This window comes from Gastrolobium bilobum, unplaced genomic scaffold (assembly GCF_033153095.1).
Source record: "Gastrolobium bilobum isolate Gb01-03AN ecotype WA unplaced genomic scaffold, APGP_CSIRO_Gbil_v1 utg2637, whole genome shotgun sequence".
NCBI lineage: Eukaryota > Viridiplantae > Streptophyta > Magnoliopsida > Fabales > Fabaceae > Gastrolobium > Gastrolobium bilobum.
The window spans coordinates 1-69,939 of NW_026895153.1; the positions used below are offsets into that span (position 1 = coordinate 1).

Below are 69,939 nucleotides of genomic sequence, written 5' to 3' on the forward strand. Positions count from 1 at the left end.
CATTGACATATATTACCACAGTTCATTGTACTCATTTCATGCTTAACACTATCCATGGTGTTAACATGCCAACTACTCATGACGCATATCAATGATCAACATAAAAACCTAGAGTCATGGAGACCACTCAACTCACAAACTACTTGTACATGCACTGCCTCGCATATACAAGACACACGTGGCCCTTGCTACCAATTCCAAGTGTTACACACTCAGTTTCCCTGAAGAGAAGTTCACACTCTCAAACAGAGCACCATCATGCTTAAGTAATGGCGTAAGGCCTCTTGCCTCAATAACAACATGACCGGTGTTTCCCATGGAGACATGCTCGGTCGGAAGAAATCTTTCGCCGAAAGACCCTCAGAACACTGCTTCAACTCAGCCAACTCTGGTGGCGACATCCGGTAGAGAGCTAATAATAAGCCCCACACCAGGCAACAAATCTATGGAGAACTCTATCTCCCTCTGTGGCAGAAACTCAAGAAACACCTCGAGGAATTCCCTCACCACAGGAATGCCAGTGATATCCTCTTGTGTCCTACTCACCAAACCTCCCGATCAAGACATAACCAATGTCCCTGCTCACAAGGTTCTCCTAGCCCGCAGCAATAAAGGCGAGGAACTAGTTGTGGAAACACAAGGAGACATCACCACACACTGGGCACAAAATCAATCAAACAATCATTACACAACTATTGGACAATCCATCCACGCCAAGAATGATTTCCAAATTAGCCATCGGCAATCCAATCAGATTTACCGAGTAATCACGGCCATCCCACTGAAACACGACATCTCGATGTACAGTGGAGGTATCACACTTTTCTCCGGTGGCGGTAGTCAACCGCGACGGTGGAGAAAGCACAAACATGGGCAATTCAAGCCCCAAAGCAATCGGGGTTGCAACAAAAGAATGCGTAGCCCCGGAATCAAACAATACATCAACAGATGATGCACCAAAAACAGTACCTCAGACAAGGTTCGGAGCTTGATCCGACTACTGACGATCCAGGGTATAAACTCGCCCAGTGGCAGGTGGCACATCTGATGCCGCTGTAGGTGGAAGGGGAACTATCTGAAGTGGAACTGCCTGAACTGTTGCAGCTCTCACCGTCGACGACAGACACTCTCTAGCATAGTGGCCCTCCTTGCCACACTGGAAACAAATGGTCTGGCCGGTAGCACACGGCCCCAGATGAACCTCCCACATCCCGTGCATCAGGGAGTAGGAAGTCTCGCTGCACTCCCATGTGTTGATGTCCCCTTGAATTGACTAGGCGCCTGCCTAGCAGCCAACTGCTTCCCTTTTCCTTTTCCAGAAAACTTCCTGTCTTTCCAGGAAGTGGAACTATCAGTTCCTTTCGTCTCAGCAATCTTGGCCCTCTTGGCCTTACTCGAGTTGCAGAAGTCCTCGATGTCCCAACACTGCTGCACCAGTGTCCCAAAGTCTCTCGAAGCAGAACCAGCAAGGTAACCAGCAATATCCTCACTAAATCCCCTGCGGAACTTAGCAGCCCAGAAAGTCAGAGTAGGCCTCGCCATCTTGAAGTGTGCAAACTTCACCAACTGGTTGAACTTGGCCAGGTACTCGTCAACCGACAACGAGCCCTGAACCAACCTATCAAACTCTCCATGCTTCCTCTCCTTGCATCATACGGGAAGTACTTACCCAGAAAGCAATCCTCGAAGAATGGACACGTCATCACATGACCCTGCATCTCGTAGACATGAGAAATGTTTGTCCACCACTCATGGGCATCGCCCTCCAGCATGTAAGTAGCGAACATCAGCTTCTGCGGATCAGTGCACTACATGACCCGGAAGATCTTGTCTAGCGCCTGAAGCTATCGCGCTGCCGCAATAGGGTCATAGGACCCATCAAAGGAAGGCGGCTTATGCTTTCTGAAAGCGTTCAGCCGTCGGTCAATCACGTCACAGTCCTCAGCAGGCTCCAGATAGGGTTCCATCACCCCAGTGACATGAGTAGCACTACCAATGTGACACAGGGTATCAACCTGAACACTAGGTGGAGGCGGCGGCGGCGGTGGCGGTGGAGGTGGTGGCGGAGGGAACTGCCTAACAGCAGGACCAACCCTCATCTCCTCCAACATAACCCGCATCATGGTCATGTTTGCCATCCGGTTCGCCTCAAGGACATCCTCAGTGGTCCTCCCGTTTGCCCTACGAACATCCTCCGCGGCTTTCCGGTTCGCCTCTCTAACAGCGTCCATCATTGCCACGTTGGCCAATCTAGTGGCCTCCTGCATCTCAGCCAATGCAGTCAGGATTTGGTCGGGTTGACCCTCAACAGTCTCTCGTGTTCTTCTGGATCCTACCATGACTCTGCATAAGTTACAGAAATTATGAGTTGATCAGACCCACGCAATGTGATCACATATACATCATCATAAATAAAACCAACGGAGCAAACACACAAGACAGACACAACCAAACATCTTAATCATTACAATACATACAGGCTTTTCCCTTGAACCGTTGCTCTGATACCATAAAATGTAACACCCCGTATGCATCCAATTTGTTAACATTACATCGTATTAAGCTGCGCTTAATAAAAATTGCGGAATATCTTTTTCTTTTCCAATTATGACGTCATATACTTAGCCAAGTTGATTACTTAATCAATTTCATAAAAACATCGCCTGTATGTAAATTGCAATAAGACATCTACTGATATACCTCAATATATAAATAAAGTATGTATCTAAAATCACGGATCTACAACTCGTAGTTCGGACCATAATCCTGATACATTATTACAACTCCAAATAAAACAAGACATAAACAAGACTATGTGTCATGGACAATCCCCATGCTCACCAAATCAACAGCGTCTCAACAAGATGATATACAATCATAAACTGAAGCTAAATGCATAAAGCAGCATGCATAACCAGCATCCAACAAGTCAGCATAATATAACAGCAATATCTAACTCAGCTCCGGCCTCCTGCCGCCTGAGGTCTCGACCTTACCTGAACCTGAAATAAGCGCCGCAAACGTGGGGTGAGATCTCTAACAGAAATCTCAGTAAGACAAGGGGTCCTCAAGGATCTTTCACCCCAAGCTCACTTACATGTTCAATATAAGTTCAAAAACAATTTAACAATATAATTTCCAAAATAGTGCAATGCAGTAGATAATCATGTCATGTGGGTTATAACTATTCTACTGATCAGAGAAATGCAGGAATACGTCTATTACCCACACAGTACCAGCCCATGCTGTACCCACCACCAAAGGGCCACCCCAAGGTTTCCCTTTAAGGCAAACACCACATAAATATCATACAGCAATTGCACTTAACAACTCCATAGCATTTTAATAAAACAGTCCATGAAGACAACATCATGCATATAACCATACCCCCATGGGACATGGTGGAACCAACAATGGCTAAACCGAGGACACGAAAGCTTACCTCGCAAGCTAAAAACCCAAACCAAGGTCCACACTAGCTCGAGGTCCACAAACAGCACAATCACAATCTATTTTAGACCAACAATTATATCAATATTCATATTCTAATATTTTACCATGATAAACAAGACATCTTGAGGTTTCCAACGATATACTTCATGTCTTAATCGGAGTTGTATAACTCCGGTTATGATTTACGCAAGGTGACTACTGCAAACAGAATTTCCAGCAACCAAAATGCGACTTAGAATAGACACTTCAATCAAACCATTGATCCAATGGCTACTAAAATTTACAGAGTTGTAGCCCTATGTGTTAGCTTCACAAAGGTCCAGACGGAACTCAATTTGGAGCTCAGTAGCCCAAGATATCAAATTTTTACTAAAACAGGTCTGTTGCTGTCCAGACCAAAATATCGGGATATCTCCAACTGAATATCGGGATATCTGATATCCGGATATTTCCAACCAAATATCCGGATATTTCCAACCAAATATCCGGATATTTCGCGTCAGAATGCAGATTTTGCATTTTGCGAGATATCAATCCCAAGGGTCCATTTTTACCGATTACAAACACTTAAACATGCATTTCTAGGTGTGTTTGACATTACCCAACGTTAAGTTATCATCTTTTAGCCTTTAGATGCGTCAAGGTTCCATTTTTAAGCATAACAACTCATGATCATGGGTTCAACCACTTACCCAAGCTTCAAACAGAAAAGAGGGATGCTCTTGGAGATCTCAAAGGCTCCTCACAGTTCTGACCTCCAGGAAAAATGAAAATGGAGCAACAAGTTTGGTTCTTGCACTCAAAGATGGCTCCTTGACACCCAAAAATGCCAAGAAAAGGTGCACACTCTCCCCCAAACCAAAGACAGCAACAACAATCCACCCCACAGCCACTCCAAGCCAAAAAGAAGCACCCTTTACCCTCTCACTCACACCACCAAGTGTTTACTCAAGAGAAGAGGAAGAAAAATCAAAGAGAAAGCTTCAAGGTTCACCACCCAAGGGAAGAGCACAAAGGAACCAAGTTTTTGGTCAGCCACCTCAAGACTTCACGTAGGGTAAGTTTGTTATCTAGGGTTTAGTGCCCAAATGCCATATATATAGTCCACTTAAATGAAATCACACAGTATTAACTTTAATTGCTACACTTAGCATTTTAATCCCAAACTCGGGATTCTTAACCTACTCAATTTTACAAGATTTATCATATTTTTCTTATATTTTTCTGAGCACCTTTTCGGTACGCGCTTTTCATAGCCAGTATCAGATTCTGGCCCCAGTTCTCATTATTTGGACTTGAAACTCGTTTTACAAGTCCTATATATTATTCTAGTAATTATCATGCAATTATTATAATTTTCCGGGATACTTTTTCGGTACGCATTTATACTGACTAGTAGAACCGGTATCTGGACTTTTCTTCCGAAAAGTGACTTTCAGCATTCTTAATCACTTACCATGATTATTAGAGCCTCATAATAATTATTAGGGTCAATTATGGAATCATTTTCTATTTTCTCATAATTAATTAATTAAATTCCTTAACTAACGGTGCGGGTTCTTACAACAATCAAAGTGGCGCCCCAAATTCAGCCTTGGATGTGATCAAAGATCTCCTCTTGATACTAGGGATTTGTTCAAACAAGATCTTATCTTATCCTTTTGTTATGAAACAACTTTTGATAGCCAACTCAAATTCGAATTCAAACATTTAAATTCAAACGTTCAAACATTTAAATTCAAAATTCAAAATTTAAATTTCAAAATTCAAATTTTAAAATTCAAATTTAAAATTCGAATTTCAAAATTCAAATTCAAATTTCAAATTTCAAATTCAAAATTCAAAATTCAAAATTTAAATATTTGATAATTAATTTAACTAATTAAATTAATTAGTAATGTCTTGGACCATCCAAGTCCATTACATGATCCATGCGCCTTTTTCCTTTTTAGGTGGCTTCCAAACTTCTTTTTGGGCTAACAACCATTATTAGGCCCAATACCTTTAATGCTATATCATCATGACAATAAGGTGTTAGTGTGTGACCCATTAGGCCCAACATAGCCACTGACATAAATGGGCTTGGGCCCAACAAGTCCACAACCCATCTAATGACAACACAGAGCACTAGCAATGCTTTTTTGCCACAGAGCTAGTTAGGTTAATGACATAATCATCCTATTATACATATTTGGTTACCGTATGTATTTCCTTTCGTCTCGGTTACCTTCCCATTAAACCTAGGGCAAGGAAACGTATCAACCATTGCGGTTTAGGGTAAGCTTTATTCGAAATAGAGAATCTTCAATTCACTGACTCTAAAGGCAGATCATCTCATGATCTCTTTTACTATGCATAGATTCCCGAGTCCTGTAAATGTCATTCCGATTTCTCCGATTTACAGATAACCTAATCCCTTACAGAGATTTGACGAATTCCTTCAGCTTATCACCCTAGGCATGTGCTCTTTCAGGACATGCTCAAAAGTATACCTACGAGTCTCCATGTTTCAGGAAGACGAGGTATACAATCAAAACATGCATTCTAGAACACAGTCTAGGTGACAACTTATGGTCTAAGGAAAGACATACCCAAATATTAAGAGACTACTCTAATGATACTTTTGTAAGATTTCCTCATAGAGTCTCTTTGTGGGTCTATTCAGTGCGAGCTATACCCTTATAGGTCCACCCACGACTTTAGCTAAGACATCCCCATATCTGTAGCTCATGAGGTCTTTACCTTGCATCCGAATACAAGTAGATAAGTCGTGCTAGTCTTACCCGAGATCACTGATCCCCATTCTCAGTGTCTCTAGACTAGGAACATAAAATTAGAAATAAACATCCAGTATCCTTGAATCCTCATGATCGTGATCTCATCACAGATACTCAAGAGATACCTATGTTATTCCAAGGGGTTCATCCAATTACTCATATAAAATATTAACTATAATATTGAGAAAAAATATGAAACAGGATAAAAAGTGCTTTTTATTTATTTGCGACAATATAAAAGGTCCACATATGTCCTAATCTAATCAAAAGATTGTCTCTAGGACACCCATATACTAACAATAATAATTTTAATTTGTATAATGTATATTTTATTTAATATTTAATAATTTAACAAAAAAATAAAACTAAATTAATAATATCCATTAATTTAACCCAAAAAATAAATCATTTCCATAATACTATTATATTAATATAAAGCAAAAGTAATAGCATATCCATAGAAAAACATAAAATATGGAGATTGCATATTACCTTCATGGAGCATTTTCATCTAGAATAACATTTGACTCCATTTGTGGCTCATCAAGTGAAAGAGTATAAACTTCAAGAATTCCAACATCTTTAAATGTATCTCCAGCAATGTCCCACATTCTATTCTCCCCTTGTGTATATTGTGAAGTCTTTCTTGATATATAAAAGTATTCAGCACATTTAGGAGTCATCTTATTCCTTCTTACAGAATGCACAAAAGAATAAGTACTCTAATTGCGTTCAGCATAGGATGGAAGGTTGTGCAACAAGTCGCTGATAAACCTTTGGTTTACCATGTTTTTAGGCTAAATTATACAAGAATTATGTAGTAGATTACATGGAATTCAATGTTTTATAACATATAAATCATAAGGTAGGAATTTGAGCTAACATCTTGATATTCTTGGCATTTTGAAGGTAAAACGACATTTATTGGTGCTAAGAATTGATGAAGAAATCATGACAAAGAGTTGCAACTTGATATGAACCAAATAAAGCCAAAATACTACAAGACAAGGACCAGAATAGCACGCTCAAGCGCACAGAATGGATGCTCGAGCGCATCTAGACAGGGAAAACAGCTTAATTGAGCAATCCAGGACGCTCAAGCGCCCATTAGCACGCTCAAGCGCCCAAGATTACATGAATTTACTATCGAGGAGCACGCTCGAGCGCACAAGTGAACGCTCGAGCGCGTGTGGGCAGGCAGAATCCCTAAATTGATGCTCAAGAGGACGCTCAAGCGCCCAGTAGCGTGCTTGAGCGCCAAAACACTAACTAATCAGCCCAAGATTTGATTAGATTTGCCAATGGATACAGATTTGTAATATTTTTGATGAAAGTGGAAACAAATCAATCTTGATTTATTAATTGATAGAGATTCATGGGGAGATTGGATGAAGAATTAAAAGATATGGCTTCAATGGTTATAAATATGGAGCTGAGGGTCAGAGAAATTGACCAATTCACCAATCCAGAGAATTACACAGAAACTTGAGGGAGGAATCCTATTGCAGAGCTTGGAGCACTGAGGAACCAAATCAACATCACACCAATGGAGGCTTGAGGTTCTCTTTTCTTTACTATTGTTTTTGAATACAATATGCTAGGCTAAACCTTTTTGTAGTTAGGGGTAGATGGAACCCAGTTGAATCTTTATGTTTATGGATTAAATTGTTCTTGAATTCTTTTCTTTTTATAATTGAATAAATTTATCTGTCTTTAATGCTTTCTATGAGTTTGCTCCTTATAGATTGATTTAGGAGAATTGTATGAAAATAAGGATGTTGGTGCATGAACCCTGACTTGGTAAATTTATCACAATCCTTGTGATCTAGGGATAGATATAGGGTAATTGTGCAATCTTTAAATTCTTGATCTTAATGCATGTTTTCTTGGAAAAGAATCAGGGAACTAGAGTTCTTTCAAGATCACACAGATTTAGGGTAACAAGGAATTGAGTCCTAATTAACTTAGAAAGAATTGATTGGCAATATATTAAGAAAGGATTCTTGACAGTTTAATTCATAGCATATAGAAGAGATTGGGGAAAGCTAGGTGTGATTCTGTTATTTTTTTTTTTTTGGTATCCTGTTATTTTTATTTATATGCAGATTTTCATTTTATTATTTATATTAGGTGTTGAAGTTGATTTTGGTACCTTCGAAGTTGGTTCAAGTGATAAACGAATCTTAAGGAAGGTTCTACCATTAACTCTCTCTTTTTCCACATGTGATATCAATTATTTCTTACGTCACTGTTCACCAGAATCTCATTATCATTCAGATTGTAATTCACTAATATATATAGAACTTGAAAGATTATTTATTTATTTTATTATTATATCCATTTGCCATTATAAAAGTTTATTTATTTATTTTCTTTTTTTCTTAATTATCGTTTATTCTAATATTAAATAATTTATTATTTAAATATTAAATACTACAAAGGTATTTTATTTGTTATTATTATTATTAGTAAAATAAAACAAATAATAGAAAATATTATTCCTATATATATATATAGAGAGAGAAAATGTTTCTCAAATCATTTGAGATATATGTATCTTCGTCCATCCCAAAATTACGTCGTTTTATTTATTTATTTCGTTGTATTAATTGATTCATCTTTGAATGGTTATGATTCCCCTTTTCTCTCTTCCTTTATCACCATTGATTCATCACTTTGTATAGTTATGATTTAATGGCTGGAGATAAAGTTATTTCAAGTGACTTGAAAAATGATAAGCCTATCTCTCAAGTGACTTGAAAAACAATAAGCCTATATATATATATATATATATATAGGTAAAATCATTTCTGCAGCCGCTTTACGTACAACAACGAAAGGTGTATGATTATGACTCCTCACATTTAATGCTTTTATACTTTGTATGGTTATAATTTCTCACATTTAATACTTTCAAGTATATATATAACAAGTATTTGATTGCTGCACGTACAACCGCCGCAGAAATGCAAACCCCATTGATATATATATATATATATATATATATATATATATATATATATATATATATATATATATATATATATATATATATATGGAAAAACATTTCTCAAGCAGCTTGGGATAAATTTATCTTCGGCTACTCTAAATAGGGGTGATAAACGAGGCAGGGGCCTTTGGCTCGGCTCGTGAAGGCCTGAGCTTACATGCCTAATATTGGTTGTTGGAACCATGCTTGAACTTGTATAAAAGCTCGTTTAGTAAAAAGGCCTTATGCTCCAATTCAAAAGCTCGGCCTTGGAGCCTCTCAGGCTCGGCTAGTATATTAATTTTATTTTTATTTATATTTTTTATACTATTTGTAATAGCTCTCTCTCTCTCCTCTCAATCCATTTCACCCCTGTTTTATTAGTTAAACAAACTTTTTGAATGATTTTGTTCTATATTATGTTGTTTGGATATACATTGAATTTATGAATATTTATGGAATTACTAGTATTGTTGATTGTATATTCTGTTTGGATAAATTTTTGTTGTCTTATTTTTTTCTAACAGGCTAAATCAGGCTTTTATTTTTTGTAAATAAGGCAGGCCATAGGCTGATAATTATATCTGTAACAGGTAACAAGCTTGGTAAGGCCGACACATTTAAACACAGGCTTAGCCTTTTAAGACCAAAGCTCGGCTCGGCCCGTTAACACCCCTAACTCCAAAACTATGTCGTTTTATTTATTTATTTCCTTATATTAATTGATTCACCTTTGAATGGTTATGATTTCCTTTTTCTCTCTCTTTCTTTATCATCATTGATCCATATTTGTACGGTTATGATTTAGTAGCCGAAGATAAGATTATCTCAAGCAGCTTGAGAAACGATAAGCCTATATATATATATATATATATATATATATATATATATATATTGCTATTGTTTATTTGGATTGTTGCAACTTGCGTTTCTGCTTTTCCTTCACTTCTTAAAAGAAATACTTTTGGGAGAAAATCCAACCAAAATGAGGTCACTTGAATTTAAAAAAAAAAAAAATTTATTTTTGCAATGTACCTAGTTATGATTATAAAAATTGTGTACCTAATATTATACTAAGATATAAATAAACTTATAATCATCTAATCTGAGACTTATAGATATTTCATACAGAATGGATATTAACGTAATTTAGTCTTTTATTTAACATAGCCTTTACTTTAACCATATACTTGGAATTTTGTGGTTAGGAATTGTATGACATTTCGCATTTCATCACAAGTCACCTAACTTGGAAAAGATCGTAACAAATGCTATGAATGCTTTTGCTCACAAGAAGCCAGCCAATTCATTAGAGGATGCATTAAATTATTAGTATAAAAGAAGAATATACATTTTTTTTAGTACAAAATGAAATACATTTTAGTGCGTTTGGTTTGGTAGAGGAGAAATTTTTTTTTATTCGGGAATCTTAATTTTCAGAAATATGATTTTTACATTCAGTTTACGATAATATCTGAAAATTAAAAATTTAGAAAAACTCAGTTTCCCGAGAATCTCCAAAAATCTCGCATACCAAACAGACCCTAAATGTATCTCGAGCACACACACAAAGTAAAACGACTTCCATTTTTAAGAGTGCCGACTGCCGAGGATATGCCTACCCGGATACATTTGGGCTATATTAATATGTAAGGAGAATGATTTGTTTACAATTTTTTTTTTACAAATTACATTAAATATGACCGGTCATATACTCTTTACTGAAGTATGACCGGTCAGACATAACGTAGTTTGTAAACAAAAATTTATAAATATACCATTCTCCAATGTGCAATCCCTAATAAAAATAAATAAAATAATCATGATAGAAAATCTGTTTTTTTTTTCAATAAGTTAAGTGATAAATGAGAGAAAAATACATATTTAATATTGCAAGCAAGTTTAAACTATTAACAATAAAAGAGTATTTAACTCATTTTGTTTTAACTTAATTAGTGATATGTTATTGTATTAAAAGTTGTGACGCAGCTGATAAACGTAGACCAGTTGATTAAGAATTTAGTCCATATTTTATAAAAGTATGAATTCCAATCTCACTGATCAATATGAAAATTTTATTAACGAGTAATATATAATCTTTCCAAAAAAATATAGAGAGATTGGAGGGTCTTTCTAACTTCTCTTAAACTTTGTGTGTACTAAAAAAAAGCTATGTCGTATCCAACTTGAATTGAAGTAACCGACTAATAAAAAAAAAAAATCAAATCTCCGCCATTTACGTCACCATGTTATATATATATATAAATATAAAAAATTTCAGGTACGCGGTTAAGCAAACTATAGTTGATGGGATTTTCTTGAACGGTGTTCTGAATGTCGTCTTAAGCGCGTAGCAATACGCTTCCCTTAAAAATCCAACGATTTCTAGCAATTTCAGCCAAGACAAGACCAGACCCTCTTTTCTGATCAGTTCTATTTCTTTTCTGTTGTACTTGCAAACAAGATGAACACCAACAACAACAACAACGACAAAAACCAATCACCACAATACCCCTCAGATACAAACCCATTTGCACCATCTTCATCATCATCTCTCCCACCCAATCAAGAAACTGAGAATTGGGGAACTCATATTATGGGGGCACCTGCTGTACCAAGTAGTCACCCAGACAACAAAAAAGCAGCTTTAAGAAGTGGTGGTAGTGATCAAGAACAACCTCAGGTTCATTATTACCACCATCCGGTTTATCCCTATGTTCAAACCAGCCCCGTTGATAAGCCAAGCAACAGTCCTATGGAATCAATCCTCCACATGTTCGATTCCTGGAGTAAAAAGGCTGAAGCCACCGCCAACAACATCTGGCACAATCGTGAGTTTCTTTTCTTTTTTATCCTAATTTCTTATATACAATATAAATTTGTTACAGATATAATAAAATTATTCCCGTGTGTATATGATTCGAGAGCTTCCATGTGATCTAGAGTTATATATATGTCATCCCTTTTCTAATAAAGTTGAATTTCAGTAACTGTGCCTTGTTTACACTTTGTTATGATCTCATAGATCGAGATGTTAAATAAGAGATTGGTATGTTCACATTGAATCTATTTGTCCACTCTCAGGTGCCTACAGGGAGGTACCCTAGAAATTAGCGAATCACTGTGTATTATAATATAAACGGCATAGCCAAAGGGTGGGGTGTGTGCACATTGACAAGCTAAGAGAGAGGGTTTAGAGTCTGTTTACTTTATTGGCTTAACCCCTTATTTATAGATGGGTTACCTGACAGGAATGGACTTTTGGGCTTCTTACGAGTACTGGAGTCCACTTTTTGATTCATTGCTGCCGTAGTAGGATTAGTATAATTAAGGAATATTTCCTTAATTCCCTCTTAGCTTTTAGCTCTATTTGGGTCTTTGTCAGGTCCATAACACACTTCAAATCAGGTCCTTTCATGGGTAGTGTGTGAAATATAATATAAATTTGTTAGATATATAATAAAATCATTTTCGGATCTTAGATATTTGAGAGAGTTGGTGTATGACATAATTGAAAATTGCTAAAAGAAACTCAATAGGTGTCAATGGCGGAATCAGAAAATTTTATGAGAGTGGACGAGAAATTCAAAATTCAAATAACTTCCTAGGTAGGACAACACAATAGTGGGTTTATACATAGCCAAATTTGAAGAACTTTTAAGTTTTTTTTTTTCGTACATGAGGTATGATAAGGATGAAAGGGGGAAAAGTTATGTTACAAAATTGTTCTTTTAAGTTTGAATGTAGTTCAAGACAAAGGTTTGATGAATATGGGGGGAGGGGGGATCACCCCCTCCTAGCCCCTCCATTGCTCCACAACTGATAGGTGCCAATTGCGGTGGTTAAAAAGTGGTTGTTTGAACCCCAAGGTCGAAAGTTAGATTATTGGAGAAGCACCATTGAGGAAGGGGGGTGATCATCCCTTCTGCCGCTCCCTTGCTCCACTGCAGGTCACAATAGTTAAAAGTGGTTGTTTGAACCCCAAGATCGAAAATTTGATTATTGGAGAAGCACCGTTGAGGAGATATTTGTCCTTCACCATATCTCAATATCGTGATTCATGTTGCATATGTGAGATAAAGTTACATATTATAGACCTTCCTTTTTTATAATGGTTGAAACTATCTAGGCCTTAGAAGGGTAGCTAAATCTTCCATTTTTTATGTTGTTACTGTTGTTAATGTGCAGTTAGAACAGGCCCATCAGTATCTTCAGCTGCACTGGGGAAGATGAATCTGACAGTCAAAGCTATATCAGAGGGTGGATTTGAGTCCCTGTACAAACAAATATTCACAACCTATCCAAACGAGAAGCTGAAGAAGACCTTTGCTTGTTACCTTTCAACAACAACAGGACCTGTTGCAGGAACCCTTTACCTGTCTAATATTCATGTAGCATTTTGCAGTGATCGCCCATTGTGTTTCACCGCACCCTCTGGCCAGGAGACGTGGAGCTATTACAAGGTATTTGTTATTGTGAAAATCCCATCCAAGAGGGGCAGAGTAGAATGTTGCTATAGATTATGTACTAAATGAATTATCAGAGAGGTCATGAGTTACCTAAATAATGGTTGAAGTGGGTATAAATAAAATGAATGTGTCATTTGGTCTATGAAATGACTTCGTAATTGTGTTGTGTAACAGGTAATGGTGCCTTTGGCGAAGATTGGAGCAATCAACCCAGTGATCATGAGGGAGAATTCATCAGAAAGGTATATCCAGATTATCACAGTTGATGGGCTTGATTTTTGGTTCATGGGTTTTGTTAATTATGACAAAGCAATTAAGAACCTCCAAGAAGGGATCTCACATTTTGTGGTGCCAGGAATAGCTGTACCATCATCTAATACTTGAGCAATGAGTTCTGGTGCTGGATTTTTTGTTCCCCTTTCTGTCAGTGTTTGTGATTGTTTTATTTTACAGTTTTTGGAGTATTATGTTGTATATTTTTGTTTAAACGGTATAATCTTAGTCTTCGTGGTTTATGCATTGTATCAATACTTGATTATCAAAATTTTGAAGGGTGTGATAAATTTCATAACTACAGAATTAAAATGTGTTCTTGCATTTTTTTAGTTAAATACGCCTCATATTGGGAAGTTAATTTTTTCTTGCAATACACTGACATAAAATGATTTCAAAACAGGTTATATGTATCAAAATGAATTAATTAGTATAGTATATGGAACTGGGACGAGTTTCTCATATTTCATAGCAGCTTCCTTCTCAGGTTTTAACCATGTTTCTGAGCCACATTCTAATCAAGTCACTTAGGCTAAGCTCCGACTCATAGCATTCATCTTTCAAATGACCGTAAAAGACTGCATTTATAGCACACTTTTTGAAGGCTTTCATGCTCAACATTGTGATTTTTCATTAAATTTACCCAAACACAAATTTTGTCAAATTTATCCCTTTCTACCAAAGTTACATCTAGAATCTCCCTTATTGCGTGGACATCATATTTGCTTGCACCTATGAAAAAACAAAAGTAAATGGCGCAGTCCTAATTTCAAGGTGCTGCCAATGAGATTTATGTTGGGATAAATTTTAAATGTCCGTTAGAATATTAATGAGTCAGTTATGTCAGTTAGAATATTAATGAGTCAGTTATGACAGTTAGAATATTAATGAGTCAGTTATGTCAGTTATAAAGTAATGAGGGTGTTATGTGTGGAGTTATGTTGGTCAGTTTTATAGCTTATAAATAGCCTTTGATAGTTTGTATGAAATATAGATCAATAGATCAAGAGATCAAGAGAAAAAGAAAAAGAGCAAGAAAAGAATAGAAAAGAAAAGTTTTATTTGTACTGTTGGGAAATTCGTTCCCTCAAACTCCAATGTCAAGCGGGTCCAGGGGAATCTCGTGGCGGGGAGCCACCACCAATGAGCTAAGGCTACACCAACCGTAGCAAGTGGATCTGACATCACGTCTCAACCCAAAACCTTAAGGCATTGGGTTCATGGGTCTTTTCACTTATATACTCTTCACTTAGCTCATTACCAACCAATGTGGGATTCATCACACTTGAATATCTCAACAATCTCCCCCTCAAGTGTGAAACCCACCATTGGTATGCTCCCCCTCAACCGAGTACCCGAAGCGCAAAGTACTCAACCCGCCTCCTAGCCAATCACTAGGCTAGCTCGAGCCCAATCCGGCTCTGATACCACTGTTGGGAAATTCGTTCCCTCAAACTCCAATGTCAAGCGGGTCCAGGGGAATCCCGTGGCGGGGAGCCACCACCAATGAGCTAAGGCTACACCAACCGTAGCAAGTGGATCTGACACCACGTCTCAATCCAAAACCTTAAGGCATTGGGTTCATGGGTCTTTTCACTTATATACTCTTCACTTAGCTCATTACCAACCAATGTGGGACTCATCATACTTGAATATCTCAACAATTTAAACCCTTGCCAATGGAATTCAGTTTTTCATGACGGGAATATGTTGGTTCAGGAGTTGTCAATATTTTTCCAGGCATGTGGGATTGTCATTTCTCCATGTTTGGTAGAAGTATGTCATGAGTTTTGCCCATCAATGACCGTTGCCTAGCAATTGAGAAATGCATGTAAAAATTGTAATAAAGCAATCCTCTCCCAACGTAGTATTTGTGTGAAAACCGGATAAATGGAAAAAAAGGATAAAAATAGTGACAAATTTACCCCTCTTCTTAACCGCGCGTTAGCAATTGATATTCATGGACTACCCCAAAACCATATAGCTGTCTGACAAATATCATATGCGATTTGAGGGTTGCAGAAGACATAACTCATTGCGACAGCCACAGTCGAAGTAAAGATCTCATCCGTCTACCACCCAAACCCAAGTATGACTGATGAAACCAAGATGGTTATGATCGGAGGTCAGGTAATGGCAATGAAACTCAGTTTTGGAATGACCTTTTGTCTCCACTTTGTGTATATTGTTACATGGTGAAGGAAAAGCGTTGTATATTAAAATAATTTTCCTGTATTTCGTACCACCTTCTATTTGCGTAGCTGGTCGAAGAAGACTCCCGTACCCCGTCAGAGAAGTTGGTGGTTTCAAGACCGCCTGATTTGGTGAGGTACAGACAAGGGTGAAATATTAAGGGTCCTGTTATTTTGGGCTGTCTTGGTCACACTTTTCCTGTAAGACTATACAAAGTCGTTGGAGTCATCCACTGTTTTTAAGTACTCGTTCATTCTTGCAAACACAATTTTGAACAGTGGCCACACACTGTTGTGTTGTTGTGGTTGTGCATTTGATTATGAAAGTAGGAATGGACATGAAATAATGTGCTGCTTTGTAATTGTTTATGTGATTTGTGAAAGATCCTTGAGGGACCACATGTCACCATAATGTGATCCAAAACGGATTTATAAAAGAACACAGGTCAGTTTTAGTTAACAGATGGAAAATAATAAGTAAGGTGAGTTTAGTTTTGACCTCCTTATGAATGTGGTGGATGATGGTCTGTGGTTTTATTGAGCAACTATTTGTAAGCTTCATTGCTGAACCTGTTACCACTTTGTTCTCTATTGTGTGCCTGCATGTAGGCCTTACGTATGGTGTAGGTGTAGTCATGTTGTACTCCCTGGAAGTTATTGTTCACAGCACTTGGAGTAAGTCATAGAAAAAAAAAAATTAAACAACTTGTAATTAATGGTAATATAGCTTAATGCAATGTTAAGTCCCAGTCGGTTTGAAGTTTAAGCTTAGTAAAAAAAGTCTTTTCAGTCATGAATTAGTTTGAACTTTCATTGTGGGGAGATGTTATGTGATCCATTTGGCTTTGGGAAGGTTTATGCATGAAAATCTGCACCAAATTGAATCATATTGTAAACAAGTGTGAAACGTACAAAGGTACTAATTGACAATTATATAGGTGTGTTTTGTCATTCTGTTATCATTTTGTCATTCTGTTATCGTTTTGTCATTCTAAACAAGTTCCTTTGTTGGCCCACAACCAAAATTCGTGGATTGTTTTCTACAATTGTTATTAAAAACAGAACTATATTCTTCTTTTTTGTTATCATTTTGTAATGCTTCTGATATGATTCCTTTTAGTGTTGTGTTATGCTCCACACTAGTATATCTGCATGATCTCAAATATAGCCCCATGTTATGTCCAAAGTTAATGGTACTTTTCACTTTATGATAAAATTGACATGTGAATTATTTTGTTATTTTGCGTGTTAGATTGTGGCAATGAACAATGGAATGGAGGTTAGTGTCGTTGTTGTACTTATTGCTCATCTGGAGTGTATGCAACAATTGATTTTGTTGTTATTCAGTATTTGTGCTTTGTTATTAACGATATCAGGAGAAATAGAAGGAGGAGAGTATCCTGGAATTTCTTTACTAGGGCTAGGGTTAGGGAAGTCAACTTCTATAGAATAGTCCATGTAAGTGACAGGGCTTGTATTGAGAATACAAGGATGGACGAAAGGTCTTTCCATAAACTGTGTGAGTTGGTGAAAACTATTGGGGGACTGGAGCCGACTAGGCATATGGGTGTTGAAGAGATGGTATGGGACGATCCTACAATAACACTGCATAATCAAGACAGAGACGCGAAATAGTTGGTTCAAAAAAAAACCCACGGAATCGAAGCATGAAATCTAAGACTACAAAAATGAAGTTGACAGCGAAGTTATCTCCATAGCAACATCAAACGATGTTCTGATAACAATAATAAATAACCCCAACAATACAAAGACAGATTGTACACTTTCTGCCACGGAAACATAAATCAACCACAAACCCTAAGCTTCCAAGAACTGCATATCTGCAGACCAGCGGACTAATTTCCAATCGTCGTTGTGGCAAATGACTGATCTTACTCACACCACAAGCTCACTCACGGTGCGATGAAAGTTGCCGCCTGGAGACAGGACAAAGAGAGACTCAATACAAGTTAATGGAGACCTCACTCCACATGTCCAAGAAATAGGCTCGAAAATATATGTTGTAACATTCAATCTATTTTATAAAAAGGTTAATTTCATAATTTCCATTCTTTTTCCCATCAAAATTTTATTTTCAACCAAACATACATCAAGATATTTAACCCAATTTTTTCAGTAATATTTTGCGGTACCAAACAATTTTTTTTAAATTTCCTACCAAACTTACTTTCCATCGTCTTTCCTTGTAATTACATTTTCCTAGTTAAAAAAAATTTCTCACGAACCAAACAGTTGCTAAGACTCTTGAGTGTTTGGAGAGACGCTTGGTTTCCGTTAAAACAAAAGATAACTACAGAATACTCTTGTACAATCAAAACTCAGCAAGCTAGGCTGTCATATAATCATGAGCTTATTCTTCTAAATATGAGGAGATCTAAGTTATTATAGGTTCAATTCATTTATGAGATAAGCATACTTAGATTAAAAGTAATATTGAAAACTATTGCGGAACACGAGATGAAATTGAAATAATATAAGTTGAAAAAAGGTTAGGGTCTTTTTGGATTGGAATTAAAACACAATATTTTAATTTCAATCTCATTTTTTTCATAATTAGAGAATTTTAGTTTTAATATTTAGATTTGCCAAAATATTAGGATATAACAAATAGGGTGTAGTTGAAATGTGAGGTTGAGACGAAATTGTAACAAAAAAGAAGTTATGAAACAATATTACAATTTGATGTAAAATTAAGAGATGCATGAAAAATATAATGTGAAGTTAGAAGACGAGATTGGTAAAAAAAAAAAAAGTTACAAGATGAATTTAAAATCTTAATTAAACAATATTTGATTCTAAATAAAAGTATAAAACACTTTCATAAAATAAAATACTGCCAAAATAACACCCTTAGCAGTGGCGTAGCCACGTCCAATAGAGCAGGTGCCTTGGCACCTACTTTTTTTTAATTTTTTTATTATATAATTACTTATAATTAACTAAGGTAAAAAATATAATTTGGCATCATCTAAATAAAAAATCAAATACTCAATACAAAGTAACCACAAACCATCTAAATGCAAACAAATAATAAGGAACATGTATAGTATGGTTATTTTTGTGTTTTACCTTTTTTTTATTTTTTATCCTATATATTTTTTTTTCTACTTTATTCTAATCAGTTATGTTATTTATTCTTACTCCTATTATTTTAAAAAAGAAAGACTTCTAAACTTAATCACAAAAACAATTAGTTGACGTATTTCAAAATATGGACCCAATTAAACCAAATAAACACATTTAAAACTAGGAAAAAGGGTTTGTCCTTTTAAAGGACACAAGGTTGTATCATTTTGGTTTTTGACACTATATCTTACCTGTAAAACATAGTTATAATATGAAAAAAAAATTATATTTCCTCAGTCGCTTCAGCTGACGTGGAGAGAAAAAAAAACTATTTTTCATGTTATAACTTATCTTACCGGTAAGACATAGTGTTAAAAACTAAAAGGACACAATTTGTGTCCTTTAAAAGAACAAACACTTAACCCTTGAAAGTAACAATCATGAAATCAAATGAATAGCAAGACTATAATTATGGAATATGAAGGTTCATTGAACTATTGTGTTTTGGGTTATTGCACATAAAGAATAGTCAAAAATCTAATTCCCAAATGTGAGAACTTCCCTTCATGTATATAATTATATAAGTAATTATAATTGGGCCCTAGCTAAAATTGTAAGTTGACCCTAGCTAAAATTGTAATAGTGGTAACAGAAGAAGATATGGAGCTGCTTTCCGTGTATGATTAGATAACATATTTTTTTCTTCTTAATTTCTTCTTCTTCTTTTCATCCTTTTCCAATTGAGGTTTTCTTCTAACCTTTTTCTCTTATTCGCACTCACCACCCGGAATCCAGCCATTCTGTGTCAAGGCACGATGTTTCGTTGTTCTTCAAGATTTTACGGATACCTATTCTTGGAATATGCATTGGTAATTATATTGTCCGTTGGGCGAAAAAAATTGATTTATATTTTTTAACCTTATAAAAGTGAAATTCTTTGTTTTTTCTGACCCATAATTGTTTATTGGGTGTTTCTAACATGAGTGAGATTCACGCCCCCTTTATTTTAGTAACAACTTTTCTTTTGTGGTTGTAATTATTGATTTTATTGCTTATGAAAAAATGGAGTGTTGTTTTACGTTTACCCTTTTAAAAAAAAATATTTTAATATAGAGCTACAGTTGCTATTGGTAATGGAATTGAATTATTTATTAGTGTTATTTGTATTTTATTTCACAACAAGAATGTGAATTTTGGTTATTAATTAGTGGAAACGGTTAAAGAGAAAAATCAATGAAGATATATGTATATATATGGAGTATGAAAATTTCTTATACATATCCATTAACAACTTCTTCTTTTTGTATTTTTAAAAGTTTTAAAATATCTAAACACTAATTAAATGATTTATGTGGATCCAATGTCATTTAAATGATTTTAGACATTTGTCGCTGATTATTCCATGTTTCTTTTTATTTGTGAAGTTTGTTGTCCCTCTATGTTAATGTTCTTCACAGGTCACGGCTAGGATATAAATGGGTCAAGTTAAGCCAAACTTTGACTTTGATAGCCTAAGCCTATGTAAAATATTTGGAACCTATACTGACCTATTAGCCTATTAAATACTAGATTTATGGCCTGCCATATTATAAAAAAACTAAAAAACCGAATACAACTTGTAAGGCCTACCAAGTTGCAAACTAAAGTTTGTAAACTCAAATCAAATTAAAATATAAAAAATAAAAATAAAAAATATTCACAAAGACCATATGAAATAAATTTTCATTAACATCACATGAAATAAACTCTCATTAACATCACATGAAATAATAATGTTATCAAAGATCACATGAAAATATGCTTAAAAATCATATGAAAATTTCATATATGTATATATAATTTACACTTTCTTTACTAATTTTATTTTATATTATATTCTAAATTTTAAATAAATAATTATTATTTGTTACAATAACATCAATCTTATTACTTTGAAAATTTTAAATAAATTTTTTTCTAATACATTTGTGTAATTATGAATTTTATTTTATAGTTTGACATATTAAAATTTTTTGACCCTTAGTACGTACACAAGCTAAGGCCTTAGTGTATGAAAGAAGCCTTATTTGTAGCAAGATAAAGATGCTTCATACTCACTTATTATAATGGGTATGAGCCTATATTTTGTATTCACAGAACAATAATTTCCTTTTACTACGTGGTTAATGAATATCTACTTCGGCGCGAGGGACACTGAACACAAATTAATGGTTTTTGTTAATTAAAAGCCATCGTTTTAAACCGACTAACTCCCATTTTCAAAAGTCTCATGCAAACTCACGGGACCTATTGAAATTTTAGGAACATGTTATTTGATTAAACAAAAAATATATATTTTAATGGGAAAAAAAAATTATTTTCCCATAACCAAACTTACCCCATAAGATATTTAATTTTCACATAACCAAATTTTGTGAACAATTTAGTAAATTGGTCAATGATTCATAAATAGAAAACGAACTTGAAATCATCAGAACATTAAATTTAAAAATAGCTATGAAATCAGGTGATCAATAACTATACTTTTGCTAGCTAAGATTCATCACATCTGAAAACAACAGTTCAGGCTAAGCCGTCAAGAAATTAATTTGTTCTCTCGCTAACTCATTTAACCATTCATTCAAAAAAGTCCAACAACATACGTTCTAACTGGGTAAACACTGACCACTGACATAATATCATGCTCTAGCCTCCAAAATGTCTGATTGCAAGCGTACTAATTTGACACTGATTAACGCTTCTTCTTGCTTCCTTTTGCACTGGATTTTGATGGTGTAGCCACCAGGTACACAAACAGAACCATGAAGGAGATCACCGAGATTAGAGATCCATACTTAGCCAGCAACCTCTGTGGACAATAACATTTTGACATTAAGGTAATGACTTTACACTATGACACATCTAGTGGTTGAAAACAACATAGCATCGGAAACTTATTAAGTTGTGGCATTATTCCCTTGGTGAAACACATGTGGAGAGAAAGTGCAAGAGTATGCAAAACCAGATTAACTTTATTTTCTGTCCATTTCTCAAGAATGTATAAGTTGCACCAAAAAGGTGAATGATATCCACTTTGTCCATCTCATCATGCCTTATCGATGACATGCAAAATTAACTAACAAAACAGGTAGCCCTCATCATAATTCAAGCTTAGGTCATTCACATAATAATTTTGAAGACAGCAGTTACAAGGAGCATAAAATAATTGTCTATACCTTAGCCTGAGAAATCCGGTCCAACCAAATATGAATACATGAAAACAAAAAAGCAATTCATCAGTCAACATAAGCAATTAAGATTGATTCGCGTAACTTTCAGGTATTCAAGAAAACATACCCATTCAAACTTCTTCTCAGGAGGTCTATCAGCAAGAACATCTAAAGGCAATATGGGGGTTGAATATGCCTCCTAATAGGAAAAAAACTATTATCATTAAGAAAATTTTGCTCACCAGAAATTAAAATAGACAGCAACCCCAACACATATTAAACCTGTAAGGCAGCCTTTGTGGGTATGCGGAACTTTATGATAGCCGGTTCACCAGAAAATACTCCCTTTGTTTTTGCCTCAAGCTCAAATGTGTGGGAGAGGACACCACCCCTGAAAATAGTATGATTTGTTTGTAAAAAGATATTAATCAAAATGCAATAGAGCAGAAACAGTAGGTAACCTAGAGTAGCAAAAAATGTTACAGCAATTACTAAGGAACTCACGCATCAAGCTTTTCCCATGACTTTGAAGTGCTACCGCTGATTATACTAAAAAGATCATTTGGCCAGCTATCGTCTGCTAGACTTAAATCGTATGCGGTCCTTCAAAAAAAAAGAAGAGAAGTGGTAAGAACAAAGGATAAGTAAATACTAATAGCATAAGTACAAGGTTACCAAATAAAAATAGATATAGTAGAATATGTAGTTCATTTTTGAAAAACAGAATATACTAAATTTAACAGCTGAACAAGTCAAACAAGGAATAACAAGGTTTATTTACACAAACTTGCTAACCACTTATGAGATAAAAAGAGAGCCCCAAGACGTCGTAAGATTGGGAAACAAAACCATGATTCAACAAGAGTTATAGCACACAAAGTCCTATCTTATTGATTTACACCTTTGCTACTAGCCTACCATAGTCCATGTCAGTCATTAAACCCAATCCCATAAAACACAGGAATGGATTTTGCATTTTGGCACTGTCTTCCAGCCAATCCTTAACAAGTAAAGCACCAAAATAACCTCAAATGTACTTCTCCATACTTTGAAAAACCCACTGGTCAAATCAGAGATAGCACAGTACATGCACTTAAAATTTAAAACTCCAATTAAGCCATCAAAAGCTTCAATTTTTCACATTATGTTTAAGCATCATCAAATTATACATGAACTCTCCATTTCTTCAATAATCAGATCAAAATGAAACATGCAAAACCTCCAGCGTTATGAAACCGAGAGAGAAAAACCCCTTTTCCTTCCACTTACTAACTCACGCAAGCAAAAGGGGCATGCCTCAGATGCTTAAAAAAATTCCTTAAAAGCAAAAATTATCGATTTTTACCTTTATTTTTATCTTCTTCCCAGCTGATAAAAAAGATTACCCTTTTTCTTAATTTTCCAAATCATTTAAAAAAAAAAACGAGATCCAGCATAAATTTCTTATTTTTACCAACATTTACTCAGCAACCAAATAGCATAAATACAAATATTCACGGAATTTAAAAAAAAAATCATAAAACTCTAATTCCAGCTCAAAAACAATCCGACCATGCATGCATATGGGGAATTAGGATCTTAGACATTCAAAATTAAAAAAAAAATTAAAAAAAAAATTGAAAACAAAATTACAAAAAAAAAAACGTTGGTCTTAGATCGGAGCGTACGAGGTTCCTTGGTTGTAGATGTCGATGGTGACGGAGACCCTTTCGGCACCAGACTTGAGCCTGTTGAGGGAGGCCTTCTTGTGAGCTACGATGAAGGGCACGTCAGAGGATGCCTGTGAGCATAGCAACAAGGAAGCTACGAGCGCAAACGCAATCAGAGCCTTCGAGATTGGATCCGCCATTGACACTTGAGAGAGAGAAAGAGAAAGAAGAGAGAGAGTCAATGAGGAAAGAGAGAAGAGATCGTGGGACTCTCTTTTTTATGTGGGTTATGTTTCTGATCTAGGACTCTCTACCAAGTACCAACACTAGGGTTCATATCACGGGATGAAATGTTCCAAACCAAAAAATAATGATATTTGATAAATTATGGATAATGATTATTTTTAAATGTAAATACTGAATATATACATATATATTGTTGTTATTATTTATTGGATTGGATTTTATAATTAATTTTCTATAACAAGATTAAGAAAAAAAAAATTGTTACACTGTAAGATATAGTGAAAGAATTTTCAATTATATATATAAATCATTTATTTATGAGATATTACTATCGATAATTATCTCGATATAATTTAATCTTTCTGATTAAGGGGGTGTATTGGATTAAGATTTTAAAATATTTTTTTGAGATAAAAAATCCTACAGATTTGAAAAGACATTTTAGAATTTGAGAGACTTTAAAGACTTTTTTAAAAGGCTTTTTTTACAATCAAGATTTCATAAAATTGGATTTTAAAGGATTTTAATAGAATTTATAAGATTTGAAAGGACAATATGGATTTATAAGATTTTAAAAAATCATATGAATTTTTAACAAACATTCAAAATTATAAGAGTCAATACAAAAGGGAAAGGTTATACTTACAATCTATTTTTGTTTACAACATTTTACAATCATATCTTAACCGTAGATTTTCATCAATCAACGATTATCATTCATTGCAAATTTAATATTAATTAATGAGTTTGATTTGCAAAAATAATAAACATTGATTGACGGAAATCAATGGCTGAGATATGGTTGTAAAATGTTGTAAACAAAAATAAGTTGTAAGTATAATCTTCTCCATAAAAAAATAACAAAGAAATGAAATGAAATTAATAAAAAAAAGTAAAATCTAATATAATTTTCTCAATCAGTAAAAAATAATATAATTTTTAACAAACATTCAAAATTACTAAATAACAACTTTTCACATATCTAATGGGTTAAAATTATTTTCTTCATTTGGTATCATAGATATGCATATATAATTATAAGACCCAGTTTTTTTAATTGTAAAAATAATTCTAAATTTGCATATAGAACCTAAAGTTCATGATAAAATTTTGTTTGGAATTTTTTGCAATTGATTTTAAAAACTTTGGGGGATTTTGAATTTTCTAACCATATGAATCTGAAATTTTGGGTTTAATTACATGAAAGTTTAGAAAATTTCTCAAATTTTTTTAATCGATACATTGAAACCTTAAATTACTTTGGGGCTTTTGAGAAACAAGTAAATTACTTTGGGGATTTTGAGAAACAAGCTTTTAGTTATCTATTGACACAAAATTTGTTTGAAATCGTTTCCTATAGTGAAGGAATTTCGTTCATGAATGTATTGTTACGAAATGTGTGGTTCATATTATGAAAGTTTCAATCTTTCTTTAAATTGATATTGTTTCATTGATGTAAAATGAAAATTGGTTTGAGGGTTTTAGTTCCCTTGTTATTTTTTCACTATTTTATGTTGTTTTTAATACAAAAAACACACATTTTTGTGCCAAGAAAAATCGCGACCCATAGCTTGAAAAATTACTTTTTAAACTTCCAAAATTTCTCGAAAATGGCTCAAAAATATGTTACTTTTGAGATAAATTATATTAAAATCTTGTTGGTTTGTTGTTTATGGGTTATTTTGTGATAAAAATCGCTCAAAAATATGTTTTTTTTTTAGTTTTGACGAAGCTCCTATAGAGGAATCCAATTTCGAGCAGTCAACGTGCCAAAAGAAGAAGAAAACACTGTAATAGAAGAATCTCAAGAAATCCTAGGGGTTGGGGTGAGATTGTGAGAGAGACATTCTATTATATTTTTCACTAAAAAGTCTTGTGAAATCCAATCCACTAGAAAATCCATTAAAATCGTTAGATTTTTTAATACAACGAGATTGTGATTCCATTATTTAAAATCTTGATTGAATACTAACGGATTTGGACGGATTATAAAATAATCCTTTAAAATCCAAATCGAATACCACGTGATTTTTTTCAATCCTTTAAAATTCTAATCGAATACTAACGGATTTTTTTGTCCAAAAACAATCCATTAAAATCCTTTGAAATCTCAATCCAATACACCCCCCTAAGTTAACATTCGTTTTTGGTATTTACCAAAAAAATTAAATACGAGGGAAAATATTATTTCAGATTGACTTTTGTAATTGACTTGTTAAAGATAACTACACTATGTAACAAAAGAAAAACTACAATAAACCATAATTCCAATTACCACCAAGCAAATTTTTTTATTATTGTAGAATGCAGCATTTTTTGTTGCAAAATGTTTTTGTTTTATGTTATTGTCGCATATTGTACTAGAGAAAAATCTTAGTAAGCTCGTCATATATATATATATATATATATATATATATATATATATATATATATATATATATATATTGAAAAGATTTATACTAAGTTGGGTCGGTAGCCTCACATTATTAAAATGTAAAGTAATTAAAAGAAAATGAATAAAAAATATTTATCTAATGGAGTGTTTTGCAATATAAATTGAATATGCTCCAAAAAAACTCAGTCAGACACTGAGGTCTTAAGCGACAAAAAGGCAATCATTCTCTAATAATGCACCCTCAAGTGAAAGTGATAACAAATAACACGAGTTAAGCAACTCGACAATGTCACATTACAAACGAGAAAAGGTATAAAGCCTTCAAATCGTCAAAAAAATAAAGAATAAAGTACAAAGAAAACTTACATTTCGTCCCTTCATCTTGGAGGCATCTCATCACCATAAAAAGGTATAGAGATCAATAGATGCATTGCCCATCTCACCTCTTTTAATGCATAGGATGATATTTCCATCATTAGCATAATAGAAGGCATCCTGATCTTCGATTCTTGCACCCTATTCAACACCTTGACCTAAGCAACCGCGTTTTCAAAAGCCTCATTTGCATAAGCCTGAAAGCACTTCCTAGCTCGGCCAAATGCATCTCATAGTCCATATTGTCCTCTACTTTAGCAATCTCGAGGTCCTTGCCCGCCTTCACAAGGGTGTCGTCCAACTTCTTTATGATGGCCTTAACCTTTGCCAACTCATCCTTTTTCTTCTGGAAACTTGAGGAAACATCACTACCTGATTTCTTTGTTTGACATTGATAAGTCCATGATATGTGACTTGGAACATGTGGTTTAATGTGAAAATATAAATGAAAAGAGTATTTTGTGTATAATATTAACCCCAAATTGCATTGATATGAATAATTCTGAATGTGGAGCTAATGGGCTTGTATTTGTATTTTTCAGGCCCAAATTGTTATTTCCAAGCAAAGCAAAGAAAAAAAGAAAGACAAAGACTTGGGCTGGAGTTTTACATTACAAGTCAGAAAAGCAAAAAGGAAAAAGAAAGAAGAGAATAGAAAGAAAAGGAGTGGGCCGATATCCAAATCAGAAGCCCAATCCAAGGAAGAAAAGAAAGAAAGGGATTGAGAGTAAGGGAAAGCTCAGACGCGTGAAACCAAAAAGAAAAGGAACCGATACTTGCAAACCCTAGCTACAAACCCACCTCCATCCAGACCTTCATCTCAAACCGATCACTCTGAATCGAACCACCAAGCCAGACCGTCCTTATTTTCGGCCAAGCCATCAAGATTTAACCCTCACCCACGGTTCCTTTTTTTGAGCAAACCAACCAAAACACCAACCCTAACCGATTTTTGTGTGATACAAAAAAAGCCAAACACGTCCCTTAACTGATTTGATGAGCTAGAATTTGTTAGGAGTGCTGGCTGAAGATTCTTTTGGAGTGCGTTTGCTACTCGTGCAAGGAAAACACACTATCAAGAGGAGTGTGGAGCATACGTGCGGGCTGAGGTATGAACCGTTTTGCATGAAGGAGGATCGGCTATAAAGGAGGGAGAAAAGCATTGCAGGACCTCTCTTCCTCTCTCGGTCTCTTTGGATTTTATTTACTGTTATCTGTTCTGTTTTAGGGTTTTTAAATTGTGTAATTTTTCTAAGCACTGTAGCAGAGCTATTTGCTGAATATAGCTTCTGCCTTTTAATTTTCCTTGTTCGTACGTTTTAATTTCCTGTTTTGTTATGGACCTTTGTTGTTTGTATGCTCATCAACCTTTGGTGATGAGCTAAATTTCTTAGAGTTTGGTTGAAAGAGTACCCAGAACTCATTTGGTATTAGTTGCTGTTTTAATTCTTAAATGTTAATTTCCAATTTGTTTACGGTGTGTTCTTTTTATGCTGAGTTTATTATGTGACACATAGGCTACTCCTGGTGGTGTGGAATTATTTGGAAATAACTCACACTAGACCTCATTGTAAGCACATAAAAAGTTGAGAGAGATCTCTCTCAATGGGTATGGCTCCAGGGATGAAGTTACCCCCCTGTAACTTAAGGAAATGGTGCTTCAAGGTCTTGTAATAATAGATACACAGGGATGTGTCATCTATTATTTATGGAAAAAAACTGTTGTTGAGAAACAATGATTGTATTAGTATTTTCGTTAAGCTGGAACTGTTGAAAAAAGCAACATATATTTTTCTGTTAAAGCAACTTAATAGCAAATGAGAGAAGGGGAAATTGATACCCAACTTGCTTCCAAACTCTGTTTTTAAATCAATCTTTGTTGTCACTTGAGATTTTTGTTCAAACCACAAGTTTAATTTTCTGTTTTAAAATTTAAGAGAAAATCATAAAAAAAAGTTTACAAGTCTTCCATTTAATTAATTTTCTAGTCAGTAGTTCAAAATTCTTTCACCAAATAAAGTTCTATTTCAAAAAAAAGAAAGTCCTCACAAAAATATTTTTCTTACACTTGATTTAGAATAGCAGTCATTTAATTTGATTTTATGTTATTTTATTTTATTTTATTTTTATTCTGATTAGCAATTACAATTTTATTCCAAGTCAAAAACACCAAAGATCCTTGTGGGAACGATAACTGGGATTCACAAAAGCCCTATATTACTTGTTGTCGCGTATACTTGCACGCATACTTGCAGAACTGTTATGTTTAGCAATGACATGGTAACATTAAGCTTGACTAGAAGTCCTGCCTCCTCATCAGATAAATGGATCGAGTCCTCTTTGTTGCTTGGTAATAAACTTGACAGGCACCTACACCAAAAGGTCAGTACAGGCCAATCTAGAGGAGCCTCCATGTGCTAACTTGCATCAACAAGGCTATCAATTTTACGGATGTGCCTCCCAAAATAAACCCTGATGATTGGATTCAATACCTTTGGAGGAGGTTCGAGGGCATTGAAGAACCAAAACCTCACCCCCGTTGAGAGCCTCTCCACCCATTCTTCATCACTTTATTGCCTTGACCACCATCTCTAACGATAGTTTTTCTCCTAAAATCAATTATAAATAGAGTAAATACTCTTTTTCGTCCCTGGAAATTTTCACAAGGCACAATTTAGTCCCTAGTTAAAAAAAAGTCACATTTCAGTGTCTAATTTTTGAAAAAAAGGGACACGTTTGTCCTTCTGTTACATGGAACGTGACGACCCACTTTGCTGGAACGTTAAGTGGCTGAGTCACTAACGTCACAGCCACGTGGAGAGAAAAAAACGACGTCGTATTTGATTCGAAGGCTGTTTCAAGTGAGTAGAAGGGGACAACGTCGTTTGATGAAGAGAGTCTTGTTGATCCTTTGTTGTTGACTCAGTGAACACAGTCAGACAACAAGTAGTGATTACCATACCCGCCATTTCCTCTACTCGTGAGCTTCTTTTTCGGTGAAGGTTGGTGACCTACGGTGCTTTGTTGGTGTACGTGTCTTCTCCAGTTGCAAGCATTTAGTGTGAAGATCCTTAAAAAAATGATTGTGAGTGCGGTGACTTTCGTGCAAGGTACGTGAGAGAAACCTTTTCTTTATTATCTATTGTCTCCCTTTCCTTTTTGGTCATTGTCTTTTTGCTTAATGTGGTCCCCCATGTGCGGTTTAGGGCAAGAGATGGTTAGGGTTTTTTTTTATGTGGTCCTCTTTGGTAGAATATTTTAGGAACTTGTTGCATGTGGTCCCCCTGTTGTTATTTTAAGTTGCTATGTATAGTGATTACAAAAAAACTCCCAATTTTTTAGCAATGCAGGCATTTAAAATAACCGTGGTTGTTACAGTATTATAGTAATATTGATAATAAATGATTGGTTGTATGATACTGTAAAATAATATTAAGGTAGTGTAAAATATTATTATGTTATGTCTTATATGCAGATGGATGAGTATATAGTCATGAGATATCATCATGGGGGTGTGTTGGTTAGGAATGATGAAGGGAAGCTGAATTATGTGAATGGGAGAGTGGATGATTTACCAGAAATGGATGCAGACTATGTAAACCTTCGTGACCTTGAAGCTCTGTTCAAGGGGTATGGTTACCACAAATGTAGGCAGGTGTCGTGGTTGAAGCCTGGTGAGAGTGATTTAGAGGTTGGGTTGCATCTTCTTGAAAAGAATTCTAATGTTTTGCAAATGGTCAAGGCTGCCTTAAGTAATGGGAACAAAATAGACATATATTTTGATGGTTGTATTGTAGTTCCTGAGATTTTGGCTGGGCCTGCAGATCTAACTCCTCCTGAAAGTGCCGATGAGGAGGGGGTCTTAGGTGATTCAGTTGACAGTTTGTCTGACTTCCATATGACTCATGCTGATGAATATGAAGATCGGGAGGGCAGTGGACTGTCAAGTGATTCATATGACAGTGTAGAAGATGAGCCTTATAAGTCTCCGCCACCGGGTGTTGAAGACGAAACAGATGATGAACTAGGTGAAGAGGATGAGCCAATAATTGCATTGAAAAAGAAGGTGAAAGGAAAGAAGGAAAAAAGGACAATTAACAAGAGTGACAGGGAAGAAAAAGATTCAGAGGATGAGCAGAATATGCCCTTTGAAGATCAGGGCTATGGTTAGAATTCTGAAGAATTGAAGACTCCTCCTTCAAGTGGGGATGATGAGGTTGAGAGGGAAGTGTTTTCCAAGTTTAATGAGGAGCAGGCCTTTGGTCAAGTACAGCTTGAGCTTGGAATGGAGTTTGGCAGCTTGGAGCACTTTAAACAGGATGTCAAAGACTACAATATAAGTCTTGGGAGGCAATTTGTATGGGTTAAGAATGATAAGGTAAGATCAAGGGCCAAGTGCTCAAATGCTGACTGTGAGTGGATGATATATTGTTCTTGGAGTAACAAATTCAATTGTTTCCAAGTCAAGACATTCAATGACAACCACACTTGTTGCGGAATTTTCAAAAATAAAAAGGCCACCAGGGATTGGGTTGCTGCAAAGTTGGAGAAAAGGCTGGTCACACAGCCCAATATGACAAGAGCCGAGGCTTATGAGCATTTAAAGGAAGAGTACAAGGTCCATGTTTATCTGAAAAAATTAAGGAAGGCACTACACAAAGCCAAGTGAAGAATATAAGGAAATGAGAAAGAACAGTATAGCAAGCTAAGGGACTACCTGGATGAGCTTCTAAGGAGCAACCCTGGCTCCACTTGCCAGATGCAAGTAATTCCACAACCAATCCCTAACAGCCCACCAATTTTTTCTAAACTGTATATATGCCTTGATGCCTGTAAGAAAGGATTCAAAGCTGGGTGTAGGGCATTGATTGGCCTGGATGGATGTTTCTTAAAAGGTTATTATGGGGGACAGCTCTTGAGTGCAGTGGGAGAGGATGCAAACAAGAGTTTTTATGTCATTGCTTTTGCAGTTGTTGATAGTGAGACAAAAGAAAATTGGAAGTAGTTTCTGACCTTGTTACAAGAGGACATTGGCAGCCATGTAGTTCATGGATGGAACTTCATTTTGGATCAGCAAAAGGTTTGTCTATTTCAAATTTATTTTCTTTTAATTTCATTTTGTATTGAATTTTCATTGCTGGCCAAGTGTAACTACTTTTGTTGTTGCTGAATATATGAATGCAGGGATTGATACCAGCATTACAGGAGGTCATGCCAGGTGCCCATCACAGGTTTTGTGTGCAGCACATGTGGAAGAATTTCATTAAGCAATGGAAGGACAAAGCCATTAGGGGAATAGTATGGGAGGCTGCACGATGCACAACTGTGCCCCAATTCCAAAGAACAATGCAGAAATTGAAAGAGTTGAATGAAGATGCTTGGGCATACCTCAACAAGATTGACCCCTCATGCTGGGTGAAGGCCTATTTTAGTCACTGGCCCAAGTGTGATAACATAACCAACAACATGGCTGAGGTGTGGAATGCAAAAATTGTTGGATACAGGTCCAAGCTTATTGTCAGCTTATGTGAAGAACTTAGATGCTATATAATGAGGAGGATGGCTGCCCATCAAAGATTCTTGGTACAATTAGGGGTAAAATTGCCCCAGCACAGCAGAAGAAGCTGGATCAATTGAAGGTGTTAAGAAACTCTTGGACACCAACTTGGACAGGAAACTTGGAGCAAGATTTATACGAAGTGACTGGGAAAGGTGAAAGGGTTGGAGTCAATCTAACCTACAAGACTTGTGCATGTAATATGTGGCAGCTCACTGGATTTCCATGTGAGCATGCAATTGCTGCATTATGTCACAAGAATGAACCAGCAGAGCTTTATGTCCATCAATGGCTGACAGTGGATGCTTTGCATGCCACTTATGCACATACCTTGAACCTTGTCAATTCTGACCAGTATTGGCCAGCATCATCTGAGCCTAAGCTCATTCCTCCACCACTGAAAAAGCCAATTGGCCGTCCCAAAAAGCAAAGGAAGAAGGATCAAACTGAGGAGCATGAGAGCCAAACCAAAAAATTAAAGAGGACACGTGCTGCAAAGTGTGCTAAATGTGGGCAATCTGGTCACTATGCCAAGACCTGTAAGGGACCAGCTGCAAGCAAGAGAGGGAGGAGAGCAGCAGCACCTTCACATGCAGTTAATTTTAACATAGCAGCAACACATGAAGAGGAGATCCCTCTGAGTCAAGGAGAACCTTCAAGGCAGTCCCAGGCAGCTGAGGAAGCCATTAAGGTCAACAGCCCACCACTTACTGCCCCACCACCAGAAGACAATTGTCAACTGAAACCTTCAATGCAACAAACAGTGGCACAAGGAGCAGACTTATGGCATTCATGGCCACACCTGGGTTTAGGCCACCAAGACAAGCTTGAATGAACATGATCAGTTTTTTGTATAGGGGTTCAGTTTTTGTTATATAGGCAACAATGGTCCTTAGTACCCAATTTTTTGAATTGTATGAACTGTTAGCTGTACCCCAATTATTTTTTTGTATTTAAGGCCTTCAGGTGAAGTACTTGCTTTTTTTGAATCACAATATGTCTCTGAATGGGTGTATTTTGAAGCAAAATAGGCCAACGGGGGAATAGTTTGAAGGATGTTTTAGAATGGTTTATGAGGACTACAAGTTCTCTTTTTGGCAGTCCTGTAATTTTAGAATGTAAATGACTACAAGTTCCTCCTTCAATGACTACAAGTTCCTCCTTCACTGACTACAAGTTCCTTTTTTTTATATCATTTGCTCCCTTTGCAGCAATTTGTCTCTGTATGGTGCTTTTTGAATCTTTGTATGAGTCTTTTTGATTCTTAGCTATGTGTAGTAAATGTTTGGGGTTGGTATTACTGCATTATGTTTGTGTACTATCAAATTTTTTACTTTAATTTCACTTCAGGTCATGTTTGCTGCATTGAGAATTCGGTTCTCAAATTTTTTGCTGCATTTTTTACTACAAGTTTCTTTGCTGAATTCAGTTATGTACTGTCATTTGCTGCAATCTGTCATATGCTACAATCCAATGTGTCATGGGTATTCAATGCAGTTTGGTCCTACTGAGAATTTTAGATGTTTGTGTTACTGGCAATACCTTTTTTGCTCTAAACAGCTCATGGCCATTTTGTAACGTTAGGGACCAAATTGGCCCCCGATACAAATTGTCAAGGACCAAATTGGCTCCCAATACAAATTGTCAGGGACCAAATTGGGGTCTAGATTTCATCCTTAGGTACCAATGTCCACTCCTCAAATTCCCATTTGCAACAAACAATTTGACTGGATATTTCACTACATCCAACTGTCATTTATCTGTAATGTCCATGTACCACAACATAACATCAGTCCACCCTCACTATGCAGAAAAAAATTATTATGCCCCATCATGACAGTGGGATCATAACAAGAATAAACTTCATATGATGTATGGGAATGGGCTGTATTACTCTATAACTTTGTTCAATTGCTATTGACATATACTGTATTATATCATGAAGTTACCAATATACACAAAAACACATTTTATAGCACAAAAAACACAACTACAAAGCCATATAATCATAGCATCTTTTGAAATTTAATTATAAAAAAAAAAGAACTACAGTGTCATTACATTTCATTGAAGAAAAAAAACATTTTGTACACTACATTTCATTGTTACAAGAATTGCAATCAAAAAACAAATCATCAAAAACCCTACACAAGCAGCAACTAAGACCCTAGCTGCCCTACCAACATGCCTAATTTCCTTGTCCATCCTATCTAACTCCTCCACCATCTTCAGGTATAGCTCATTCAGCTTTCTTTCCTGCACCTTGATACTCAGTTCTTGCTCACTAATCTTCACACCTTGGTCATTCAACTTAGCTTGCAATTGGTCACTAATCATCATGTCCACATACTTCAGCTTGAGATCCATTTCAACAACATCCAACTCCACCTTGTTGATTCTTCCATCTTCAAGCTCCATCCTTTCATTACATACATCATCTACCCATCTAAAAAAATTACAAAAGGGCTTCTTATCCTGCTAAAATTGCAAACCATGGTAAGCAAATATTCCAAGTAATCAAAACTCAATTTACAAATGTATACCTTGAAATTAGGGCACCCAAAGAATGCCCTATTTGGGTTTCTCTCTGTTTTGGAGGTATAGACGATTGTTTGCCTCCCACATTTGCACCTTCGACCGCCAGTCCGTGAGGTTGTTCTACACCCAAAAGACGTACTCCCACTTGATCCCCCCAAGCCATATGACTTACTCATCTTCTTCTACGCACCAGAAAATAGCCAGTAAACACCTTCTACTTGACAATCTTTTCAATCTTCATCGTGGGGAGCTTTTGGGGGTTTTTTAGTTCATGGTTTAGGCTGATTTAGGGTTCCTAATTTGACAGGGACTATATTAGGTCACTAACCCTTTCATGCAAGGGTCACCTGTCCAAACATCCAACTAGACACAAGGCATCTATCTGAACGACGTCGTTTTCGCTCCACATGGCTATGACGTTAGTGACTCAGCCACTTAACGTTCCAGCCGGCCTCCGTCAAGTGGGCCGTCACGTTCCATGTAACAGAAGGACAAACGTGTCCCTTTTTTTTACAAAAATTAGACACTGAAATGTGACTTTTTTTTACCTAGGGACTAAATTATGCCTCGTGAAAAATTTTCAGTGACGAAAAAGGGTATTTACTCTTATAAATATATGTGGAAGTTCAACTGAAAAGGAGAAAATGGGAATTTAGAAGGGTAGCTCATGTATAGAGAAGTGTGTGTTTCTAAATGTTCTTAAAGAAATGAAAAGAAACCACTTGTCACAACAACGAATGGAGCAGAGTGGTCTAAAACAAGAACAACAAGGGAGAATAATGAATTTCGAGGAAAGAGGTGAGCAAGAAAATCCCTTAGATATGCAAGAAAGTCCTTTAAACATGAAGAATAACTAGAAGTTGCACTAAGACCCTTTGGAAGTTGAAGTGTGAAGAAATGTAAAGGAAAGACACAAAAATGAATATATAAAGGCACGAAAACAAAAAGCCCAAGCGTGCAGGAAAACTTATAATATCACACGGTACAAATAGGTGACTGGGGATGTTGGAGTTATAATCCATCATGAGGCACAAAATGTAAAGAACTGTCCCACAATCACCAATACACGTCCAACCCATGAAAACATGTCGTACGTAAAGGAGTAATTGTCAGAATGAACATGAAAAAAACCAACAATCGTTGAAAAGGCAAGGTCCCTTGAAGCACAAGCATCTATCCGGGTTCCCAGATCGCCTTTCAAGAACAACATCATATGGACGATTTTAAAGAGTTAGGATGCTTGATGTAACGGCCCGTTACGTATCGGTATTGTTAACATTGATTATGATATTAAGCGCAGTTACAATCACAGTAGTTCATTTATAAAAATGCAAGTAAACTTTTTCTTTTCATTACGCGAGCATTTAAAACAATAATAAAGCGTAATGAGTAAAAGCTGTGATCGTAACTGAAAACAAAACGCGAAATAATAATATTAATTTCTTAATAATCATATAATACTCCTCTCAAGTCACTAAGAGGTTCCCATAAACTCACTTAGCATAAATCTCACTTTTACGATTTCTACCTATCCGTACATGGTTAAGTATTTTAAAAACTGCAGAAGATCCACATGTCGCGAACCTCCTATCTTTTAGTATGTTAATCTAGACTTAATTATCTTTCCAACAAGCTATCATACGCTCCATAAAGTTCTCGTTTGCTCCGGATATCACCGTTTGAAATTGGATAAGCAATCTGCCAGCCAACCTCAAACAGGACACCAAACAGCCCTCATTCTTTCAACAATTTCGGATAAACTAGTCCACCAATTGCTCTAGAATTTTTATAAAATAAACTAGACATTTCAAGCTTCAATTTTACATATCATAGGCCTAATTTGACTAAAAATTTTGACGGGAATAAATTTCCCAAAAACCGGTCCAGACAGCCCCAAATGCAAGGATTTCTGGACAGTCTGGGTTCAACGGCCCTTACAAGGAAGCGTGCTACTCCTATGGTTATCCAATTGCGACACAAGGTATTTTACATCTCAATCTTCAAAATGGTATATGGCACGTCCCTATAGGACTTCTGTGGAGGGAGATATGCTCTCTCAAAGTTCACCCAAAATCTGCCATTTTATAGAAATTTTGCCAGCATCTCCTTTATTTTTCCAACATATCCCGCTGTTGAAAAAGTGTATTATCTATCATCTAGGGTACCTAATAGACACGGGTGGCACTCAAGGACCAGCAATTCCTTGGTGCTCTTACAACCCATCACAATTTATATCCATTTGCTCACTTTACATTTCATTTCTCAAATTATAAAACTTAAACCATTTCCATCACCTTGATTCAATTACATGCATTCTATAGACATAAAACATAAATCATATCCTAGAATAGGCCTATTGCCCTTTCATCATATAACATGCTTCAATATTACACAATCCTACAACAAGCCATTTCACAAAGTCATGAACATCATCATCAAAATTGCCTAAGTTACCAAATAATTTCCCAATAATTTTTATGGTTTCTATCACTCTAAAACATCATTCTTAGCCACTTTTATCTAATACACAATTTCAATTTGAGCTCTCTAACTACATCAATTCAAGCAAAATAGTTCTAGTCCCCAAAATTCAAATCCATGATTCAACCAATGAAATGTGTTGAAACTTACCCACAAGAAAGGTCTAGGACTCCTCCAAGTAATATCCAAGCAATGGCTTGAATAACCAACCCAAGAACACCAATCTACTCACTTTGGCCACGGGTTTAGATGGGGTTTTTCTCCCAAATGAGTGAGTTTCAAGAGCAACCAATAGGTGGGTTGTGTTTGTATGGTGGTTTACTTAAACTTTGATGTGTAACACTTTGGCTTTTGGAGAGGATTTGATGATGTTTTGGTTGAAACAATTTTCAAGCCAAACCTTGCCCATCCACGGAGGAAGCCACGGGTTTTAGGGGGAGGAGGAGAGAGAAGATACTGATTTTTGTGTTGTCCTATGTGGCCTAAGTCCACTTAAGTGGGATAGATCCCACCGCCACCTCACACGTTTCAAACTAATTCAAATCTCCCGTCTATTCCACTAAACGTCCATAATTTTCTAAACTATTTAGAAACTCTTATTTTTAACATTAACTGTTGTCCTTGATCAGATAATTCCAGAGTTTTTCGGTCGTTCAGAGAAATCACAGTTTTAAGCTGTTATGCGCGTTGTGGGCACGTTTCCCCAAACTCACTAATTTCCATCAATTTTCACCAGAAATCATATTTCCTAGTCCTATGTACCATTTATAACTCATATTCAAACATAGAGCTCAAAATTCATTTGGAACGCTTTACGGTACAACTGTACCGTGATATTTTTACCCGGTAAAAATACTATTCATCGAATTTCCAGAAACTTGCCTAACCACTCAATTTTTCGTTTTGAATCCATTTCCAGGGTTAGTTTTCTCATTTGAGACCTCCTACTTAATTTTACTTTCCTAGGGGTACGTGTTTGGCAAATTACCATTTTACCTTTGCTTTGTATTTTGACCCTAATTTCAGGATTTTCACTAATCCTACCCTTTAATCCACATTTAATATATAATTATATGTTTTATAATTACGAGGTGTTATACTTGAACAAACGTGTGAATGAAATGCACCAATTTTTTCCATCAAGGCTCTCTCAAGAAATGAATTTCGCTTTAGGAGACTCAACTCATCTAATAAAGTTGAACCCACCCAAAGACTCTTCATCTAACCAGCTACTAAGCCGACCTCCCAGGCTCGTCCTATATAAGACGACCTCTTTATAAGAATGATTTGAACTCATCTAGGATTACTGAGCTCATCCAATAACTAGAAGCATAAATCGGCACAATGACTAGCATAACATATGACTCATTGATGTCAGCATCCCAAGTATGTGACACCTCATTACCAGACTGGTGTATTATCATTAATTATGATATTAAGCGTATTTACAATCACAGCAGTTTATTTAAAAATACGAAAAAACTTTTTCTTTTAAAAATTGTTTACAATTAATCTTGCACTTATGAAAACATCTGTATTAAACAATTTGTAAACTATGATCGTAACTCAGAACTAATGAGGAAGTATAAATACTAATGCTTAAATATCATACAACACCTATCTAAGGTTTCTAAGTGGTTCCCATAAACCAACAAAACAAAATACACAATTTAACATTTTCAACCAAAGCAGGTCACAGTTTTCCCATATTTTACTATGTTAAACTAGATTCCTCAAGATTTCCAACAAGGTATCACACGCCTCAATCAGAGTTCTATAACTCCGGATATGCTCGCTGTAAGCGGAACCTTCAAAATTGTCAACACAACTCTATGGGTTCACTAACATACCTCACGGTTTTTGGAATTTCGGATCCACTAATCTAATTACTCTAAAACTTTTATACAATATACTAGACACCTATACCTTCAATTTGGTATATCATAAGCCTAATTTTAGTAAGAAATGAGGTAGTTGGAATTTTTTGAATTCTAGACCAGAATGCTGGTCTAAATGGCCAGTTTTGGGCAGGCATCACTCATTTTAACACACAGGGCATTCTACAACTCGAAACAATACCATATTTTAGGATAGTATAGCTGACATTCTAGGATTTAAAATGAGATATGACACGCCCCTAATGGACATCTATGGAGGGAGATACGATCTCTCAAAGTTAGGTAAAAATCTGACCAATTTCTTAGAAATTTCGACGGCACCTCCTTTATTTTATTAACTAATCTCACTTATACAAGTGTGTTCCAATTTCTTGTAAAGGTGCCTAATTGACCATAGGGTGGCACATAAAGGCTCAACAAACATTGATGCTCCTACAACCCACAATATACAAAAACTAAGATCATTACTTAATGTCCAAGGTATTATCCATAATTACTTATATTACAAGTTACTCTCCATTTCAATCACATTATTCCATTTTCATGCATTCATCATAATAAAACAACATCATTACCTAGAATAGGCCTATTGTCCTTTCATCACATACATCAATATTAATTACACAAGGTCCTCAAGTGATGCAATTAGATTTACAACCACTGAATGAATTTAACTATTACAAAGCATCACTACTTACAATATAATACAATCCATAAACCAAAATGATTGTTGCATGACTTAGTTACCAAAGGTATGAACAACCAAGCATGACAATACCCCACATGCAAGATAAATATTCATACACTAAGTCAAGAATATATATAGGCAATAATTAATTGCTCCAAAAGCCCAAAATGAAAGTGTAACTCTGAATTCACCAATGAAGTCCCAGGTGGCCTCTTTGTCCAAAGCCTATCCAGCAGAGTTAGTGGTACTTGAAATGTAATCCTTATAACGCCGGGTGAGATTTGACAATCTCAGTAAACCGGTGGTCCTCGAGGGTCACTCCACCCAATGGCTCCCTTAATGTGCATAAATAGTAATACATGCATCATATATGAAAATAGTGTTGCATTAGCGCGCAATACCGCTATTGTAGAGGGTAGCGGCCTTATGCCGCAACAGAATGCATACAACACTACTGTTCAATGTAGCGGTAGTAGCGGTCAACAATTTGCAGTAGCGGATAGCGTGGTTAGTGAGGCAATTGCATGCTAAAGTGAAAAAGCAATGGAAAAGGAGGAATGAAGGGTATTATGGTCTAAAACTTTAATTTTAAGGGTCAAATAGACTTTTTAATCTTAACATACTTGGGCTTTTTCTGCTCCGCCGCTAGGTTACTTCTTTCACTTGCCTTTCTTCTCTATCTCATTCATTTTCACCTTTGTTCTCTTTCTTCTACATTTTCTGCCTTCAATCTCTTTTCTTCTACTTTTTTTGGCAACGAAGTAGGAATAAGCCTTTCTATTTTCTGCCTTCAAGCTCTCTTTGTCTTCTACTTTTCTCACTTCGAAGTCAGATTGATATTCAGTAACGCAGCAAGCCTTCATTGTTTTTTGATTTCCTCACCAACGAAACTTAATGGGTACTATTATGTTTTTAATATTTTTCTTATTTTATTTAGCATGGGTACTGCTATGTTTTAATATTTTTGTTATTTTATTTATATATTATTATTTTATTTTACATGAAAACTCTGAATATGATATATTATGTATATTAATGAATATATTATTCATTATATATAATTTTAAAAGGACATGACCAGAGTATTAAGAATTGGGGTATAACATAATATATGAAAACTCGAGATAACACTACACGTATTTGACTTATTCAGCCCATGGCCTCCATGTTTTGCCTTTGAGTATAATATAATAATTTTTTATTCAAAAACATGGCCTTCACATTTTTATACAAAAACAACACACATATTTCACTTATTCAGTCACATTGTTTTCTTCTTCTTTTTATTGATTTATACCCATTCCTCCCTCCATCTCTAATATTAATCTTATAGAAATAAAACTCTATGATATATTATTAATTAGTATGTTATTATTTTTTGTTTAAATTCTGAGTATGTTATTAATTTATATATATATATATATATTATATATATTTTATAGAATATTGAATATATTAAAAATGTAAATATATTAATATGAATATTTTAATTCTGAGTATGCTGATTTAAGTAGTGCTGGTGAGCCTTTAACATATACTAGGCAGCAAATAAGAATGAAGAAACAATCTACCTCTATGCCTTCAAGCACTAAGGGAAAGGAGAAAGTGTTGATAGTGAAAGAAATTGAAGAAGAGGATGAACAAATTTATAATTTTAGTACTAGTGACAGTGAGGATGGAGAAGACTTCTTAGAAGATGGTGGAGATGATGATTTTGATTAGTTCCTTCCTTGCATTTGAAATAGACCATGAAAATTCGTATTTGACAATATTTAGATCCTTCCTTATGTTCCTTGATTTTTGTTAATATAGTTCTTTTCAAGGAATTTATATTATTTCCTTTATGTTCTTTGAATTCTTGTTTGGAATGAAAGTGACAATAGAATTAATTATGAATGTATATTTTTAATTTTAAGTAATTTTTTTATGGATTTCGCTGTAGCGGTTATACCGCTACCTGCTATTAATAACTATGACAGGCATAACATAATATACATTTAACCAACATACTACATTCCTACATGGAGGTCATGACACCATACCCATAGGGATTCCATATTACCAACACATTCATAACAAAATATCACGCTATTAAATCTTCATGGAGGTCATATGTCATACCCATTAATGGAGGTCCTTTCACCATTCCCACTGCAGAGGTTATTTACCATACTCATAATCATCAATGCACAGAGGTCATTACCATACCCACATGGAGGTCATTTTACCATTCCTACTGTAGAGGCCATTACTATACCCATGCCAAATTACCAACTCACGGAGGTCGTTATCATACCCTCCAATACTGTTGAGGTCATTACCATTTCATGAAAGGTTCCATTTACATTTATCTACTGGTCAGAGATCACAATAACACATAGCATATTATCCTTACAATTATCACTCAATTTAATTCATAATGCATGATCATGTTATAGCAAATATTAAAATTATTCACATTTCCAATCATTCCTCCAAATGGAGCATGGTGGAGCACACAAGAAAAATAATCCCAGGACAAGAAGTTTACCTTTAAGCCTGCTTCTTTTTCCAATTCGCTTATACACCAAGAAATTATCCAAGCTTACTTGATTCAACCAAATCACCTATTAAAAATGACATTGCCCCACTTAATTCACAACTTACAATATATACACATTACTACTAACAAACACTAAAAGCATGTTTTTTTCACTTGAAAAAATCATATTATGTCTCGTGTACTTTAAATCTTCAATTAAAGTAACTCTCTTATTAACTTTCATATTAATTGTCCAATTCATGTCATCCAACAAGTCATAATTATAATCTCATTAATTCATACAAATTTTACATAATATGTAATTAACCTAATTCATTAGATTAACCTTAGTTTCCATACTTACCATAAACTTACTTATACTTGATTTGTTCTTCTAAAATTTTGATACTTTACCATCTTAATCTAGATGTCTTAAGCTTTCCAACGGTATGTTATAAGTCTTGTTCTGATAAGTACAACTCAAGATACGTCCGCTATAAGCAATTTGCTTAAACCCGTTGTCAAATGAAATAGGGTCGCAAACTATTTATTATTACTGGAACGTTTTCCAATCCATTTTATTCTCTAATCTTTATGACAAATACTACACATCTAGGGATTTAATTTGACATAAGATTTGTTCTGTATCGTTAAGTAACGAAGGTGTTATAAATTTTACAAACTCCAAGATGGTTGCTGCCAAAGCAGAGTAGTTACGAACCATGCTCACTCTTTTTGTTTCTGGGCAGAATCAGGCACTCATAAAATTATCATCTTTTAAGACAAGAAAGTAGACATCCTAAACTTTAATTTGATACCTCAACACTCTAATTGGTTAAGAAATGAGTGAGATATTGATTTTCAAAATTGTGCTCACTACTTACATAAAATTCAGACAGCATTAAAAAAACTTATACATCTATACGTTTTTACACACTAAATTGTCAAAGTTATTTAAACTTTGATTCTCTTATCACCATAAGACTTAGTATACCTTAATCCAATAATATAATGTTGTAAATAGTAATTATGTAGTCATTTATTAGTAATTATGTAGTCATTTATTAGTAATTATGTAGTCATTTATTAGTATTTATTTAGTCTGTTACTTGTATTTATTTAGTCCGTTACTTGTATATTGGGCCAAGCCCATTAGGTCAAAATTAGGTCAAGAAGTCTCTATAAATAGAGACCCCTATGTACAGATTCAAATACGATTCAATAATATTTCAAATACCCTTTTATTTCAAGTTGGTATCAGAGCTCTCGATCCTGAGGGCTCTGCTTCCGCGCCTATTGTCTTTAGAACAAGAACCTTTTATTCTTTTTGTCTCTCGCTGCCATCAGCCGCCACCGGATTTTTTTTTTCCGGGGACCTCTTGGACCGAGAAGATCTCTGTTATACTGGATCTCTGTTACTGTTCATCGTCTCCATTATTCTTCATCACAAGACAGCATCTGTTCATCACAATTGGACCCTTTCCCGGTGGTTTTTCAACTCCGAACAGACCCAGAAAGAACCGCGCTCACCGGACGACGTTGCTCCAGAAATTTCAGACCGGACGGCCACCGCACGCGCCCACACGCGCCGCCCCTTCAACCGCGAGTGAAGCCCACGCGCAGCCAATCTCACCGGCGCGTGGCGGCGCGTGAGATCATTTTTCCGGATCGGACCACCGCGATCTTGATCTTCCCTTCATCCTCTTTGGATCTGTGCTCCTCTCTTTGATCGGACATCGTTTGGTATTTATTTGTGATTTTTTGGCTTCTTGGAGCTTTTCTTTGACCATTTTCTGTGCAGTATGGCCTCTTCTCAAAGGAGTTCTTTTTCAAAATTTTATGATGGTACCTCTTCTAGACCTAAGAGAGATGATCGATGGTGTTCTTATTGTAAAAGAACAGGTCATATCAAGGATTTATGCTTTCGCCTTTATGGAAAGCAATCTGTCTTAGAAAAGATGGCAAAGTTGCGTGGTCAAGCGCATTTTACTTCCTCTGAAATAACTCCTACACCTAATAAGACCCAACCTGCATTTCGTCCAGATGAGTTGGAACGGCTCCGAACCATTCTTGATTCTATGAGTAAGCCATCTGATACTAGTGCTTTGACTATGACTGGTATGAGCTCCAAAACTTATTCTTTCCTTTCTTCATGTAATGATTTTAAACATTCTTGGGTTGTTGATTCTGGTGCTACTGATCATATGGCTTGTTGTGCTGACTCCTTTACCTCTTATCATCCTACCATTGGAACTCATACAATAGCCGTAGCTGATGGCTCTCATACATCAGTTGCGGGATCTGGTGACATAAACTTACAGCAGTCCTTACATCTTAAGGATGTTCTTCATGTTCCTAAACTCTCCACGAATCTTCTTTCTATTCATAAAATTACAAAAGATTTGAATTGTACTGTAACCTTCTATCCTACCCATTGTGTTTTTCAGGATCTCGCCACGGGGAAGACGATTGGTAGTGCTAAAGAGCAAGGTGGGCTGTACTATCTGGTGTCACAATCTCCTGCAAATAAAGTAACAAATCACATCTTGATGTCTCATGGTCAATCAACTGCTGATTCTTTGATTTGGCTTCATCATAAGCGCTTAGGTCATCCTCCATTTAGTTTACTCAAATCTTTATTTCCGTCATTGTTTTTGTCTAAATCTGTTGAGTCTTTTCATTGTGATGTTTGTGAATTTGCTAAGCATCATCGTGTGTCTTTTCCTTCTAGTATTACTAAGAGTGTTGAACCTTTTGATCTTATTCATTCTGATGTTTGGGGTTCCTCTAAAGTCCCTCATGGTTCTGGAAATAGATGGTTTGTTTCTTTTATTGATGATTGCACTCGTGTAACTTGGGTGTACTTAATGCGTGAAAAGTCTGAGGTACCACAACTGTTCTTTCAATTTTATAAAATGATTGAGACCCAGTTTGGTAAAAAACTCAAGAGACTAAGAACAGATAATGGTACTGAATATGTTAATCATAGCTTTTCCCAATTTATAAGAAATAACGGTATGATTCATGAACTTACTTGTGTTGACACCCCCCAACAGAATGGGGTTGCTGAAAGAAAAAATCGTCACCTTCTTGAAGTGGCTCGTGCATTAATGTTTCAGACACATGTACCCAAATACTATTGGGGAGATGCTATTCTTACTGCAGCATTCTTGATCAACCGTTTACCCACTCGGGTACTTGACCATAAGTCCTATTCACTCTATGACTTCTTTTTTCCCTTCTATTCCAACTATGATGAGTCTTCCTCCACGAGTGTTTGGGTGTGTTGCTTTTGTTCATGTTCATAAACATCATCGCAGTAAGTTGGACCCTAGGGCTATTAAATGTGTTTTTCTTGGTTATGTTCCTGATAAGAAGGGCTACAAGTGCTATCACCCTAGTAGTAGGAAATTTTTTGTTTCTATGGATGTTACATTTCAGGAATCTGAGTCCTTTTTCCAAGGTCCTCATCTTCAGGGGGAGAATCCTTCACCAGAAATCTCATCACCTCCCTTCTTTGAGTTTGAATCATCAGTGTCTACTCCTTTACCTATGTCAGTGTATCCTCCACCTGGTCCTGTTCCTCCTGTGTCTGTTTCTCCTTTGTCTGTTCCTCCTGTGTCTGATCCTCTTGTGAGTAATCCTCCTGTGACTGATTCTCCTGTGATTGATACATCAAGTACACCAGAGATACGAAAGATTATGACACCTGAAAGAAGGAAACAACCCACATTGTCTCAGCAGCAACCTCAATCGTCTGAACCACTGGTAAGTCCTGAATCTCATATTTCTGATCATGATGTTAATACTTCTGATGACTTACCCATTACTACTGATTCTGATGATTTACCCATTGCTCTTAGAAAAGGAAAAAGAGCTTGTCCCAAGAAATCTTGTCCCTCCTGTCCCTCTTGTACTCAATACCCTATCTCCCAGTTTGTTTCCTCTGCTAATCTTTCTGTGCAGCACAAAAGCTTTGTTTCAGCACTAGACTCTATTGCAATCCCAAAATCAGTACATGAAGCCTTGAAAGATAGGAATTGGGCTCAAGCCATGCAAGAGGAGATGAATGCATTGGAGAAAAATAAAACATGGGAGGTTATTGATAGACCTACTGGAAAGAAAGCAGTAGGGTGCAGATGGGTTTATGCCCTGAAATATAATTCTGATGGAACTCTTGAGAGATACAAAGCTCGATTAGTTGCCAAAGGTTACTCTCAAACCTATGGCATTGATTATGAAGAAACATTTGCTCCAGTTGCAAAGATGAATACGGTGAGAGTTTTGTTATCCCTTGCTGCCCATTACAATTGGGATATAAACCAATTTGATGTGAAGAATGCTTTCCTCAATGGTGAGTTAGAAGAAGAAGTCTACATGGAAATTCCGCCTGGTTTTGATTCTGTGAAGGGAGAAAATAAAGTTTGTAAATTAAAAAAGGCCTTGTATGGATTGAAGCAGTCACCTCGTGCCTGGTTTGGAAAGTTTACTAAGGTTATGATGACCTTAGGATATAAACAAAGTCAAGGAGATCACACTCTTTTTTTCAAGCACTCCCAAAATGGGAAGCTTACTGTGCTCCTTGTATATGTTGATGATATTATTATCACAGGTGATGATTTTGTGGAGAGACAGATTCTGCAAACACGGCTTGCCTCTGAGTTTGAAGTCAAAGACCTTGGGAAACTGAGATATTTCCTAGGGATAGAAGTAGCTCATTCGAGCAAAGGAATCTTTATCAGCCAGAGGAAATATGTTCTTGATCTTCTCAAAGAAGCAGGAAAGCTCGGGTGTAAACCCTCTAATACTCCTATTGAGCAGAATCACAAGATGGGCTATGAAGAGGAGAGTCCTCCAGTTGATAAAGGACAATATCAACGGCTAGTTGGGAAATTGATATATTTGGCCCATACTAGACCAGACTTAGCTTATGCTGTTAGTGTTGTCAGTCAGTTTATGCACGATCCAAAGGAGAAACATATGCAGGCAGTAGAGAGAATTCTTCAGTATCTGAAAGGTACTCCTGGTAAAGGGTTGTTATTCCGACGTGATGGCAATCTATCTTTAGAAGTCTACACAGATGCTGATTATGCTGGATCCGTGACTGACCGTCGTTCTACCACTGGTTATTGCATGTTTCTTTGTGGTAACTTGGTGACATGGAGAAGTAAGAAACAAGATGTGGTCGCCAGATCAAGTGCAGAAGCTGAATTTCGAGCTATGGCTCAAGGCATTTGTGAGTTACTGTGGCTGAAAATTGTACTTGATGATCTAAAAATAAAATGTGAGGGACCTATGAAGCTGCTATGTGATAATAAGTCTGCTATTTGTATAGCTCATAATCCAGTTCAACATGATCGGACTAAACATATTGAGGTCGACCGCCATTTCATCAAAGAGAAACTTGATAGCGGGTTGATTACCACTCCATACATTCCCACTGGGTGTCAATTAGCTGATCTATTGACAAAGGGGCTTCCTTCAGATAGATTTCAAGAACTTGCTAGCAAGCTGGGAATGATAAATATCTATTCCTCAGCTTGAGGGGGAGTGTTGTAAATAGTAATTATGTAGTCATTTATTAGTAATTATGTAGTCATTTATTAGTATTTATTTAGTCTGTTACTTGTATTTATTTAGTCTGTTACTTGTATATTGGGCCAAGCCCATTAGGTCAAAATTAGGTCAAGAAGTCTCTATAAATAGAGACCCCTATGTACAGATTCAAATACGATTCAATAATATTTCAAATACCCTTTTATTTCAAGTTATAACCACTTGAATCATTTCTAACATCTTATTGAAGCCACAAGGTCGAGGTACCATAATGAGGGAAAACATGATTCATTTTAATTTTAAACCATGCAACTATAACTTAGTTACATTTCATGCATCCTTAACTTGTCAAGACATCAATACCAATCTATAAAACCACTTCCATGCACTTTATCATGTCTAGGGCAGATTTTCCCTAATTTAAATCTCACTAGAATCCTGAAACCTACAACCATTTCATTAATTAATACATCATAGTTTTAACTCTATTTTTAAGACTTATAACAAAACAAACTTTTAAGAATTGATTATGTATGGTTACTACAAATATAATTACATAATTATAGGAAATTATGGAATTACATAGTTATATTATATAATTTTATGGTAAACATGTTACGGAAGCTAGAATTGATCGATTAACCATCCGATTGACATGAAATAAATTATAAAAATACAATTCATGCCAAGCAAGTCAATTATGACCCTTAAAAAAAAGTTTAGGGGTCAAATTCTAATTATGTGAAAGTATAGGGACCATTTTGAAATTAAGCAAAAATTAGGTCTAAACTTTAATTAAATGATATGATTAAATTCTATGGAATATTTTAAGGGTTTTTTTTTTGGTACATTATTTTAAGGGTTTTAAGTAGTCTTAAACTATGTTAATTATGTCTATAATAATTATAAAAATTAAGACAAGAATTAATAAAATCAACCAATTGGAAATTGGATAAGAAATGGATTTTTCGTGAATTAAATGGTGCGGACTGTCCAGGCTGGAAAATAAGTTACTATTTCAGCCATACTGAGTAAAAAGGGCTTGTAAGCTTGTTGGCTTATATTTTAAGGATGTTTGGTGATAAATGAATGTATTAGAATGAAATGAATTAGTTGATTCATTAGTTGAAAACATAGAATGGTTATTGACACTTTATGTGGTCATTTAGTTTAATAATGGAAAATAAAGTTAAGAGTTATTTTGAGTGGTCTTTGATGAAGAATGGAATGCATGAAATGCATGATAACCTTACTAGTACCTTTCAACCACTTTGTGGTTGTATGATCTAGGTATGGTTTTTAATTTAATTAAGTGATTGGTTGAATAAATCAAGTAAAATTAAGTGTAGGTTATGTATGGTGAAAGTGTGGAAACCTAAGTTAACCTATAGATTAAGTGAATTAGGTTAAATGTGTTAATATGTAAGACTTTAAGTATATGTCTAAGTTGAGCATTCACTTGTGAATTGGTATGAATTGACATGAATTGGTAAGAATATGTTAAGAATTATGTGAACTAACTTGAAGAAGAATTTCGAAATATGTACGTACGTAAGAGGACTCTTCAAGTGCAAGTAATTATGTATTGACATAAAGATCATGTTTGAATAGGTTATCTTGACGATTACGGATATACGGATGACTTCAGTATACGAGCAGGGTTTACAGAAAAGCTAGTTTCAGGTATGCTCTTGGTTTCAGAGTTTTCTCCGGTATGTTGTTCCACTAAATTCCGTTTGGATGATGGTTCATATGGTATATGTTGTGATGAATGTGGATATGTAGTATAGTTGCATTCATGTAGCTCATGCATATGATATAATATGACAGTTATGATATTATATGATATGATATGAAAATTATGATAAGATATGTATGTATGATATATGGTTCTTGATCAACACTCCGTTGAGGACGTACTCGAAGATTATGTATGGACTGGTCAGAGTGAGAATTACGCTTTGGAAGTTCATAGACTGGTCAAAGTGAGAAATTACGCTTTGAGAGTCTTATGTTGTGTTATATAATGTTATGATATGATAGGAAATAGTATGAAGTAATATGATATCTTGCTATGTGATAGGTTATAAGGGAATATGTTATTTTATAGTACGTATAGGTTTGGAAAGTACAGGTGTGGATTTCCCTTGCGAAATATAGACCCTGGGAGTATATGTTTATGTTAAGATCTCCTTTGTGGAATGTAGCCCCTAAGTGTATAAGTATAGATATATGTTATGATCTCTTTTGCGCGATACAGCCCCTAGGAGTATCGGTGTAGGTGTAGGTATAGGTTAAGATCTCTTTGCGAGATACAGCCCCTGGAGTATAGCCTGGGAATATGTATGTGTATGAAATATGTATGGGTATGAAATATATGATGTATTATATGCTATGTTATCTGACATTTATGCAGGAAGTGAACTCATGGGTGGAGACTATTCCATAAATCCTAGATTTACTGAGATGGTTAATCTCACCCCGTCAGGGGACTTACTTTTCAGGTACTACAGATACAGGAGAGCCATCTCAGGGCAAGAGACCAATTCAAGATGGCTAGAGATACTAGCTGGAGCAGTTAGCTAAGTAGGTTTATATTAGTAGTGGCACAGAACCATATTCTGGTATGTATGTATGTATATATATGGATTGAACTTTTTTGTTTATCAGGTGTTATGCTATCCGTAAAGACTTTGTTCGAAATGGTATCTATTATCATATTTGGATAGTGATTTGATCATTAATTATGGTCATAGGTTTATTAAGTATGAATTCTATGCAGATATGAGACTGTATAGATTATGTTATATTGAAAAATAAATTATGCGTGACTATATGTAAAGATAAATTAAAAGAAAAAAGTTAAGTCACTTTGTTACTCGATGTAATGGTGATACTTTTATGTTAAGTCTTCCGCTAAAATAATTAATTGACAAGTTTTGTAACCATATGTATGTTAACAAAATGGCTGCAAACAGGGTGTTACAAGGTTCCTCTTAGACAATTTTACAAATACTTCGGGGTGCATATTTTTACACCTCATGGCTGAACCATATAGAGTTCTTTAAACTCATCCATTTTCAGATTTCAATTCATTTTTGTAGAAGAAAACATCAATCAACCAAAACAACTCATCAACCAACAAACCCCCCCCCCCCCCCAACATATTCTCATTAAAAACCTCCATTAAAATTATCCAAGATACATTATAATTCTGTTTTCCAGCCATGATTACATCCCTTAAAGATGAGTTTACATACCTTGAATAGCTTCTTTAGAAGCTAAGGTACTTCTTCCAACAAGAAACAAAGATGGCAGACCACAAATACCCCTTTGATAACTTTGAGGTTGCAGTCTTGCGAGGGGATTATCTCACAAAATAAAACACCTTTTGAGGTGCTCTCACTTGGGTTATCTTCCTAAGATCCTTCCCTACAACTTTTATGAAGAGCACTACGTCTAGAAATGAGTGTTTGTGGGAGTAATATTTTGTCCTTTGTCTCTCCAATATTTTCGCTACACTTGGAAGAAGGAAGGAAAGGAAGAGCGTGGATCACAACTTGAAGGAGGGTTGTCGAACTTTTTAAAAAGAAGGCTACTAAATGAATATTTTTTTTTACTTAGTTACTTAACCTTTCTCACATTTTTAACTTGCAAACTAAATTCTTAAAATTCATATTGATTACTTTAATTAACAATTTACCTTCACAAACATCAAAATAATTGGCTGCAATGAAAACATAGATGCACCTAACGTAGATAGGAAATTTTACTAAGTTTGATAATGCTTCATGATTTAATTACTTTTTCCAAGTAATTTAACTTATTTCATTTTTTATTTATTGTCAATTACAATACTTTGACTCATTTGTATAAATTAATCTAGATATCATCTATTAAAATTAAAAGAACTTTATACCCATAAAATTTACCACTAATCAGTGTAATTTAATTATGTGGGGTATTATAAAGTTCAATCTCTAAAATCTCAACATCTTTTAGGAGCCTTAAGTAGAAAAGTATGTCACTTTTGTTGAATCCTAAATGATTGAATTGTTAAACATCTTAAGTTTTGATGATAACAAATCACAAGCAAGCTCAACATGTAAGCACAATGAGAAGAACAATGCTACGAGTCCAAAATGGAGTAAGCGGACCATTCCAACATGTAAAAAGCTAGAAAGTTGACGAAGAAAAAATCCATCTCAAAAGTCAAAATTTTGAAAGTCAAAGAAGACTAAAAAGGAGTCAAAGCTTGAAGCACAAGGAATACAAGCCAAGTCAAATGCTCAATAGGCTAGAAATATTATATTAGGTATGGAAACAAAGAAAATGTTGTTTATTGAGCTATCTCATCACGTTATACATACATATAAGGAATCTAAGTAGTGTAATTATTTATACTTGATCACATACACATGACGCTATATTATACAAAGGCTAGACACATTCAGTCACTTGTGATAAATAATTAGAAATCATAAAGAGTTGAGTTGGATCGAAAATTGCATTAATAGACACTTCTGTTCTTTAATTTACCGAACAAAATTGGGCATTTAATCGTGTAACCATAAGTGACTAACCCTATTAATTGTCGATAAACAATTTACTTAAGTAACCCATTGAGAGTTACCCAAGTACATATGTAACAAAGCTAAAATTTAGTATTTCGATCTCCAATGGCTATAAACGACTAGTATATCCATTAAGCTCCTATACTAACATTTTTTAGGGTTTTTAATTATGCATTACACTCACTTTACACCGGATTACACAAAATTCATAGTGATCATCATTTGAAGGCATTTCGGTATACTTGAGAGATAAGACTCTTTAATTCTTCTTATTCTTCTACGCTTCTATTGATTTCCTATTTTTATTGTATTGAGAAGAGGTTATTCTTAATCTGTTTTGATTAGAATTTGTACTCAAAGTTGTTTTTGGTGAATTAAGAGATCCTATAGGTGTATAGGTTGAGAAAGTGGCCAAGATTGGTCAAAAATCTTGTAAAATTCCTTTGTATTTCAATTTTTCAAACACTGGTTGGAAGATTCTAGTTAAGTGTACGTGTAACGATAGTCTAGTGTGATTTGATGGTGAACCATGATAAATCACAATCTTTGATCTTCTAATCCTTAAACTTTTTAATTTCCGCTTTTGATTCTATTTTTGCTACATTTTAGACTCTGATTCAATTCTATTTTAAAGGTATATGAGGTTTAGAATTCATTTTTGATCAAATTTCTTTGATTTTATTGATTTCAAGTCAAGGGTAAAGGTTTCTTGTGAAACAAGCTACCACAATTCACCCCTTGTGGGTTTAAGCCTTTCATTATTAACAACTTTAGCCCGACAACCCAAACTATTAGACCATTCAACTGGGGGTAAATATTTTGAACCTACATAATGGGTTCTATCAATGCTGAGAGATCATGAGCTCTCTATAAATAAAAGGATAAACTTCGCGAGTAAGTTTTATGAAACCCTAGCCTCCCTTAGTGTCATTGTGCGCACACACCATCCCCATTAGCTTTAAGTCTTCTCTCGTTGTTTGCACTGGTCTGCCACGGTTGTATATTCCATAGACACCACTAGCTCTTAAATCTCTTAACAATTACGATTCTCTATAATTGAACAAGATGACATCACATGCTACGAGCATGACTAAGTAATCAAAGGTGAGGTTCTATTGCCCACAAATTCTCTTTATGTATTTATTTTTTTTAAATTTCTACACTAATTTATTGATTATCTAACTAATTAAGTTTGAGATGAGTAAAATCATACAACAAAACTCTCATTACCAAATTTTTAACTGTATATGAATATTCAAATTCAAGATTACTCTTTAAATTGGAATAACTATCAATGTATTCATGTATTCGCTGATCCTTTATGTATTATTTTTAAAAAAAAAAATTGGGAGATATATATATATATATATATATATATATATATATATATATATATATATATATATATATATAGGGACAGGATCATCTTACACCAGTGTAAAAATAATAAGTATTACACCAAATCTTAACCATTGATTTTCTGCATCTAACGGTAAAGATGTATTAGGTCTCACTCATTAATTAATTTTTAATTCCCAATAAATCTCAACCGTTAGATGCACGAAAATCAACGGTTAAGATTTGATGTAAGATTTATTATTCTTACACCAGTGTAAGTTGATCCTATCCCATATATATATATATATATATATATATATATATATATATATATATACATTATTATTCTATATATTATTATTCTATAGATATATAGAATAAATAAGGATATCCCCGTTAATTGTCAGATATATATATATATATATATATATATATATATATATATATATATATATATGAGGTAGGATCCTTTGACACCGGTGTTAAATTTGACACCTCATCTGAGAGTTGTTCGATCAAAAAAAGATCAATGGTGTCACATGCTTACAAATCATACTCCTTGATCTTTTTTGATCTAACGGCTCACAGATGAAATGTCAAATTTGAAATTTGACACCGATATCAAAAGATCCTACCTGTATATATATATATATATGTGTGTGTGTTATTTTCGCAACTTTAACAGAGGAGATAAAAAAATATCTCGAAAAATACTCAAACTTTGGATATGAGATTTAATAAAGAGCCCAACTTGGGATTTTGAAATAACCGGGTTCATAAAGAAATTGGTCCCACCCATTTATATATGTAGTGTTCGTTCTTGTAAGGAGATGTGGCAAGCGATCATTGGAACAGGCTGGTCTCCTCCAGCTATATACATTTGGTTTTCGTCGATCAATCTTCTCTCGCAGCCCACACACAGAACAGAACAGAACAGAACAGAACAGAAGAGAGACCTCACCTCCATCCCAATAAACCATAACAATGAGTAATTACCAGAGAGCACCCCAAGAACCCTATCCCCCTCCAGGTATATATATTCCTTTTTCATTCACAAAACCCTCTTTCTTAATTAACAATCATGAACCTTCTTTTCTTCTTTCCTATCTATCTATCTTTCCTTCTTTTTTTCAATTTTTCATCTGATCTTCTTTCTGCACAGGGTACGGATCTCCTTATCCTCCACCACAGGGTTATACTTATCCCTTAGCGCAACCGCCAACGGGTTACCCATCAGCGCCACCACCGCCGCCACCTGGGTATGCTGGTTACCCGCCGCCGCCGCCGTATGAAGGTTACCAAGCATATTTCAATGAGGGGTATGGGTATCCACCTCCACCACCTCCTCCTCATCCTCAATACCAATGCCACCATGTCCAGCATCATAGTCACGATAACCACGGTTTTGCTTCATTCTTCCAAGGCTGGTAAGTTTTTTTATTTTATTTTATTTTATTTTTTGTTTTCCCATGTTGGTGATTAGATTTAGAGGATTATTTGTCCCTGTTTTTTTTCCCTCCATGTGTGGTGGTAGTGTATATTGTGGCTTTCATCTTATATTCAAGGGAATTGTGTCATAGAAAAAATTATAAGACTTTTGATATTCATGATGCTAGAATGCTGGAAATGCTTGCTTGCTTGCCTCTTGTTCCTTTGTTTATCTTCATTGTGAACATGCTCTATCTGCAACTCAAAATGCATAATCCATTATGGTTTATTCAAAATTAATTATAACGGTTTCTTTCATTTTCTTCCCCTGCTGCTTGTGGATCCTCTTTTTTCTTTTTAAACTTCAGAATATCGTGTTGAGTAGTTAATGATTTCCACACATGCACTAGGGTAACACATCACAGACACATGTTATACTTATTCGGGTTCTTTTCTAGGGGGTTTGCACGGTTCAATTCGGTTTTCTATACCAAATCAAACCAAACTAGAAAAGTCATTTAGTTTGGGAAAACCAAACTGGTTTTAAAAGTGGTTCGGCTCTTGAACTGTTTTGGAGAAAATGATTCGGTTCTTAAACCAGCGCGAAAAAATATGGTGTGGTTTGGTTTGGTTTGGTTTGGTTCGCTGTTCAATTCAATTCATTTGGTTCTTTTTCACTCCTAAAATGGGTATGGTTCGATTCAGTTTTTATCCCGAACCAAACCGAATTGGTCCAAAAAAACAGTTCAGTTATTGAACTGGTTCAAATAAAATGATTTAGTTTTTGAACTAGTTTACAAAAATATAGTTCTTTTGGTATGGTTTGGATCAATTCACAGTTCACTTCGGTTTATTTGATTTTTTTGCACACCCCTACCCTTTTCTACTTCCCCTTGTTCTGATACAAATGGCTTTTTTATTAGAAAATTATGTCAAGCTCAGAGAGTCACTTCACACGACGACATCCATTGGAACACAGTTATTTGAACACAGTTAGTTGTAATATGGAATTCTGGATCAATTGGAACACAGTTATATGGAATTCTGGATCAATTGGAATATGGAATTCTGGATCAATTGGAACACAGTTATTTTGACAATTACTGTATGATTGTACCCCAATGTGAAAGTTTCAAACGAACTGTGTTAGCTCCCATTTGGTCTCGTACACAACTTGATGGTGCACCATGTTTACAGCAAACATGATCCCAATCCTCATGCCGAAAGCAGTAATGGCATGCTTTGAACGTTATAGATTATAACATAGGTATTAGTTTCAAATGTTAGATATACATATATAGAAATTTACCAAGAAAATATGCATACATAGAACCCTATATACATATAGGGAGTATCAATTTACACAATGTTAGCAAAATTCTTACACCAATTTCCTTCCCTTTTTGTGATTTTAATCTAATGGTTTAAGATCACACAATTTTGTTATGGAGTCTGAATTTAATGAAGAAAATGACTACTGGAATCTGACTTCAACAGAAAAATGAGAATTTGACTCAACTATTAAAAAAATTTGCCAATGAGTTTCGGTAAATCAATTATTTGCTTGATGATTTCCCATTGATAGAAACAAGACACCCTCCCAAGGATCTCAGAACCACTCATGGAATGCAACATTGCTGAACCAAGCAAAGCATCACTCTCTTCTCACCTTCCCATCCCGTTAGAGTCCGCAAGCAGATATATAACACAGCTGCTCCTATATTACCACAAAGGAAAGCCACGTATAGAATTCTCTATAATATGAATAGATATATAACACAGCTGCTCCAATATTACCACAATAAGTAGAAAGTCCTATAAATTCCTCACAGAAACTGACCATTGCTATTGGATCACCTTTCAGTGTTATCTTTGTTCCTTCCATCATTTTTTATTTTTTTTGAAGTACATATCTTTCCTTCTTCTTTTTCTCTATAGTGAGTTAATGATGCACCGGTAGAAATAAATTATCAATTTGTCTATGCTATTTGATCAGTGATCACCTTTTAAAGGCATTATTTTCTTTCTTTTAAGTTTGTGAAAACATTGTTAACGCAATTACTAACTTATGCTGTCAACTCACTAGTATGCAAAAATATGCATTATTCATTTCTCAATGTCGAAGTGGACATTTCTGAATGCCTAACCATTGATATAATTTGGAAGAAGACAGCCATGCACAAATTATATAATGGTAAATAGAGTCTGCATTGGTGAGTCAAAATCGGCCTCCTAGACCACCCGAAACAGTTTCCAGTATGTTCTTAACGTTAACCTTTATCAATTTAACAATGGAGTTTGTTTTTCTCATGTTGTAGGAAAACATTACCCCTTTCCTACACTCACAAACATAGAGAGGAGAGAGAAAAGAGTGGTGAGAGAAAATAAAAAAAGTGGTATCCATGTGCTTTTATGTGCCTGTAGGAAAGTGGTAACATGATACTTGTTTTTCCCTTTAACAATATAGCAAACAAGATAATCGTGTAGATCACCATAAAACTGTGACATTTTAGCAAGATCGATGACACCTCCACTATACTTCTCCATGGAATTTATAGATATATCCCTCACCTCACATCACCATGGAATGACTTTAGAGAGGCCCACATGACAAGTCTTTGATTGTGCAACTTTATAGAGTAAAACTGGGTAACATTACTTGAGATCAAAAAGTATTCTGGATACCTATAGCAAAATCCTTTAGACTACTATGTACCCTCATCTTGCTGCATCTCTGGTTGACTAGGACTTTATTTTTCATGTCACTACAGCCTTTCGTTAATGACTTAATGTGCAGAAATAATCAATTTGCTTTTCTAATATATCAAACCAAAGAATATTCTATAATATAGTTATATTTCAACTCGAGAAATCAACTTTTTTAATTGAAAAAAATCATATGAAATCCTTTTTTAGTTTCAGTATTTTATTGCTTGTCCTTTTTTAACCTTTTTGGTGTTGATTCAAGATTAAGATTACTTTGTTTGTTTACATGTGCAGCTTGGCAGCGCTTTGTTGCTGTTGTTTGCTAGAGGAGTGTTGCTTTTTTTGATAATCACTTTAAAAATTGTATCTTCAGTTTGGTGCACTTGGTTGGTTATAGCTCTCTGGAGAAATGTTGCTCTAATGTCTTATTTGGTCTTGTAACAGTTGGTCTTCTCCCCAGCCCCCCTTCATTATTGCGTTGTTCATAGGTTCTGTGATGTGGCCTTTGTGAATTTCTTTGTATAAACGCCTAATATATAATGGAAATTGTAAACAGTCTTTTTATGTGGAATAACAGCCTAATGTATTATGATTATACCCTGATATCCTCATTAATACCCTGATATCCTAATATAGTACGGAATGCTCCATCATATAAGCTTAAGTATATGATTTAAGAAAGGATTACTTGTGTGACAAATGCTCTAAAATCTGCGCCCAAAAAAAAAAAGCTTAATGATAAAAACTAACACTAATTAAATATTAAATTAAAAATAAGTTATGATTACGAGACTCAATTATTGTTCAAACGCTTGGACGCTTGTAAAAATAAGTTATGTTGATAGATGGCACTTTTCCAAGGCTGTGGCATAAAATTAGATATACTTGTACTCGAGTAAAAGGAATTGACAAAGTATTCAATTTGTACAACAATTAAATGAGAAATATAAGTTAATTTGATTTTGGAAAATGCTACATGCCCAAATGTGTTTTGACAGGATAGGAGTCAGAGTTAACGTGCATATGGACTTTTGCTGAATGAGTGATTTCCAATCTTTATTTTATCATACAGGAAAATATAGCCGAAGTGCGTCAAATTTTTAAATAGCTGTGGAGCATTAATATTTAATATTTCCGAAATTAGGTTCATTATATTTGTCAAAGTCATTATATTCAGTTCTAATGGATAAGCGTACTGATATCTTACGCATACAAAGAATATCTCAAAAATGCTATTTATAAAGTATATTTCGCTTGAAGTTAAATTATAATGATTGTGTGTATAAAATAAAAATAAAAATTATAATGATATGGAACGGTGCTACTGAAGCTATCAAGGAAAACAGAGCGGCTGTTTAGATCCATGTGGAGTCAAACTATATATCCTTTTCATATATCTGGTATCATTGGAAAAATAATTTCCAATGGTGCTCCGTTCCGCAATCTCAAATCATAGTATTTTTTATTTTCTTTTTAAACGAGGGTCATAATTCTATTCGCGGCACTTACTAAATTTTAAAGGGAAATAGTACTCTCATTTGACATTTTAATCTCATCTCATTTTCTCTCACTTCAAAAGTCGCACCTTTTTTTTTTCTTTTTAATGGTGGGTCCCACTTAAACTCTCTCTATAACATGAGAGAACTACTCTCATGTAACATAAGACTATAACAGTGGGTGTAAATGAGATGGAACAAGTCAAACTTTAGCTTAAACGAGCTAAGTCTATAAAAAATATTTTGAATTTAATTTGCCTTGTCAACCTGGTATGAGTTAATTCTAGACTTCACTTGCCTTGTTTATGTTTGACTTATTTATAATTATAAAATGTATTTTTTTTCAAATTCACATACATCCAAATGTCCAACTATTGAGATTATAAATGCATCAATTTCTGTAAATGATCGAGGGAGGAAAGGGGTGGCCAATAATTAAGAGAATTTGTTCGTGAAACTGTGACATGAGCAATGGCGGATCCATTTGGGTGCCATTGTCTGCAGTGGCAGACATAAAAAAAAGGGGGGAAAAAATAATTTCACATAGAATGTGTGATTTAGGTCAAGTAAAAAAAATAAAAAAATGAAGATTGAAAGGAAAAAGGTAAAGAGTGGAGGAGAATCACAGATGATTTTTCATGATCTTTTGTGAAACAAAATTGGTCAACTTTGGATCAAATAGATATAGGGGTTTTGATCTATTAACCCTTACAATTATACTATATTTTACAAGGGTTTCTCTTTTCTCATGTTACATGAGATAATATCTCTCATGTTATAGACACAACAAGTGGTAGGTCCCACCACTTGTTAAAAAAAAAAAGATAGCACGAATTTCGATGCCTCACAACATGAGAAAAGAATCTCCAATAATATGAGAAAATGATTACCCATTTTACAAATGTCTTTTTGTGGTGTTATTTATTTTTTAATTATCATTATCAATTATTTCCTTAAAACTTTGGTTGATTCACCAAAGCTTTATTTTTGAAGTGGAAGCAAAAATTGGATCATGATCTTTAAAAAAAAGAGGGGTGGTGCCCCCGAGCCCCCGCCCTAAGTGTGCAGACATAAAAATATTTTTCTGAATCCGCCACAGACAGTGAGATAATACCATTAGACAATAGTAAGAAACAAGGGTTTAAAAATTAAGAGTAATGATTTAGTGACAAAAAAATATATTATTTATGAAAAAAATGTTTGTCCTTTTAAAAATGGTCGTTTTAGTTAAAATGAGTGCTTTTATTTAATATTTAAATTAAAAAAATCTCTTTTACTAAAAAAAAATTAAAAAAATGTATAACTTTCTCCCCACTTGATTGTCATTGTGCATCTTTTTCTCTCGGTATAAAACACTGTAATTTTGACTAAAATGAGATAATTTTATGCTATTTAAAAGAATAAATACTAATCTCATTATTTATTATAATAATATTCAGGTCAGCTCACGGGCTTTCAAGCCAAACATCATTAAATTAAGTTTGAGCTTGTTTTGCTAAATAAGTTTTGTTTAAAGCTTGAGCCCGTTCTATTTATTAAACAAGTCAGGTCAAGTCAAACTTAAAGCAAGTCAAGTCTTGCACCTCTCTAAGACCACTCGACTGATTTACACCCTTATAGGTGAATAGTATTTATTTTTTTCATAATAGAATTATTGCCATGATATAAAAATAGTAAACGCCGGACTTCTTTTTTTTAAGAAATGAAAATGAGCATGTAATCATTATATTTAATTAACTTATTCATTTATTACATGATATTTATTGACTCCGACAAAATCTTCCTTAATTAAAAAAAACATTTTTTTTTATGAAAATCATGTATCTCAATTAAAAATTAAAACATTAATCCGAAAGTGAAAGGAAAAAATTATGATCAAAATAATTAATAGTTAAATTGGCCTTTTAAAAATTAGCATGTTACAATATTAATTCTTCAATTAATAATTTTAATCAGCGTGTTCTACCGTTCTACAAAGTTGTATCTTCGGCTGTGTCAACGGAAGCTGAGCTATCTATCAATTTAGACCATTTTCCCGCAAAGAAAATTGGCCTTAAACATCTAACACAGAAAAATGCTTCAGTTGTAACCACAAAGTGAATGAGGTTTTCTTATCAGGTGCTCTCAAGTTTAAAGTTCAAATCACTTTAACTATCAAAGAAACATGGGGCTTAACACACAAGATGGAGTGAGAATGTTGGATAGAAAGCTAAACCCCCTTGCATCCAACGAAGTAGAGAAAAACAAAATACTCAATTCCAATATTTTTAACAAAGCGAAGTGGTATTATGCAATAATAATAATAATAATAAGATCAAGAGAAAAAAGCAAAGACATCATCTAATATATGCATAAAACTAGCAAAATGCAAGTAAAGAACAAACCACTACACCAGGCTAAAATTGCATTTATCAGTCAGCCTAAACCAATACAAACTGCTGAATAACAGGTAATCAAATAGACCTAAGAAGATGCACCTAAAGAGTCCATACATATTCTGGTGCATCTTTCCTTTTCCCAGCCAATGTACGATACAAATACATCTTCTCTACCCTTTGTCCATCTTCAAGGCTACAATCTGCATGTTCATTTTCATTGAAGATCTCCACATTCAACCTTGGCATCTTCTTAGCAAGTGTCTTGCAAGCTCCGACGGTCACTTCACACGACGACATCCAAAGGGATCGCATTGTTTCATACTTCCCTACGTCTGTCAGAAGTGCCATGTTACCAAAAGGGCTGTCTCTTATCTCAAGCTTGCGAAGTTTCTTGCATCCATTCAACACATAGAGCATTCCCTTGTCACTCTCTCCAGCAAATGCAATAGATAACATTTCAAGCTGTTCAGCATACATTCCTATGTAAAGGAAAACCTGGTCCGTTAATTGGCCTGACATTGATAACCTCCTAAGTCCCCTGCAAGATTGCACAATTGCTCCAAAACCTTCATCCAATGGCTGCATTGTATCAGGGTCGGGTTTGGTTGCATCGAGGATACACAACCTAAAGCGAATGAAATTCGGGCAGTTCTTAGCAACTGTTATGAGGGCAGCATTTGTCATCTGGTGGCAGAAGTAGAGTAATGAGTGAAGCTTAGGGCAACCCATTGATATCGCAACCAGTCCTTTTTCGGTGACAGCCGCCGGATTTCCAAAGGGAGCAGATGGAAAAACCCTCAATTCTTGCAAATCCTTACATGTCTTAGCTACAACACCTAGTCCCTTGTCTCCAATGCAATCCATTATCTGCACAAGTCTAGAGATTATTAACATTCACCAATTCAAGAATGGATGAATAAAAGGAAAAGAATTTCAACTTAATATGTTTACCCATAAGCGCTGAAGTTTCCCACAGTGACGAATTAGTTCTATCAACTCAATGTCATGAATGCCTGCTGCATAGCTCAGGTTTAATGATGTTAAGTTCTGGCAAATGGGATATATGGTTTCAAGGCAGTTAGGAGAAACTTCTAAGAATCCTGACAAACTGGTAATTGACTTGCACTTTAGAATGGTATTCTTTAGCTTCGCTTCGGCCTCTGAATCTGGATCATGAACAAAAGATCCAATGCCCAAATCCACTAGTTGAGGTGCTCGCGTCATTATCCTTTGCAGTGCATCAAGGGGCACGGATCGGTTCAACCTTAAACTCTTAAGGTTAGGAGATCTGGCCACAAGCCTCTCAAGAGCTCCCAAATTAATCTCTCCTCTAAGGCAAGCAAAATTAAGAGAGACAAGTGATGTGCAGCTTTCAGAAAAGCAACTTAGCCACTGGCCTTTGTGATCGTCAACATCATTTTCTTGCAGGTCCAGCTCCCGCAGAAACCTACATTTCAAAAACATAATAAAAAATAAAAACAAGCAATATGGGGAGTAAAGAGCATTTTCTTAACATCCAGCAGGCCATTCTCAATTAGCAGAATAGATTTCTCAATATCATTCTTCCCTAACCCCACACATACCACATACAAACAAGATGGAGGAAGATAATTTTCCAAGATTAAACTCCTATTCATAAAGAATTCACAAATTGACAATAAACTGAAGTAACAATAGATCAATAAAGCTCTCAAGAAACTCTTGAGCACTAGCTTGTCCTTAAACCTTGACATGTGGTAAAAGCTAAGTTCAAAGCCATTCCAACCACTTTGCTCAACTTGTTGAACTCCACATCTCTAACTGTAAGCCACATAGAATACAAGCCAATAATCAAGTAACAAATATCCAAAACAAACCAAAGCTTTGACACTACCACAGGACAAAGACATCAACCAATCAGAAATTAGCTGCCATATACCTTCAACTATACAGCTTCCAAAACAAAAAACAGCATGAAGCCATCAAAAATCTTACAAACAAAACCCATACAAAATGAAAACAAAGACAAACAAACAAACCAAAAACCAATTCTCCATCAAAAACTTCAGATCACAGCGGTTATATACAACCAACTAAAGATTCAAACCAAAAAGTCCTTCTCACCTGCAATTTGCAGCTACAGCAGCAAGGCCATCGGTGGTGAACCCTTCACAGCTAACAAGAACTAGAGACTTAAAAGTCATAAAAGAACGAGAAAGTAGCTCCAGGCTCTCATCCGAGACCACCATCCTCTTCAGCCTAAGCTCCTCCAATCCAACCCTGCTCTTTGCAAGTGCTTCAATCCATGGATAAACATACCCACCCCAACCATGAGGAACCAAACTGAAGTCAGCAAAATGAGGCTTTCCCTTCAAAGTTAGAGATTTGAGACCAGGAAACCTCTGGATCAACCTCTCAGGACTAATAGAGTAACAGTTCCCTATGAACACCCTCTGCCTGGTACATCTCTCTATTCTGTACCAGCTTTTGCACACCAGAGACAAAGAGTTCCGGTCACGGTGTGACACCACGTAATCAAAAACATGCTCTATTACCTCGTCTGGAAAATAATTCATCTTTTTTTTTCTCTTTTATTTTTCTCAGTCAGCGATCCAAACTCCCCAACTTTCCCGGAAAATTTTTCATACTCCAAATGGGAAAAATATTAAGAAAAAAAACTAGAGCTCCCAAATTTGATGTTCCATTACATCATGACAAAACCAAGATCTAAACACTAAGATACCCTTGAAAATCAGAGAGGAAAAAAACAGATCTTGGCCCCAAAAAGAGTGAAATAGCAAGATCTTCAAATCTAGAACATGATGGAAGATCTAAACAAAAGGCTTAAAGTAATTCAAAGGCAAGAGGGTACTGATAAAAATCGAAAATTTTATATTTCCCAGTTTGGATCTGCTAACAGAGTTGAAATAAAAATAAAAAAAGATCACAACTTTTCTCAGGAAAAACACAAGAGAAATGAAATGAAAAAATGGTGGGGGGAAAAAAGAACAACAAACAGATAATTATGATCTAGCAAATCAAAATGATGATGATGATGATAATAATATTGGATTTCACAAAAACAAAAGAGGGAGAGAGAGAGAGAGAGAGAGAATAAAAGTAAAAAAGATGAACTTGGATAGATCTGAGAAAATCTAAGATTTGCAAAATTCCTAATTACATTATAGACAACACCACCACCTCAGAGCTAAAGCTGAAGAGAGAAAAAAAACCAAGTCCCTCACTTGCTTTTTTGTCACTCACATGTTAAAACTGAAACTCAGAGTCATAAGGGGGAGAGAGAGAGAGAGAGAAACTCAATTGGTTGGGTATAGATTTATTTAACCATGGTTAACTCATCCTAACTATAATGGTTAAGGGATGTTCAGGTTTGAATCAAAGAGCAGACGTCGATTTTGATGATGGGATTTTGAGAGAATCTTGAGCGTTGAATGCGTGAACATGCATGTGTCTTTGTCACTGCTTTCGAAGTGAGCCTCCCCTCTGCCAAAGTTTTGCACTCTCTTATCAAAAAAGAGTTTCCAAGAGAGAGAGAGAGAGAAATCAAAAAAAGAAAAAAAAAATGGGGGGCAACGACAAATTGGAAAATGACTGTCGGATTAATGACACCTGTTTTCGGGGAAAACTACGAAAATGCCATGCCTAGGTCTTAGATAGCTATATAGATAAGATCAAAAGAAGACTCGTCACGAACCTACTCGACGCGTGTGTAACACTCGCGATTTATGAAACCCTTTTTCAAGCTTTGTTGGGATGCCACGTTTTTCAAAAGGTTTTGAAAGATGAAATTCACGTCTGATTTGATATTATTTAAATAATTAAAGCAAATAGTTAAGGAAATAAAGTTTTTGTAGGTCCATTATTTTTTTTTCATTTTCATTCTTGAAAAAATTAGAAGATTTTTTTTTTATAAATTCTATTACATATTTACATGTATTTTTATTTATTTAATTTTAATTTTTTATTTAAGGTACCAAATAAAGGAAATCAGGTGTTTTTCATTAGGTGATATCAAAAAGAAAAATAATAATTTCTTCAACTTTTTCTTTAAAATTATTTTTTTCAAAAGAATTGTTTAAAGACATAAATATTAAAAAAAAACATTATGAATCCAATAAATATTTGATATCATTTAATATTTTTATTTTTTTTTAACTAAGCAAATAATTATTATTATTTTGAATATATCACTCCCGGATATTTTAATTTTTTTGAGTTAATTATAAATTTAATTCTGAGTTCAAACTTAATTGTAATTAAAGCTATCCGTCTCAAAAGAATGTATTTATCAAATGACATTGACAATGACAAAATCTACGAAAGTTGGTTTAGGTTAGTTTTTGCATGAATGGCAAGTAGTTATAAATGACAATATTAATTGCTAGTTACGGATCCATAAAGATGTTTACACAACACTGCTATGCTAACTAACGTACACATGATTTCTTGTTTTGTGCTTTTGCCTTTTGGGTCCTTTGATGATTCGGTGCGTTATGGTGCACCGTACCCCTGAAAACAGATCCACGTAATTGGTTACATCACTGCGTTGATCACATCAGTCCAAGTCCATGATAGGAACCGTACAGACCATCACAGCAGAAAGAGAGAGAGAGAGAGAGTGATTGGCCAATGCATCAGAAACGAACCGGTTTGGAATAATACAGCAATGATGGTGGTCAAGTAAAGGTGGCAGTGCCAAAAAATGGGAATGCTTGAAGAGAAGTTTTGGTTTTGGAGGTAGGAGGAGTGTTTGTTTCACGAGAAAAAAGGTTTTATTTCACGGAATATTTTTTACTTCAATGAATTGATATGATTACTACTTGTTGCTTGGGGACACAAAACGTAGCAAGGGTTGTGAACAATAGGCATGAACAAGAAATTATTGTTATTATTACTGATTGAAGCAGGATTTGTTCTTTGTGATGTGAGTGAGAGCACATGTGCAAATTCAAATGTACAAATTCTTGCTGACTTTTACTTGTGTTAAATCAATTTGAAGGGACTGTGACTACTCAAAGATTTTTGGGATTTCGAGCAATTTGGGTTGTGCCCTTGAGCCATGAGGTGTTTGGATTTGTATTCTAGTATTTGTTGTGTAAAGGATGTTTCATTATTACAAAAAAAGAAAAAAGAAAAAAAGAGAGAGGATGTTTCGGCCTTTAAACATGGCTTGGCTGGGATAGCATCTATGGAGGGGCAAACATTTGCAATCCTGATTTACTTTTTCCCCTAATTCATTCTTTTAAATATGCTTTTAAAAATTAATTAATCTTCCCCTAATTAATCAAGGAAGCAATATATTGTGCATGAGCTTGACTCTACGTTCCCCCACATAATTCATTTTATTTAATTTGTTATAGGAAAAAGTGTGTAATTTAAAAGAATACAAATTTAAATCCTTTTAGAAAAGAGAGACATGAAGAGGTGTGTAAGTTTGGCTTTTTTACCCTTATAACCCTTTATTATTAATTAATTACCGATTTGACCTTGATTATAAACTATTTCAAAAATTTAACCCCCTCAAAAAACATAACACCAATCTGCCCCTGTTTGACCGTTGACCACCAAGCCTACCCGGGTACACCCCTCTGTACCCGGATATTTTTTGAAAATTTTTATCTACCCGGGTAGGGAGGCGTGTACCCGGGTATTGTTCTTCGCACCTGAGAAATTGCTTGAATTATTTACCCGGGTAGAGAGGAGTGTACCCGGGTAAATCTTCAACCACCCGGTATGATTGCTCTTTGGATCTCTCATGCACTCTTCTTCTCCAAGCTTTGAATATGGAGGCACCGACTATCACGTGCTCTTCCTCTGCAACTTTTTTGGGTCTGTAAAGCACACAAATATTTTTCAATGATTATTTCAGAAAGAGAATTCTCAGTTAACAGTATAAATCCACAACCACAAAGCTTGTCCCATGCATGTCTTCCCTGAACGTGATAATTCGTCATTTACCAGTAAAATGAAAAGCTACATGCTCACACTAAATTTCTGTACCATGAACCCTGTCTTTATTTTCTTTCCGTCTCACTCTCCCCAATAGACCCGGTACCACATTTATATATAGGAGCGCGATTTTGACGTACATAAAAGTAGACCCCATCATAATCGATACGAACAGGGACCGCTTTGATGAGCAGTACAGTGTTGATGTATGGAAATTCCAAATCCATTCTCAAAGCTAAAAGCTCTTCAAATTGGTTAGGCATGCTTAACTTGATAATACTGATCTATCTCATTAGCTGTAAAAAAGAGAAAAAAAATACCAAATGGGTGGTCGAAGATTTACCCGGGTACACCCCTCTCTACCCGGGTAAATAATTCAAGCAATTTTTCAGGTACGAAGAACAATACCCGGGTACACTCCTCCCTACCCGGATAGACAAAAATTTTCAAAAAATACCCGGGTACAGAGGGGTGTACCCGGGTAGGCTTGGTGGTCAACGGTCAAACAGGGGCAGATTGGTGTTATGTTTTCTGAGGGGGTTAAATTTTTGAAATAGTTTATAATCAAGGTCAAATCGGTAATTAATTAATAATAAAGGGTTATAAGGGTCAAAAAGCCGTGTAAGTTTCATTGAAAAAATAAAAATAAAAATAAAAATAATTAATGTGTGGATGTCTCATTTTTGTGTCTATCTCTCTTTAAAAGAATCTAAGTTTGTATTCTCTAAAAATACACACACATTTTCCTTTGTTATATAATATGAAAAATTATACAATTTTTTTTTTCGATAAACGAAATATTATATACTTACCTGTAGGCGTAGAAATAAGTATAAAAGATAGAAATTATTTTTCTTATGTTATATAAGAGGAATATTATCTCCTACACTCACATTTTTTAAAATGGATCTTACAAGAATTTTTTTCTCTCACCTCCAACTTTTTTTTCTCTCATATTTATTGTTTGAGTAGGAGATAATATTTTTCATATTCATCATAAGAAAAGTATTACTCATAAAAGATAGGGAAATATTTTTCTCATATTGCATGAAACAAATTGTCTCGTGCAACACATAAAAAAATTGAGTGGAACCCACTGAGAATAAGAGAGTGAAAAAAAAGTGAATCCTACCTACTTGTTTGTGTGTTGCATGAGACAATTTGTCTCATGCAACATGAGAAAAACATTTTCCTAAAAGATAAGTGCAAAAATAAAAAGAAATAACTAAGAAGGAACATAACGACGACTAGTATATGCACAATACACGCAAGAATTAATACTTTTCATTTTTTAAACTTTAAAAATTGTAATACGTGATCTTTATCAGTTAAGTTTTTATTTAATATAATATTTAAAATTATTAAACTTAATTTTTAACAGATAATTAATTGCAAAATTCTTTAAATTTTAAACGATAAGTATTTTTTTATTCACTTTTATCAAGAAAGAAAATGGGTGAAAATAATAGTTAATTTCAAATTCTTACAATCAACTGCTAAAAACTTTATCATTCAAATGGGCTTACACTCTCAAAATTTACGATTTATTATGGGGGAGATATTCTCCTTACCAAAAAATTTCACTACCAACTTATTACGTATCTAATCATCATTATATTAATATTTTCTCTCTCTTCAAAAACTTTTTAATATTCTCCCTCTTTGATCCAATGGTGATGTGATGGTAATAAATTAGTAGTAAAAAATTTTGGTAGTT

The 69,939-nt window shown here is 35.0% G+C and overlaps 5 protein-coding genes across 6 annotated transcripts; 3 read left to right on the forward strand and 2 right to left on the reverse strand.

The window, feature by feature from the left end:
* Nucleotides 1-11,518: 11,518 nt before the first annotated feature.
* Nucleotides 11,519-14,238, forward strand: LOC133296082 (GEM-like protein 5). Its single transcript, XM_061495034.1, has 3 exons — nt 11,519-12,050; nt 13,408-13,682; nt 13,863-14,238. Exons 1-3 carry the CDS (start codon nt 11,684-11,686, stop codon nt 14,070-14,072), a joined length of 852 nt encoding a protein of 283 aa, XP_061351018.1. The 5' UTR covers nt 11,519-11,683; the 3' UTR covers nt 14,073-14,238.
* A 7,577-nt stretch (nt 14,239-21,815) lies between these two features.
* On the reverse strand, nt 21,816-24,416 carry LOC133296069 (uncharacterized). Of its 2 annotated transcripts, XM_061495026.1 has the most exons (6): nt 24,117-24,416; nt 22,954-23,052; nt 22,732-22,840; nt 22,577-22,648; nt 22,456-22,461; nt 21,816-22,088 (listed from the first exon to the last, which is right to left on the reverse strand). In XM_061495026.1, the coding sequence occupies exons 1-6, from the start codon at nt 24,296-24,298 to the stop codon at nt 21,972-21,974; spliced, it is 585 nt and encodes a 194-aa protein (XP_061351010.1). In that variant the 5' UTR covers nt 24,299-24,416; the 3' UTR covers nt 21,816-21,971. The 2 variants fall into 2 exon arrangements, with proteins under 2 accessions (XP_061351010.1, XP_061351008.1); XM_061495024.1 differs by lacking the exon at nt 22,456-22,461 and having other exon boundaries at nt 22,553-22,648.
* Nucleotides 24,417-31,399: 6,983 nt separating this feature from the next.
* LOC133296053 (uncharacterized) lies at nt 31,400-33,506 on the forward strand. Its single transcript, XM_061495011.1, has 3 exons — nt 31,400-31,492; nt 32,299-32,589; nt 32,673-33,506. Exons 1-3 carry the CDS (start codon nt 31,400-31,402, stop codon nt 33,504-33,506), a joined length of 1,218 nt encoding a protein of 405 aa, XP_061350995.1.
* Nucleotides 33,507-55,156: 21,650 nt separating this feature from the next.
* LOC133296109 (protein CYSTEINE-RICH TRANSMEMBRANE MODULE 11) lies at nt 55,157-58,972 on the forward strand. The gene is made up of 3 exons (XM_061495061.1): nt 55,157-55,295; nt 55,428-55,692; nt 58,694-58,972. Exons 1-3 carry the CDS (start codon nt 55,250-55,252, stop codon nt 58,743-58,745), a joined length of 363 nt encoding a protein of 120 aa, XP_061351045.1. The 5' UTR covers nt 55,157-55,249; the 3' UTR covers nt 58,746-58,972.
* Nucleotides 58,973-62,192: 3,220 nt separating this feature from the next.
* On the reverse strand, nt 62,193-64,839 carry LOC133296042 (protein AUXIN SIGNALING F-BOX 2-like). Its single transcript, XM_061495000.1, has 3 exons — nt 64,377-64,839; nt 63,225-63,720; nt 62,193-63,140 (listed from the first exon to the last, which is right to left on the reverse strand). The coding sequence occupies exons 1-3, from the start codon at nt 64,826-64,828 to the stop codon at nt 62,373-62,375; spliced, it is 1,716 nt and encodes a 571-aa protein (XP_061350984.1). The 5' UTR covers nt 64,829-64,839; the 3' UTR covers nt 62,193-62,372.
* Nucleotides 64,840-69,939: the final 5,100 nt, after the last annotated feature.

Excerpts from the sequence above, each read along its gene's own strand:
- LOC133296042 (XM_061495000.1), bottom strand. The coding sequence starts at position 64,828 with ATGAATTATTTTCCAGACGAGGTAATAGAGCATGTTTTTGATTACGTG. Across the intron at positions 63,721-64,376 it reads GCTGTAGCTGCAAATTGCAG|GTTTCTGCGGGAGCTGGACC; the intron begins GTGAGAAGGACT and ends TTTGAAATGTAG. Across the intron at positions 63,141-63,224 it reads GGAAACTTCAGCGCTTATGG|ATAATGGATTGCATTGGAGA; the intron begins GTAAACATATTA and ends AGACTTGTGCAG.
- LOC133296109 (XM_061495061.1), top strand. The coding sequence starts at position 55,250 with ATGAGTAATTACCAGAGAGCACCCCAAGAACCCTATCCCCCTCCAG. Across the intron at positions 55,296-55,427 it reads AGAACCCTATCCCCCTCCAG|GGTACGGATCTCCTTATCCT; the intron begins GTATATATATTC and ends CTTTCTGCACAG. Across the intron at positions 55,693-58,693 it reads GCTTCATTCTTCCAAGGCTG|CTTGGCAGCGCTTTGTTGCT; the intron begins GTAAGTTTTTTT and ends TTACATGTGCAG.
- LOC133296053 (XM_061495011.1), top strand. The coding sequence starts at position 31,400 with ATGGAGTTTGGCAGCTTGGAGCACTTTAAACAGGATGTCAAAGACTAC. Across the intron at positions 31,493-32,298 it reads TATGGGTTAAGAATGATAAG|GGATTGATACCAGCATTACA; the intron begins GTAAGATCAAGG and ends ATATGAATGCAG. Across the intron at positions 32,590-32,672 it reads TAACCAACAACATGGCTGAG|GATGGCTGCCCATCAAAGAT; the intron begins GTGTGGAATGCA and ends TATAATGAGGAG.
- LOC133296069 (XM_061495024.1), bottom strand. The coding sequence starts at position 24,298 with ATGGCGGATCCAATCTCGAAGGCTCTGATTGCGTTTGCGCTCGTAGCT. Across the intron at positions 22,649-22,731 it reads CCACAAAGGCTGCCTTACAG|GAGGCATATTCAACCCCCAT; the intron begins GTTTAATATGTG and ends TTTTCCTATTAG. Across the intron at positions 22,089-22,552 it reads GTTTTCTTGAATACCTGAAA|AGGTTGCTGGCTAAGTATGG; the intron begins GTTACGCGAATC and ends TATTGTCCACAG.
- LOC133296082 (XM_061495034.1), top strand. The coding sequence starts at position 11,684 with ATGAACACCAACAACAACAACAACGACAAAAACCAATCACCACAATAC. Across the intron at positions 12,051-13,407 it reads CAACAACATCTGGCACAATC|TTAGAACAGGCCCATCAGTA; the intron begins GTGAGTTTCTTT and ends GTTAATGTGCAG. Across the intron at positions 13,683-13,862 it reads AGACGTGGAGCTATTACAAG|GTAATGGTGCCTTTGGCGAA; the intron begins GTATTTGTTATT and ends GTTGTGTAACAG.